The following is a 72,089-nucleotide window of genomic DNA, read 5'->3' as shown; positions in this document are numbered from 1 at the left end:
ACTGCTTTATCCCGGCGAGGGTTAAATGACAGGCATCTAATTCTAGACCGGCGCCCGGCATTCCGATCGAAGCGATGCCGGGCGTCGCTGCGGACAGCCGCGCGGGGGGGGAGGGTTAGGTTTAGGGCTCCCGGGGGGGACTTAGGGTTAGGCACCCCCCCGGGAGGTTAGGGTTAGGCTAGGGGGAAGGAGGGTTAGGGTTAGGCACCCCCCCCCTGGGGGACTTAGGTTTAGGCGGCGGGGAAGGGGGGGTTAGGTTTAGGCACTTAGAGGGGGGATTAGGGTTAGGCACTAGGAGGAAGGTTAGGGTTAGGCACCCCTAAGGAGGGTTAGGGGAGTTAGGTTAGGTTAGTTGATACTTACCTGGGGACGATCGGGATTTTCAGCCGTGTCGGCCTGCCGCTGTCGGGATTTGAACCGCCGGACACAAGTTCGTATGTATTTCCTGAGCATTAACCTGCTATCCTGGTAAGGTCAGTATTTCGGGGACATGGGTCTGCTATGAACTGTATTTCTATTCTGCTATGCCATGAAATCTAGTTGTTTGGTGTGCTATGCATAGTGTATATTACCACATATACATATCTCCATTCACACATACAATAACTTACATGACACATATGAAGATGTACATATTTACAATCTATTTGTTTGAGAAATAGTTAATTTTTTGGACAGGAAGAGATACAGATCAAACGGACAGACAGTCAGACAGACATTGTATTACTTACCCTCCAGATGCTTAGCACTTTGCTAGAGAGGTGGAATACAGGGGTTGCAGAATCCTCTCACCATGAATGCCAGGAAGATCTCTTTATCATAGATACTATCAGTTATTGTTTGCGCCTAAGAAGGTGTAGCTATTTATATTGATCAGACATTTCCTGGTACTGTGTTTTATTCCCAGCTCTCCTTATAGTCTGGAGCAATTTGCTGTTATACTACATGAAATATCAGACTCTGCATGTCGCTTACACTTGTACTTGCATTCCTTCCCCCATACACCTGTAACACCTGAAAGACGATCCTAGGCCAAGCTTATGATTTATTCACGCAGAGTGGCATCTCGATGGCTCTCCCCCTGGACATACAGCGAGGAGGTCACTTCATGCTTCATTTCTCCAGCATTCTAAGCTTTCCCTTGTCAAATTATAGAAGACATGATTTAATGTTACGCCAATTGAAAGTTCATAAAAATGTCATACTTCAATAATGAAACACTACAGACAAGTCATGGTATTATGTCATGAGCTACAGAATTTGACCAGCGGTATGATACTATTGGCAATCAAAAATATACAGTATATCCCATTACTAGTCACTGGGCCACTAAACCTAACATACAAACCTGTATAAAGTGATGCTTAGTTATTATAACATTCACAAATCGATATAGAAAACAATTGAACTAAATCAATAAACAGCGCTGGTGAGATAAAAAGGACTTGTACACAGATGCCTGGTTCTCTCACCCTGCGTTGGCCTGATAGGGATGTCCTCGAGATATTAAATAGCTAAAATAGCGCGTTTCTTCCCAATATTGGGAAGAAACGCGTTAGGCTTTGGAACAAGACTGCTGCACATTTTTTTTTGCTGACATCCACAGCCTAACTTGAGTGCCTATCCCGCTATTTAGTACTGCTTATTGCAAGCCGACACCAGCTGCGGAATCAGTATGAATTACCGACAGCGGCTGCCCGACACAGGAGGAAATCCCGATTATCTAGAGAGGTAAGTATAACTAATCTAATTCCCCCCCTAACCCTCCTTTAGGGTGCCTAACCCTAGCCCCCCCCAGTGCCTAACCCTAACACCCCCTTCCCCTAGCCTAACCCTAACCTCCTGGGGGGGGGGTGGTGCCTAACCCTAAGTCCCCCCCGGGAGCCCTAAACCTAACCCTCCCTCCCGCGGCTGTCCACGGCGGTGCCTGGCAGCCCTTTGATCGGCATGCCAGGCGCCAGTCTCCCGGCATAGGTAAAATGACAGGTGTCGGCATTTCGACGCCTGTCATTTAACCCTTGCCGGGATTAGACAGTCGGGAAGCCGGCGGTCGGCATTGCGTCCGCCGGCTTCCCGACTGCTGCCCCCGGCTGCCCTATAGTGGAAAGGAGCTGGACTTAGCACATTAGGTCACGTGCGCTCCGGGGGGCCGACACCGAGCCTCCAGCTGGGCTCTCTATTGCTGCATATCCCCCTCACTAACGGGGATCGAGGTTTATGACTCACGCTATTTTAGCTATTTAACATCTCGAGGACATCCCTATCAGGCTAACGCAGGGTGAGAGAACCAGGCATCTTTGTACAAGTCCTTAAACAATCAACAAGTGGCAGACATCTAAGATCCAATATTACCAACACGTTAATGTTTTTTAGCAGACCTAATTGGAAAGTACCACAAACCACTGTTCATACAATACATGCTGAATAATTGTATCTTATTTTTAACAACAAAGGGCCTGATTCAGACCCGCTCGCTAGAAGCGCTCGCTCGCATGCAAAAAGGGGCCGGCCAGGTGAAATCCCTGATCGCGATGCAAGGCTCAAGGATGCCCTTTTCGTATTTGCAAGCGGCGACGAAGCGATCGTAAACTAGCTTAATACCGCCCCCTCTACTCTCGCAGAACACGTCATCTCCAGGAAGTGTGTAAGATCATCGGTAACATCGAGAGCCATCGGAAGCCCTCGCAAGGCTTAAGGTAGCCCTAGGCGCCCGCAAGTTCTGCAAGTAATTCAGTCAAAAATCAAGCTAGGTGACGTGTACAATGACGCGTCTTTGTAATTATGGATGCCCATTAAATGCCGTTTTGACGGTCAGACACGCCTGCGTCCACACCACCACTCCCCCCGTTTACAAGCACCTTCCCCTGTTACCACCCACAAACGGCACATTCTGTCAATCAATTTCAGAAGTCACTTCCTGCTCACAGTCCGTTCGAGCGATCGAAAAATTATCGCAAAGATACGGCCGCACATGCACATAACGGACCGGACGCATGTGCAGTAGCGAAACATCGACAGCGTACGAGCGGACGGATGCTTACGTCCGGGTCTGAATCAGGCCCAAAGTATCTCTGCTGGCTGACTTTGTAATTCCCTACACGGAACAATTAATTACTGTTTTTATTCAGGAGTGGATTTCATTTTCAAAACTACACTTTTACATTTTTCTAGCACTGTCCTGATTGACAGTATGTGATTTTTATTATAGGTGTTGGTACATCAATGGAGTAATATTATAGATTGCAGCATTTTTAAACATATATATATTTTTAGATTTAATTACATTGGACACTTTATTTGTTTTTATTGTCATTTATTACTATTTTCTTATTATATTATTTGTATTTATTTCAACGCTGTATTGTGTTAGAATTGAATGATTCGGATAATAAATGTGATTTACTTTGTATATATGGGCATTTCTCCAGTATATTTTTTATCTCACCAGCGCTGTTTATTGATTTAGTTAAATTGTTTTCTCCTTTTTGGTTTGCTACCATATTGAACAGCTGCAGGGAGATAATTGCTTAGCGCTCCATTCAGCGCCAGAGGCTAATTCTCAAGTTTTTCATTCACAAATCGATGTAGAAAGATTTCCATACATTCATAACAGTTGTGTGATTTGAAACTGTGTTTACATTTGCTATACGATTGAGGGAAAGCTTTTATTTGCTGTTATCAGCCATTTTCAGGCTAAAAGTGTCTTTCTGTAATGTTCATCTATGGGATCACGTGAACTCTGCTGTACTTAGGATAAAAATCATCCCCCATAATATGTTCAGTTTAGCTCCTGGAATTCCCATGCATATTAGTTACCAATCAGTTTTTTTATCAACTTATATTCTACTTTAAATTACTTCCATGACTAATGCCGCATACACACTCAATGATAAAAGTGAACGATAATTATATCGTTCAACGATATATCGTTCATATCGTATAGTGTGTATGGTCTGAACGACCAATGATGCACGCAATACATGCAGCTCAATCTGGGGATATCGGTAACGATGCCATGCTGCTGAATGAGAATTTATTCAGCTCTTTCAACCAGCAGTGGAGCTGTCTGTCCACTGAACGTGTGTTGCGCTTGCGTTCAGACTGTGATTGGGGCCTGGCAGAACATCCCTGGTTACCTACTAATGAGCATAAGAGTAACTGTCAAAAACCAATGCTTGTACATTATCCTGGAAGGACTTCTTGTGTGTGGGCAACTGCTAGTGAAAAATATGTGGAGTCACTGCTGGTAAAATGTGGGGTCACTACTAGTATAATCTGGGGGAGGTCACTACTGATATTATGTGGAGGAGGTCATTGCTGGTAAAATAAGGGGGTCACTACTGGTATAATGTGTGTGTGTGGGGGGTCACTGCTGGTATAATGGGGGGGTCACTGTTGGTAAAATGTGGGGGTCACTGCTGGTATAATGTGTGTGTGTGGGGGGTCACTGCTGGTATAATGTGTGTGTGTGGGGGGGGTCACTGCTGGTATAATGTGGGGGTGACCGTTGGTAAAATGTGGGGGTCACTGCTGGTATAATGTGTGTGTGTGTGTGGGGGGGGTCACTGCTGGTATAATGTGTGTGTGTGGGGGGGTCACTGTTGGTAAAATGTGGGGGTCACTGCTGGTATAATGTGTGTGTGTGTGGGGGGTCACTGCTGGTATAATGTGGGGGTCACTGTTGGTAAAATGTGGGGTCACTGCTGGTATAATGTGTGTGTGTGTGTGTGGGGGGGGTCACTGCTGGTATAATGTGTGTGTGGGGGGTCACTGTTGGTAAAATGTGGGGGTCACTGCTGGTATAATGTGTGTGTGTGGGGGGGTCACTGCTGGTATAATGTGGGGGTCACTGTTGGTATAATGTATGGTCACTATTATAATGTGGAGGTCACTATCGGTATAATGTAAGGTTACTATTGGTATAATGCATGAGTCACTTGTGGAATAATGTATGGGCACGACTGGTATAATTTTGAGAGGGTTCACTACTGGTAAAATGTGGGGTCACTACTAGTATAATGTGGGGGAGGTAACTACTGATATAATGTGGGGGGGGTCACTACTGGTATAATGGGGGGAGGTAACTACTGATATAATGTGGGGGGGGTCACTACTGGTATAAGGTGGGAGTCACTGCTGGTAAGGTATAATGTGTGTGTGGGGGTCACTGCTGTTATAATGTGGGAGTCACTGTTGGTATAATGTATGGTCACTACTGGTATAATGTGGGTGGGGTTACTGCTGATATAATGAGCGAGTCAATGATGGTATAATGTGTGTGGGGCAGTCACTGCTGGTATAATGTGGGGGTCACTGCTGGTATAATGTAGGGGTTACTACAGGTATAAAGTAAGGTCACTACTAGTATACTGTGGGTGGGGTCACTGCTGGTATAATGCGCGAGTCACTTGTGGAATACTGTATGGGCACTACTGGTATAATTTGGAGAGGGGGCACTACTGGTAAAATGTGGGGTCACTACTAGTATAATGTGGGGGAGCTAACTACTGATATAATGTGGAAGGGGTCACTACTGGTATAATGGGGGGGCACTGCTGGTATAAGGTGGGAGTCAATGCTGGTAAGGTATAATGTGTGTGTGTGGGGGGTCACTGCTGGTATAATGTGGGAGTCACTGTTGGTATAATGAATGGTCACTATTGGTATAATGTGGGTGGGGTTACTGTTGGTATAATGAGCGAGTCACTGATGGTATAATGTGTGTGGGGCAGTCACTGCTGGTATAATGTGGGGGTCACTGCTGGTATAATGTAGGGGTTACTACCGGTATAAAGTAAGGTCACTACTAGTATACTGTGGGTGGGGTCACTGCTGGTATAAAGTGCGAGTCACTTGTGGAATAATGTTTGGGCACTACTGGTATAATTTTTAGGGGGGGGTCACTACTGGTATAATGGGGGGGGCACTGCTGGTATAAAGTAAGGTCACTACAGTATAATGTGGAGTCACTACTGGTAAAATGTATGTGGGGGTCACTGCTGGTATAATGTGGGGGCCATTACTGGTATAATGTGGGGGGCACTGTTCTTTTAATGTAGAGGTCACTACTGGTATATTGGGGGGGGCAACGCTGGTAAAATGTGGAGGCCACTGTTGGTTTAATGTAAGGTCACTACTGGTATAATGTGGTGGTCACTGTTGGTATAATGTAAGGACACTGCTGGTATAATGTGTGTGTGGGGGGTCACTGCTGGTATAATGTGGGTATAATGTAAGGACACTACTGGTATAATGTGTGTGTGGGGGGTCACTGCTGGTATAATGTGGGGGTCACTGTTGGTATAATGTATGGTCACTACTGTTGTAATGTGGAGGTCACTATAGGTATAATGTAAGGTTACTACTGGTATAATGCACGAGTCACTTGTGGAATAATGTATGGGCACTACTGGTATAATTTGGAGAGGGGGCACTACTGGTAAAATGTGGGGTCACTACTAGTATAATGTGGGGGAGCTAACTACTGATATAATGTGGAAGGGGTCACTACTGGTATAATGGGGGGGCACTGCTGGTATAAGGTGGGAGTCACTGCTGGTAAGGTATAATGTGTGTGTGTGGGGGTCACTGCTGGTATAATGTGGGAGTCACTGTTGGTATAATGTTTGGTCACTATTGGTATAATGTGGGTGGGGTTACTGCTGGTATAATGAGCGAGTCACTGATGGTATAATATGTGTGGGGGAGTCACTGCTGGTATAATGTGGGGGTCACTGCTGGTATAATGTAGGGGTTACTACCGGTATAAAGTAAGGTCACTAATAGTATACTGTGGGTGGGGTCACTGCTGGTATAAAGTGTGAGTCACTTGTGGAATAATGTATGGGCACTACTGGTATAATTTTTAGGGGGGGTCACTACTGGTATAATGGGGGGGCACTGCTGGTATAAAGTAAGGTCACTATGGTATAATGTGGAGTCACTACTGGTAAAATGTTTGTGGGGGTCACTGTTGGTATAATGTGGGGGGCACTGCTCTTATAATGTAGAGGTCACTACTGGTATATTTGGGGGGCAACGCTGGTAAAATGTGGACGTCACTGTTGGTTTAATGTAAGGTCACTACTGGTATAATGTGGGGGTCACTGCTGGTATAATGTGGGGGTCACTGTAGGTATAATGTATGGTCACTACTATTATAATGTGGAGGTCACTATCGGTATAATGTAAGGTTACTACTGGTATAATGCGTGAGTCACTTGTGGAATAATGTATTGGCACTACTGGTATAATTTTGAGAGTGTTCACTACTGGTAAAATGTGGGGTCACTACTAGTATAATACTGCTGGTATAATGTGGGAGTCACTGCTGGTAAGGTATAATGTGTGTGTGTGTGGGGGGTCACTGCTGGTATAATGTGGGGGAGGTAACTACTGATATAATGTGGAAGGGGTCACTACTGGTATAATGGGGGGCCACTGCTGGTATAAGGTGGGAGTCAATGCTGGTAAGGTATAATGTGTGTGTGTGGGGGGTCACTGCTGGTATAATGTGGGAGTCACTGTTGGTATAATGAATGGTCACTATTGGTATAATGTGGGTGGGGTTACTGTTGGTATAATGAGCGAGTCACTGATGGTATAATGTGTGTGGGGCAGTCACTGCTGGTATAATGTGGGGGTCACTGCTGGTATAATGTAGGGGTTACTACCGGTATAAAGTAAGGTCACTACTAGTATACTGTGGGTGGGGTCACTGCTGGTATAAAGTGCGAGTCACTTGTGGAATAATGTATGGGCACTACTGGTATAATTTTTAGGGGGGGTCACTACTGGTATAATGGGGGGGCACTGCTGGTATAAAGTAAGGTCACTATGGTATAATGTGGAGTCACTACTGGTAAAATGTTTGTGGGGGTCACTGCTGGTATAATGTGGGGGCTATTACTGTTATAATATGGGGGGGCACTGCTCTTATAATGTAGAGGTCACTACTGGTATATTGGGGGGGGCAATGCTGGTAAAATGTGGAGGTCACTGTTGGTTTAATGTAAGGTCACTACTGGTATAATGTGGTGGTCACTGTTGGTGTAATTTAAGGACACTACTGGTATAATGTGTGTGTGGGGGGTCACTGCTGGTATAATGTGGTGGTCACTACTGGTATAATGTGGGGGTGACTACTGGTATAATGTGGTGGTCACTGTTGGTGTAATGTAAGGTCACTACTGGTATAATGTGGGGGTCACTGTTGGTGTAATGTAAGGACACTACTGGTATAATGTGTGTGTGGGGGGTCACTGCTGGTAAAATGTGGAGGTCACTGTTGGTGTAATGTAAGGTCACTACTGGTATAATGTGGGGGTCACTGTTGGTGTAATGTAAGGACACTACTGGTATAATGTGTGTGTGGGGTGTCACTGCTGGTAAAATGTGGAGGTCACTGTTTGTGTAATGTATGGTCACTGCTGGTAAAATGTGGAGGTCACTGTTGGTGTAATGTAAGGTCACTACTGGTATAATGTGGGGGTCACTGTTGGTGTAATGTAAGGACACTACTGGTATAATGTGTGTGGGGGGGTCACTGTTGGTATAATGTAAGGACACTACTGGTATAATGTGTATGGGGTGTCACTGCTGGTATAATGTGGGGGTTACTGTTGGTATAATGTTGACTGATCACTGCTGGTATAATGAGTAGGGCTCTAACTGATGGTCATTTATAATTTCTTAACATCTTGGAATTTTTAGGGCTACTTTATTGAATGCGTAGCCATGACACTTTAAAATTTAGGATACTCAACCTAATACCTCTAGATGGTTCCAACCCAGGTAAGACACCGTTTACACAGCACCATCAATCTGGGTTATTCCCATGTCTGCTCCACAACCACCAATCAGCTCATTTTAGGCATGACCCAGATCGGATAACCCGGGTTGCGCCGTTTACACTGCACCATTACCCGGGTCCATCCTGGGTCCAACCCTGGTAACTACCTGGGTTGGATTACCAGGTCACTTGACCCGGGTTATTTATCAGGGACCCTTTTACACTGAGCTGCGACCCGGGTAGACCCAGCAATAACCCAGGTTTTGCTCTGGTGTAAAAGGGGTATAATTTGTTGAAATGTCACTATGTTGAGTATGTATGAAACCGTGTGGATGATTCTTATCTCGTTAGTGGTTAGCATTCAGCATTTGTTAGGCAATGTAAAAACAAACAAAAAACTCTTTATTTTATTTTTTTGATAAACATTTATTTTATTTTATTTTTTTAAATGAAAGGTTTTCCTTTCCGTGCTAAACAATCAAAATTCAAACATCACCTTAATGTCCTAATGGGATTCAGCTGCACTCATTGCTTCCGAAGTGTTTAGCAAATAGCCGCTTCCATCTCCTCGCTGACCTCTCCATGACTCTCCGTTCAGCTCTTTCCTGAAATTGTTTGGTGGCTTATTATACAAGCTAAGTTGGGAAAACACTTCCACAGTGTGTAATGAGTGACCAGCAAGCAGAGCAGTGCACACAGGGCCTGGTGCAGCTTTGGGAATAGAGAAAGATATAGGGGCCTATTCATCAACACTAAAATAACGTTTTTAAGGACATTTTCCTTAAATAACGTTATTTTGGTATTTATGTAGCCACTTAGTACAGGAGATATCACAGATATCTCCTTGCTAAGTTCCCCTGCGTTAATTTCCACACTCCCCATACATTAGTACATTAGTATGGGGATGTGGAAATTGAGGTATTCATCAAATTCGAAAAATTATCAGGTGAAACTTACCTGTATCTGCGTGTGCAGGTCCCCCGACGAGTCCCTCCGGCGCTCTGCTCCGTCCTCAGGCTCCGGAGGCTGGTCGGACATGTGTGCTCCCCAGCAGAGCACAAGAAAGTTTAGAAAAAGAAAAAAAAATTATTTTTTTTTCTAATCTGTCATGTGGTCTGCTGGGAAACCACATGACAGACCAGCAGGACGGAGCCGGAGGCTGCTGCGCAGGCAGGTAAGTCGGGGGGGGGGGGAGGTGAGCGGAGGGAGGGGGGTCGGGGGGTACACAAACTTAACGCATCTGTAGGCAGTGCTGCGCATGCGCTGGTTTTACAGATTTAACAGCGCATGCGCAGCACTGTTTCCAGATGCGATAAGGTAGTGTAGGCAGGGAAAATTATCTATTTCCCGCAAAAATGACAGCTTTTCGGAATAGATACTTATGGAGAGGTGGAATGATGAATTCCACCTATAATTAGCTAGAACTCAATGTGAGTTCTAAAGCTAATTATCTCCAGATAATTTTTAGGTTTAATGAATAGGCCCCATAGCCAGTAACTGTGCATCTTGGTAAAACCTTGCAGCACTGCAGGTGGGGGCAGATTTAAAATGTGCAGAGAGATGTAGATTTGGGAGGGGTGTGGACTCCAAACTGACATCTAAATTGCAGTGTAAAAATAAAACGGTAGTATTTGTGGGCTACATGCAAAAGCAGCCAGTATTAACCCTGCATGCAAAAAAATAAAAATTATGTATTTGCACCCCTTGCATTGCAACATGGTTTGTCCAGGTTCACATTTACTTCCTATATCTTTACTTTCTATACTCTATTCCCAAAGCTGAATCAGGCCCACAGACTGCTTCTGTTTCTTCAGTCCCATCATTCATATTGTAGGGATCTGAGTGGCTGAATTTTTCCTGTATGTGGATATTCAGGCCCATCTCACTTTCATGCATAAACTCCTTGGGGTAAATTAATTAAAGTGCAGGATTACAATGCGGGTGATGTCTGTGGCAACCAATCAAAGTCTGTGAGAGACCAGTGCGTTCTGGCACTTTCTCCTGCATACATCCGGGCACTAAGACCCGGAGTCACCGGGTGGTATGACTGTTGACCCGGGTGACGCCATGGCGCACATGCAGCCTAGCGTGTGCCACTGTGAAGCATGTAGCATTTCAAGTTGCAATTATGGATGGTTTCCATCACTGAGCACGTGTGATCCTATAACAGTCAGAGGGATTGGAGACAAAGGGTGTGATTCAGAGATGCGATTCTAGCTGGGAAAATATGCTAATAGTTCCAAGGCTTAGCCAAGCCCACCTCTGCCTTCTCATATCTGTCCGATGTCACGCACTACCATAAACATCGGTAACATTGATGCACATCGATCAGTCATGATGCCCTTGCGGCAGGTCTGACCTAATATAGCGTTTCTCCAGACACACAGATGGCTCTCATGCTGCGTAGGAGATTGCAGTGGCTAATTTATGCGCGCCCATTGAAGGGCATTTAAACGGTCAGACACGCCTGCTTTTTTCTAACCACCCCCCCGTTACCACCCCCAAACGCTGACTACCTGTCACTCACTTTGCGAGTGAATCCTCTGCACAAGCGTGATCGCAATACAATCACTGCGCAGTGCGGCATTTTGCGTATTAGCATAAAATCTCAATCTGCGTAAACATCGGCATTGCGTACATCTCTGAATCAGGTCCATAGTCCTTACAGCCACAAAAGTCAGGACAATCACGGTGCTCCTGAGAATAAAAGGTGAAACCATAATCACTGACATCCAGGATGTGTTATTTGTACCTGATATGGAGATAAACCTCATTGCCATTAGTGTCCTAGAAGACAAAGGATTCAAGTGTATAGAGCAAAATAAAAGAGGCAGGCGTTCAGGCTCACCGGCACCGCTGCGCTCTACTTAGCAAAGCTGCGGCGGTGCGTGTCCCCAACCTCACGGCCGCCCATGGGACACTTCGGCCCGCGGGTGTAACAGAGGGACAGTGGCCGAAAAACAGGACTGTCCCACTGAAATTGGGACGGTCGGGAGGGGTCTATGGGGGTGGCGCCCGTGTTCGACCGAACTGGTTGAACGCCCCAAGAGCCGGCCTTGCTTTTGTGTTACTGTTACTTTTCTGTCAGCGTTAACCAGTGGGGCCATTCTCCTCTGATCTCTCTAATGAACAGGGTGTTTTTTTCAAAAGGACTGCAGCTCATTGGGGGAATGTTGTGTTGTGCACCATTCACTGCAAACTCTAGAGACTGTTGTGCAGATATTGAGATCCAGCCGGTCTGACACCAACAATCGATCCTTGGTCCAAGCCACTTAGATCACATTTCTTCCCCATTCTGGTGTGAACAGCAACTAATCCTCTTGACCATTTGTCTTGAGACAAATGATTTGCTGACTTGGTATTTGCATTAAAGAGCAGGTGCACCTAATAATCTGGCCACTGAGTGTGTGTGTGTATATATTTATACTGTACATGCCAAAGAGGGCAGCACTCCAAGTAATACAGTCATTATCTCTGGTGCCCTCCGATTAGGATCCCACATGGAGGTCCACAATATACTCTGTAGCGGCAGCACTCTGATCAATAAAGGAGGTACATAGACAGATAAGTTATACCAACGCTCCCTGACGATGGAACATTCAAGATCTGAAGTGTTGGTATAACTTAACTATTTACCTCCTTTATTGATCCGAGTGCCCCCGTTACAGAGTATACTGTATATTTCTCTATAAATATAAAATTTATATTCCACAAAATGGCATAATGTAAAAGTTCCTAATGGTTGAGGCATTTTCGCAGCTAAGCTGATATAGCAATACTCTGTTAAATCTAGTACTGTGATTTCAGTCTACAGTGTGATCTCTATAAAATTCAGAATAAATGCATTACCCGGCTTCATCTAGCAAATCCGGAATGGTTTTATTATGCAGTGCTGTCATGCGTTGCAGTGTGGATAGTGATAGTGTGTTTATGAAGAAGAATTCTCTATTACATCAGTTTTAACTAGGTGGTGAAGTTGGAGGCTCTATCTACTGTAGTGTTTCCATATGAATGTGTGCAGACCTTTAGAACACACTCATTAGAGAGCAGACAGAAACATAAGTGCGCCCTCTTGTGCTTCTTTTGTTAGTTGCACCTAAGAGTTTGCAAGTACATTTAAGCCCATGAGAGACAAACAAGAGCTCACTGCCTCATAAGTTGTTGTTTTTTTTTTTTTTTTCTTCTTCTTCTTCTCCAGTTGGCTCTTTAATGTGAATAAACAAATGGCTAATATACATGATATTCATTATGAGAAAATGTTCCTATAAAAAGCTGACAGTGTCCAGCACTGTTCATCCCAGAACATTACTGGCTGGCTTTGTTCCATGACAAATGCATGTATGTTGTGGCAGATATGACCATTGCCAGGAGATTATCCAAACAGCAGTGGAAACAAAACATTTTGTAAAGTGGTCTGTGTGCAAATCACCACAGGAGTCTGGAGAGCTGCAGAAGTGTAACTTTACTAGCTGTAGTCATGCTGAACCAGGGTCGGACTGGCCTGCCAGGGGACCGGGGTATTTCCTGGTGGGCCCCAGTGACTCTAAGCACCTCCCTCTACTGTGGGAGGGCGGAGCTTATGGTGCTGCCACCATCCGCAAGGGTAGTCCTTTCACACAACAAGGATGCAAGGCAGGGGGCCCCCCAACAACGGGTAATTAATTTTTTATTCAAAACCCTTGGACTGTCACTCAGTTTATCCAAGTACCAGCGCAGGAGATTTCTAAAATGACAGCAGCGAACAGCATCAGCACTGCATGGAGACAGCAGCAGCCTGGAAGTGCCTGCTATCAGCCGGGGTGTGGAAATCTTTGAGCCGGCGCCCCTGCCGGGTAAGTGCTGGGGTGTATACCTGCCGCTGATCCCATCCACCCTCTGCAGCTTGGTGTCTGTACCTCGGGGAGAAGTGCAGGACAGTGCGATAAACTACTGCAGGGGTCAGGGAACTTTGTACCTTTTACCCCAAAATATATTTAGATACGCAGACATTACCCCCTTGATTTGAAAGGAAGGAAATCATATAGTAGTGCCCCCATATAATGCCCCTGTAGTAGTCCCCCCATATAGTATCCCTGTAGTAGTGCCTCCATATAGTGCCCCTGTAGTAGTGCCTCCATATAACACCCCTGTAGTAGTGCCCCCATATAGTGCCCCTGTAGTAGTGCCCCCATATAATGCCCCTGTAGTAGTGCCCCTGTAGTAGTGCCCCCATATAATGCCCCCATATAGTGCCCCTGTAGTAGTGCCCCCATATAATGCCCCTGTAGTAGTGCCCCCCATATAATACCACTGTAGTAGTGCCCCCATATAATGCCCCTGTAGTGCCGCTTGTACAAAAAAAAAAAAAACACTTACCTTAATCCCCGCTCCTGCATCCGCCGCCGTCCTGTCCGCCCGGCTGCTCCTCGGAACTATGGGAGAGACGTCATGACATATCTCCCATAGTGCGCATGGAGAGAGGCGGAAGCTGGAGTTCAGAAGAGAACGCCAGCCTCCGGCTAACGCGGCGCTGCAGGGAAGAAGCCGGGCGCCCGCTGGTAATAACTTCTCAGCGGGCGTCTGGCTTAGAACCTCCCTGCGGCACATCCGGGCATGCATATGAATCATACTATATTATAGAATGATTCATATGCATGCACGGCTGTCCGTCCATTACCCCCAGGAATTTCATTTTTACCCCATGTGGGGTTATTTATCCCTGTTCCCCGACCACTGCACTACAGGGAAATAATTTGGGTGTCCTGCCCTACATGTACACCTTCCATTACATACAGTATCTCTCCAGCAGCATGGAAGAGTCCTGACATTCCCCTGCCCTGTGTGGGAGAAGGAGGCACTGTCTGACAAATCTGACATTACTCTCTTAAATGCATTTCATAGGAGTCCACCATGTTGACATGGTCCAAGCCTTTTATATTGCCAGACAACATCCCATGTCCTGTAGTATCAGTGCCCTGTATGTACATACAGTAGCATATGCACTTACTGGGTATACATGACCAGCATGTAACACGGCTACTGTTTATACATGACTGGCATGTTACATGAGTACTGGTTATGGATTTGATTGGCATGTAACATATATTCTGGTTAAAAACCTGACTGGCAGGTAATGCACATAACGGTTATACACTCTACTGGCATGTAACACGGATACTGATTATACACCCTACTGGCATGTAACACAGATACTGATTATACACCCTCCTGGCAATGTTTAACACGGATACTGATTATACACCCTACTGGCATGTAACACGGATACTGATTATACACCTGACTAGAATGTAATGCACATAACGGTTATACACTCTACTGGCATGTAACACGGATACTGATTATACACCCTACTGGCATGTAACACGGATACTGATTATACACCCTACTGGCATGTAACACAGATACTGATTATACACCTGACTAGAATGTAATGCACATAACAGTTATACACATGACTGGCAGGTAATGCACATAACAGTTATACACCCTACTGGCATGTAACACGGATACTGATTATACACCCTACTGGCATGTAACATGGATACCTGACTAGAATGGAATGCACATAACTGTTATACACTCTACTGGCATGTAACACGGATACTGATTATACACCCTACTGGCATGTAACACGGATACTGATTATTCACCCTACTGGCATGTAACACCGATACTGATTATACACCTGACTAGAATGTAATGCACATAACAGTTATACACATGACTGGCAGGTAATGCACATAACAGTTATACACCCTACTGGCATGTAACACGGATACTGATTATACACCCTACTGGCATGTAACATGGATACCTGACTAGAATGGAATGCACATAACTGTTATACACTCTACTGGCATGTAACACGGATACTGATTATACACCCTACTGGCATGTAACACGGATACTGATTATTCACCCTACTGGCATGTAACACCGATACTGATTATACACCTGACTAGAATGTAATGCACATAACAGTTATACACATGACTGGCAGGTAATGTACATAACAGTTATACACCCTACTGGCATGTAACACGGATACTGATTATACACCCTACTGGCATGTAACATGGATACCTGACTAGAATGTAATGCACATAACGGTTATACACTCTACTGGCATGTAACACCGATACTGATTATACACCCTACTGGCATGTAACACCGATACTGATTATACACCTGAATAGAATGTAATGCACATAACAGTTATACACATGACTTGCAGGTAATGCACATAACAGTTATACACCCTACTGGCATGTAACACCGATACTGATTATACACCCTACTGGCATGTAACACGGATACTGATTATACACCCTACTGGCATGTAACACCGATACTGATTATACACCTGAATAGAATGTAATGCACATAACAGTTATACACATGACTTGCAGGTAATGCACATAACAGTTATACACCCTACTGGCATGTAACACGGATACTGATTATACACCCTACTGGCATGTAACATGGATACCTGACTAGAATGTAATGCACATAACAGTTATACACCCTACTGGCATCAGGGGCATATCTATAATGGGTGCAGGGTGTGCGGGGACAGCGGGCCATTCCGCCAGAGGAGGGTAAGTAGGAGATATCTGTGACACTAGTGTAGGGGGACAGCGGACCATTCCGCCAGAGGAAGGTAAGTAGGAGATATCTGTGATACAAGTGTATGGGGACAGCGGGCCATTCCGCCAGAGGAAGATAAGTAGGAGATATCTGTGATACTAGTGTATGGGGACAGCGGGCCATTCCGCAAGAGGAAGGTAAGTAGGAGATATCTGTGATACTAGTGTATGGGGACAGCGGGCCATTCTGCCAGAGGAAGGTAAGTAGGAGATATCTGTGATACTAGTGTATGGAGACAGCCGGCCATTCCGCCAGAGGAAGGTAAGTAGGAGATATCTGTGATACTAGTGTATGGGGACAGCGGGCCATTCTGCCAGAGGAAGGTAAGTAGGAGATATCTGTGATACTAGTATATGGGGACAGCGGGCCATTCTGCCAGAGGAAGGTAAGTAGGAGATATCTGTGATACTAGTGTATGAGGACAACGGGCCATTCCGCCAGAGGAAGGTAAGTAGGAGATATCTGTGATACTAGTGTATGAGGACAGCGGGCCATTCCGCCAGAGGAAGGTAAGTAGGAGATATCTGTGATATTAGTGTATGAGGACAGCGGGCCATTCCGCCAGAGGAAAGTAAGTAGGAGATATCTGTGATACTAGTGTATGGGGACAGCAGGCTATTCCGCCAGAGGAAGGTAAGCAGGAGTTATCTCTGATACTAGTGTATGGGGACAGCGGGCCATTCCGCCAGAGGAAGGTAAGTAGGAGATATCTGTGATACTAGTGTATGAGGACAGCAGGACATTCCAGCAGAGGAAGGTAAGTAGGAGATATCTGTGATACTGGTGTATGAGGACAGCAGGACATTCCGGCAGAGGAAGGTAAGTAGGAGATATCTGTGATACTGGTGTATGAGGACAGCAGGACATTCCGCCAGAGGAAGGTAAGTAGGAGATATCTGTGACAGTAGTGTATGGGGACAGCGGGCCATTCCGCCAGAGGAAGGTAAGTAGGAGATATCTGTGATACTAGTGTATGGGGACAGCGGGCCATTCCGCCAGAGGAAAGTAAGCAGGAGATATCTGTGATACAAGTGTATGGGTACAGCGGGCCATTCCGCCAGAGGAAGGTAAGTAGGAGATATCTGTGATACTAGTGTATGAGGACAGCGGGCCATTCCGCCAGAGAAAGGTAAGTAGGAGATATCTGTGATACTAGTGTATGGGGACAGCGGGCCATTCCGCAAGAGGAAGGTAAGTAGGAGATATCTGTGATACTAGTGTATGGGGACAGTGGGCCATTCCGCCAGAGGAAGGTAAGTAGGAGATATCTGTGATACTAGTGTATGGGGACAGCGGGCCATTCTGCCAGAGGAAGGTAAGTAGGAGATATCTGTGATACTAGTGTATGGGGACAGCCGCCCATTCCGCCAGAGGAAGGTAAGTAGGAGATATCTGTGATACTAGTGTATGGGGACAGCAGGCCATTCCGCCAGAGGAAGGTAAGTAGGAGATATCTGTGATACTAGTGTATGAGGACAGCAGGACATTCCAGCAGAGGAAGGTAAGTAGGAGATATCTGTGATACTGGTGTATGAGGACAGCAGGACATTCCGGCAGAGGAAGGCAAGTAGGAGATATCTGTGATACTAGTGTATGGGGACAGCGGGCCATTCCACCAGAGGAAGGTAAGTAGGAGATATCTGTGATACTAGTGTATGGGGACAGCGGGCCATTTCGGCAGAGGAACGTAAGTAGGAGATATCTGTGATACTGGTGTATGGGGACAGCGGGCCATTCCGCCAGAAGAAGGTAAGTAGGAGATATCTGTGATACTAGTGTATGAGGACAGCAGGACATTCCGGCAGAGGAAGGTAAGTAGGAGATATCTGTGATACTGGTGTATGAGGACAGCGGGCCATTCCGCCAGAGGAAGGTAAGTAGGAGATATCTGTGATACTAGTGTATGAGGATAGCAGGACATTCCGGCAGAGGAAGGTAAGTAGGAGATATCTGTGATACTAGTGTATGAGGACAGCAGGACATTCCCCCAGAGGAAGGTAAGTAGGAGATATCTGTGATACTGGTGTATGAGGACAGCAGGACACTCCGGCAGAGGAAGGTAAGTAGGAGATATCTGTGATACTAGTGTATGGGGACAGCGGGCCATTTCACCAGAGGAAGGTAATTAGGAGATATCTGTGATACTACTGTATGGGGACAGCGGGCCATTTCGGCAGAGGAAGGTAAGTAGGAGATATTTGTGATACTAGTGTATGGGGACAGCGGGCCATTTCGGCAGAGGAAGGTAAGTAGGAGATATCTGTGATGAATGGCCCGATAACTTAATCTTTAGAATTGCAGGTGAAAATTTACATTTTCACCTGCTTTTGTAAAAATTAAGTGATGATGAATAGACCCCACAATCTCCTCCCTCCTGTCTATTTGTGTTATTGTATATTGTTCTGGATAATGTTTTCTTTTTAAAGTATTTTTATGCATTTAGGTTTGTTGTACTTGTAATGATATATTTGAACCTCCTGAGTGCAATGGCAGTGGTGGCCCCATTCCAACATACATCATACTATAATGCCAACACCCAGTGCATTTCCTGGCCAGCATACAGTACATTATTTTATTATTATTTATTACCAGTTACTTATATAGCGCACACATATTCCGCAGCGTTTTACAGAGAGTATGTGGCCATTCATATCAGTACCTGCCCCAGTGGAGCTTACACTCTATATTCCCTACTACATGTACACACACACCTACCCACTAGGGTTCATTTTTGTTTGGAGCCAGTTAACCTACCAGTATATTTTTGGAGTGTGGGAGGAAACCGGAGTACCCGGAGGAAACCCACGCAAGCACAGTTAGGGCCGTAGTGGGAATTGAACCCACGATCTCAGTGCTATGAAGCAGTAATGCTACCATTACACCATCTGTGCTGCCCTAACTGTACATGTAAGATAATAGCATATCCACAAAGCCAGTATGAGAATTGCCCCTTTATAACACAGCCTCATGTCAAGGTACATTATAGATCTATATATAGTACATTATGCACTGTGAGGCTGAATCTGAGGTAGGCGCCTCAGCGTCCGTGTCTGCATTGTTTGCTGGACACATGTCTGTTACTTTATGTAAATGTCACTACAAAGTTCTTTCCTGGTGTACAGTACATCAGTGCGTCTGACTGTGCACGGACTGAGATGCCCACTGCCAGCGGTCATAGACCCTGAAATACCGACTGGTGCCTCTTATCCTGAAGTGCCCGTCTTCTGTTTGTACAGTTGTGGTTGCACAAACCAGGGCATCAGACACTGGCTGTACATGGCAGACCTAACAGAACAGAGTATTGCACTGTATGATAGAATTGGTCAGACTAACTTTTTATATATATATATATATTATTTTATTTAAGGACAAAAATATGTCAAACAGACACGCTAGATATTGGCACAAATACATACAATTTTCTGAAATAATATTGTAAATCAATCAACACACACAAAAACGGAATAATGACAGGAATAGAATGGGGGGAGGGGTGGTGGATTCCTAGGTCTCCAACAAATATAGCAATCAGTAGATGGAACGACTCACCAGATAACCCAGATTAAACCATTAAGGCTTTATATCTGGCAGAGTCTTTAAATTCTAGCCAATAAAACCATGTGGCTGTAAAATTAAAAAGTCGATCTGATACAACCAGAGACATTTCTTCCATAATCATATACATATCTATAGGGTTGAACCAGTCTATAATGGTTGGGGGTGACACTGATCTCCATTTAGCTGGAATAACTGCCTTAGCGGCACTATTCATGTGTCGCAAAAGGAGACTTTTTGTACTTGGAAAAAGGCCAGGATATCACATTCAATACCCAGAACTCCCGTCCATCAGGAACCCCTTCGCCAACAATATCATTAGTAATTTGGATAACTTGTTGCCTGACTAACTTTTTAATAGTTACCACCTACTAGCACACACAGTATTGCCCCTTTATTTCAATGTGGGCCAGAGAGCAGCTTCGCACTGGTCAAAATTATACCTAGTCCCCTTTTAGTGTGGAAAGAAAAATCATTCAGATAAGGAGACCGGAGCAATTGTTCTTCTTTCCTTCTGCCTGTAACCCTGGTTAAGGGTAAAATATATGTATTTATGATTTCCTGAGGTAGTTTAGATGTACAGGGCTTAGTAAATAAGGAGAAACATAGTCTAACCAGAATAAATAATTGTAATTCATTTATATACACAAGTGTAGGGAGATTATTATGGTAGGACTTGATAAGTATGTATTAGATGTAGGGGTGTGCACCGGCCACTTTTCGTGTTTTGTATTTTGGTTTTGGATCTAGATCTTTCTTCGTGTTTTGGATCTGGATGGGTTTTGCCAAAACCACCCTTCCGTGTTTTGGGTTCTGGGTTTTGTGTTTTGGATCTGTATTTTTTTTTTAAAAAGCATAAAAACAGCTAAAATCACAGAATGTGTTGGTTTTTCTGCTCCTATGCTACTATTAACCTCAAAAACCTTAATTTCCACTCATTTCCAGTCTATTCTGAACACCTCACACCTCACAATAGTGTTTTTATGTCTGAAAGGTTGCACCGAGGTAGATGGGTGACTATGCTAAGCGACACGAGTGGGCGGCACAAACACGTGGCTCATCTAGGAGTGACACTGCAGTGGCAGACAGGATGGCAGTTTGAAAAACTAGGCCCCAAACAGTACATAATGCAAAGAAAAAAAAGAGGTGCAAGATGGAATTGTCCTTGGGCCCTCCCACCCACCCTTATGTTGTATAAACAGGACATGCACACTTTAACAAACCAATCATTTCAGGACCAGGGTCTGCCACACGACTGTGGCTGAAATGATTGGTTCGTTTGGGCCCCCACAAAGCAAGCTGGCAATTAATCTGTCCCTGCACAAACTGGCTCTACAGAGGCAAGATGTCGTCCTCATCCTCCTCATCCACCGATTCCTCACCCTCTTCAGTGTTGTCCTCATCCTCACAGAGTATTAATTCGTCCCCGCTGGAATCCACCACCACAGGTCCCTCTGTACGTTCTGGAGGCTGGTCTCCCTGGAAGACTTGATAATTCATTTTTACGAACATCATCTTCTCCACATTTTGTGGAAGCAACCTCCTACGCCTTTCGCTGACAAGGTTCCCGGCTGCACTAAACACTCTTTCGGAGTACACACTGGAGAGGCGGCAACTCAGGTAAAATAGAGCCAGTTAGTACAAGGGCCTCCAAATTGCCTCTTTTTCCTGCCAGTACAGGTACGGACTGTCTGACATGCCTACTTGGATGCTGTCACCGATGTAATCCTTTAACAGACAGACGCACGCTTGTCGCTGCTGCTTTGAGGATGCAGGTGCGGCTACAGCCCACACAATTCACAAAGACAGAAAAAAAAGAAGAATTTTTTATTTTTTGTGGAGCGCACTTTGAGGGTTACACCACCCTTTAACAGACAGACGCACGCTTGTCGCTGCTGCTTTGAGGATGCAGGTGCGGCTACAGCCCACACAATTCATAAAGACAGAAAAAAAAAATATTTTTTTTTTTTGGAGTGCACTTTGGGGGTTACAGCACCCTTTAACGGACAAGCCAGCCGGCCCTTTACTTATGACACAGGCGCAGGCTTGGCGCTGCTCCTTTGTTGATGCACGTGCAGCCACAGTGCACACAATTCACAAACACAGAAAATAATTCCTCCACCATTCTGTCAGTGGTGACAGTATCATATGCAGTGACAGTAGACATGTCAGAAATTGTTGGCACGTCCTTCAGTTCAGATCAGATGTCCAAACTGGCCCTTGACTTATGACACAGGCGCACGCTTGGCGCTGCTGCTGTGTTGATGTACATGTGGCTACTGCGCATACATTTCGCACTCAAACACAGAAAAAAAAGAATTGTTTATTTTTTGTGGAGTGCACTTTGGGGGTTACACCACCTTTTAACAGACTTATGGGACACAGGCGCACGCTTGGCGCTGCTCCTTTGTTGATGCACGTGCAGCCACAGTGCAAACAATTCACAAACATAGAAAATATTTTTTTATTTTGTTTGGAGTGCATTTTGGGGGTTACAGCACCCTTTAACAGTCAAGCCAGCCGGTCCTTTACGTATGACACAGGCGCACGCTTGGCGCTACTTTGTTGATAACCAAGCGGCCACAGTGCACACAATTCACAAACACAGAAAATTATTTTTTATTTTGTTTGGAGTGCACTTTGGAGGTTACAGCACCCTTTAACGGTCAAGCCAGCCGGCCCTTTACTTATGACACAGGCGCACGCTTGGCGCTACTTTGTTGATGCACGTGCGGCTACTGCGCACACAATTCACAAACACAGAAAAAAAAATATATTATTTGGAGTGCACTTTGGGGGTTACAGCACCCTTTAACGGACGAGCCAGCCGGCCCTTTACTTATGACACAGGCGCACGCCTGGCGCTACTTTGTTGATGCACGTGCGGCTACTGCGCACACAATTCACAAACACAGAAAAAATATTTTTGTTTTTTGCACTTGGGGGGAGCACACCTAATGGACAGAGCACCCCCTGGACAACACTACAGCACCCCTTTAGGACTGGGACACTGCACAGGACTTTGGAGTGGACAACACAGCCCAGCCAGCCCCTATGGACTTTGGAGGAGTGGACACAGCCCCTATGGACTTTGGCGGAGTGGACACTGCCCCTATGGACAACAGCAGCACAGCACAACACTACACTACACTGCACTACACTACACTACACAGCCCAGCCAGCCCTAACTCCCACCCTCCCCCTTCACTGTCCACAGCCGAGTGAGAAAATGGCGCTGACACGGGTACCTTATATAGAATCCAAAACCCGTGAGACCCGGAAGGCGGGATGATGATGTTTTGCTTCGAATTCAGATCCGAGTCAGGCGGGAAAAGTCGAGCCTGACTCGGATCGGCCTCGGATTGGGGGGGTTCGGATTTCAGAAATCCGAACCTGCTCACCCAGAGTTAGATGTATGATTGATAATGTATGGGAATGTAAACTTGTGGGTCGGGGTGGGGGCCGGCACTGGCGGTGCAAGCTCACTTTGGGTGGTGCCGGAGGGCGCACGAGCTGATGGCTCTTGAATTTGAGAAATTAGTATAGGGAAGGGGCTTGTACTGTCGGCGGGAAGGAGAGAGGCTAGCGGCCAAAGTATGGGTCGCGTGTCTCTGTAGCCGGAGGCATAAATAAAGTGGCCGGCAGCCTTTCTGGCCAGTCTGTCGTTCCCCTCCTTGAGTGCCCAGGCAGTGGAGTTGCGGTGGGCCACTGGGCGCAAGGGGGTGGAGCTGGTGAGGAGGCATCAGCGGCGACCAAGCTTTCCGCTGAAAGGAAGTAGAGGTCCCGGCAGTGGAGCTGCAGGGTGGTCCTATCGGTGGAGCCGTGAGGAGGGACAGGCGGCGGCCGGAGGCTGTGAGCAGGGCGGAATTGCGATACACCCCTGCTGTTGAGAGGCTGTGGTCCCAAAGAGGGGCGTGTCTGCATGCGTGGATGTGGAGCAGCAGCGGCTGCATCAAGAGGTCAGCTGCCAATCAGGGCCGGGCTGCCGGGAGCCATCCTGAGCTATGAGAGGCCGGTCTGGATACTGACAGAGGAGGCGGGATTTCTCCTTTGTTAGGGGAATCAGTGAAAAGCACCAATAGTGACAAGTGGATGACTGGTAGTGGCAGTAGCCTCCACCAGTAGTAGTGAGTGATCGCAATACACTACATCCCAAAAGCCTCACCGAGCATCAGGAGACTTGTGAATATTGTAGAGGGTTTGAATTGGAAGCCAGTGTAGTTTAATATATATATCCTCAGCATCCCCAGCGGCATAGGGACAGTGAGACCTTGGGGAAGTATAAGCTAGGACAGTGTTGGCTAACCTTGACACTCCAGCTGTTGTGGAACTATATATCCCAGCATGCCTACCACAGTTTTAGCATGCCCTAATAGCAAAACTGTAGCAGTGCATGCTGGGTTATGTAGTTCCATAACAGCTGGAGTGTCAAGGTTAGCCAACACTGAGCTAGGATGAGGAGATACTTGAAGAAGTATCACTTGATATACTGACAGTGTACTATTGAATTAAATGCAAACTTGCAGCTTAAAGAGGTATATCTCTTGCAGCAACTCCAAATTGCAACAAAAGTATTAAGTTACTAAGGAGATACATTTTACCTGCATAAACAGACTAAAGAGTAGTGAGCAAGCAGCAGTAGGGTTTAGGAAACTTGCAGACAATATATATAAATATTACAAGTTCAAAGCTTACATCTATGGGTTTTACCCCTGCAGGAGTATTGAGTTGATGGTATGTTTATGTAAAAGTTCTCTGTGCCAGGGACAGGTCATTCATTGCAGATCAGAACGAGAGTTATTCAAAGCCAACCAAGAAGCCATTTAAGTTTGGACTCTTATACTCAGCAATTTATTTATGTAAGCACTTAGCATACGGAAAGTACTTGTAGCCAGGAGCATAACTGATAGAATATACCAACTACAGTATTTGTCAGGAACACTTAAGTACAGTAGGACATCATAAAAGATCTTGTTCTCCAAAGGCATCCTTCTGTGGAAAGGACTTAGCTTCATTGTTCTTAGAAAGAGACGCTACCTACAATACTCACTTCTGAACATTCTCAGCAATATTAAAGGGAATTTGTTTATTTATATAATATATATTGTTCACTTAAGGAGTAGAATGTTCTTATAAGTGTAACAAATTGTAGCAGAGTGTTAATGTATTGTTATTAATATGCATTTGCCTATGTCTATATAAAGAAAAGGTGTTAAGATATATCTAATATTGTCTTACTTACCTGGAGGAGTGATGAGGGGAATCCGACGTCATCGAAATCCACAGACACAGATGGTTTGTTATTATAACTGTACAATTGTATGTTGGTAACAGTATACAATATACACAGTATGCTACACGATAGGAGATAGAGGGTATAGTACTAGGCACTTTGCTTACCCAAGCGAGCCAGGTGATACCAGTTAAGGCAGCTTGGGTGAAGACACTGATAGAGAAAAGGTACACCCCTTAGAGAGAGGTTAAGGATGAGTGCGTTATACAACACGGGAGTAGGTAACCTGGTGACCCTTTATAGAGGGTAAAGGGGGGTTACATGCCGTTCTGGTGACTGGCCATATCTCTTCAGCTATGAGTCGCCACCTTTCAGGTTCCTCTACCATAGCATTCCCCTGTGGGCCAATGTCCCAGTCCAACACTGTGCTGAACAGTGGCAGCAGGGGCACTTCCTAAATAACAAGTGGATGACAGCGATGCAATTGCCACCATCCACATGAAAGCAACACAGCATACATCTACACCCCTTTTTGTCTGAGTGTAAGACAGTGTAACAGGTCAGGACCGGATTAATAATGGGACAGGCGAAGCTGCAGCTCCAGGTCCCCCACAGGATCTGCTGCAGTTTGCCACTTGTTCAGCACAACGTAACTAGATCGAGAACCTGACCAAGGGGGTGGTGCTTGCAGCATCAGGCAGTGCGTCCAGCTCCCACCCACCCTGCTGCCCCCCTCTCACCCACCCTTCTGCCTACCTCTGCTGGTGTTCACAATCTGACATACTCTGATGCTGTGACTGGTCCCTCCTCCAGGACTAGTGGTCACCCATGGGCTGCTGCACTGTAGTGAGTAGATCCTCTCATCCAGGCCTGTCCTCCTTCCCACTCCTATACCCAGCTGCCTCCTCCTTTTCTTCTACTCCTTCCATCCCCATCTGGAGCTGCTCTGCATGCTATTAGCATATCATCAATAGTATCAGTCTTTTTGCTATTACTATATCAGCAGTAGTATCATATGTGTTGCCTTAAATAATGTTAGAAAGTTGCCGGAACATGAAATTCATGTTTACGTTATATGATTAAGATAAAATAACAAACTGACCATAGCATTTTACTTTTAGGACATTTTAGTCACAGAAAAAATTGCATATGTATTTTTCGCAAACCAAAAAACCTCAAACATAGGGGCATATTCAATTAGCCAAGGGGCTAATTGCATAGTCCCGTGGCTTAGTCCCGTGGCTAATTGCATATGCCCCTAATAGTGACGTTCATTATTATCAGAAATGTGTTTAAATACACAGCATGCCATTGATAGATTTACTGTATATTAAGTTAATATCAAGTTAGTGTTGCAGTTAGATGGTGCCAATAAGTATCCATGTCCATATATTGTACCTAGATGTCTATATTTTATATTTCAACAAAATGTCTACATTCTCAAGATATTTAACTGCACATGCAGTGGTTTAACCTGCAGTCAAAATATAGACATGTCAACATTTTTGCTGTGAGGAAGCGACCAGGTGCTGTGTGGAAGCCGCCATGTGTTGTGAGGATGCAGCCATGTGCTATGAGGAAGCAGCCAGGTACTGTGAGGAATCCCCCAGGTGTTGTGAGGAAGCAGCCAGGTACTGTGAGGAATCTCCCAGGTGCTGTGAGGAATTAGCCAGGTGCTGTGAGGAAGCGCCCAAGTGCTGTGAGGAATCTCCCAGGTGCTGTGAGGAAGCAGCCAGGTGCTGTGAGGAAGCGCCCAAGTGCTGTGAGGAATCGCCCAAGTGCTGTGAGGAATCGCCCAAGTGCTGTGAGGAAGCGGCCATATGCTGTGAGGAAGCGGCCAGTTACTGTGAGGAAGTGCCCAGGTGCTGTAAGGAATCCCCCAGGTGCTGTGAGGAAGCAGCCAGGTGCTGTGAGGAAGCGCGCAGGTGCTGTGAGGAAGCGCGCAGGTGCTGTGAGGAATCGCCCAAGTGCTGTGAGGAAGTGCCCAGGTGCTATGAGTAATTGCCTGGTGTTGTGAGGAATCGCCTGGGTGCTGTGAGGAAGTGGCCAGTTGCATTGCAATTTTAATTGAGAATTTAATCTTTCTTTTATGCTTTATTTTATGAGCTTGATTTTTAACTTGTGATACTGTTTATTATATTACCATTATTGTCTACAATAGTGAAAACTATTTTGTTATTTTGAAATTTCGTTTATGTAATTTTAACCCCTTACCATTAACACTTATTGATTTATCTTTACACAACTATACTTTACACTTCACTTTCACATTTTTTCCCTATTTCGTGTGATGCCCTGGGGATGGTCCTTGGCTGGATTCTTTTGGGGTTCCCTGTGTCTCGGACGTGAACCCCATAATGTTAGGGACGCTGGTATAGAGGAGCCTTGACGTTGGCCCAGCGCTTATTCATATATTTGCAAATGTATGTAACCAATACCTCTGAATTTCTATTATTATGTAGGATTCAAGTATTTTTGTTGATTATGCGGCAGTGTGCTGGAGGGAAAATCCCTTTTTTTTCTGTAGTTCAGTGTAAACCCCGCCCTTTACAAGCACCTGTGCAATGTCATTAAGTTGATGTGAGCGACCACCATACTCTTTGTTTGCAGTTTTGTGAGGCATGAAAGGAGCTAGCATTTTGAGGATATGTTGGTCTGAATAGTGCCATTAGGAGGTTTCTGGGGTACCTTCTAGGTGAGTCTGCTCTCAGCTTATACATGTACTGTTATTATGCAGTACATTAATTTGTAATTATATGACCCAGAGTGGGTGCTACTGTTAGGTAGCAACAATTATTTTGGGGTGAGCGTTTGGGCGTGGGGCCCCCGAAGTTGCTCTGGCTGGGCCTTTTTTCAGGGCATCACCACTTAATTCACATAGATATTTTTTTATCACCTTTCTATTTGTTTGTCTATTATTTATGTAACTTTAACCCCTTACCATTAACACTTATTGATTTATCTTTACACAACTATACTTTACACTTCACTTTCACATTTTTTCTCTTTTTTGTGTGATGCCCTGGGGATGGTCCTTGGCTGGATTCTTTTGGGGTTCCCTGCGTCTCGGACATGAACCCCATAATTTAGGGACGCTGGTATAGAGGAGCCTTGACGTTGGCCCAGCGCTTATTCATATATTTGCAAATGTATGTAACCAATACCTCAAAATTTCTATTATTATGTAGGATTCAAGTATTTTTGTTGATTATGCTGCAGTGTGCTGGAGGGAAAATCCCTTTTTTTCTGTAGTTCAGTGTAAACCCCGCCCTTTACAAGCACCTGTGCAATGTCATTAAGTTGATGTGAGAGACCACCATACTCTTTGGATACAGTATATCTGTCAGGTGTGTACCCACCTTAACAGTTCTATATTGCTCGGCTCCCATTTATGGAGAGTAAGGCACTAGTTTTGCATAGCAAAAGTGTCACAATGAAGTTTTGATCTATAAAGCGCAGGAGATACTCTCCTGTTTTCAATTCTTTTCCCTTTAGGTTGAGTTGGGAAACCCACTAGATTGGTCACCTGTTGGTGCCGTCCCCTACATTCATATTTACATAGCTGTTGACATGTAGCATGTTGACATTTTAGCCATGTGGAAATGCCGCAATTCCACATTGTGGTGTTATTATGACTGTCTATACACTCATGGTCAAAAATGTGAGTGCACACCATTTTGTGGTGATGGCGACTTTATGTGCATAAATGCTTATTCATTATAACATGTTTATATTGGAGTGTACCCTGCTGTGTTCTGCTTTGTATTGTAATTTGTGTGCACTTTATATCCTGTTATGTTTGAACTGTGTCTGTACAATACATACCATTGGTAAGGGAATGCCGCCCAATTGTGGCACCCTATAAATAAAGGATAAAAATAATATTCGGTTGAGGCTTATACTGGAGCACAGGCTTTAACTGTAGTAACAAAATAGCTAGGGCCCCCCTCCTGGGTATAGGGCAGAGTTGGTCGGAGTTGTGGATAACGTGGGTGGAGCTATATCAGGGGTGTTGCCTAAATTGGTGCGTAAACCAGGGATGGCTAGGCATGGTGGTGGGGGGTGGCACAGGGCAGGGAAATCTGGACTGGGGTGGCAAAGGGCAGGGAAGTTTGGTTTAGTCTGGGGTAGCAAAGGGCAGTAGGGGAGGGGCAGAGAAGACAGGCAGTCTGGCTGGACATGGGGGGGCGCAGGGAAGGCTGGCTGGACTGGGGCAGGAAAGACAGGCTGGCTGGCTGGACTATGAGGGGGGCGCAGAGAAGACTGGCTGGACAGAGGGAGGGGCAAGGCAGGGAAGGCAGACTGATTGGAATGGGGGGGCATAGGGAAGGCTGGCTGAACTGGGGGGGCAGGGAAGGAAGGCTGGCTGGACAGGTGGAAGCAGGAAAGGCTGGCTGGCTGAACTGGGGGGAGGGTCAGCATACCTGCTTACCTGTTCTCCTGTCCTCAGAGAAGGGGGCTCGGCTGGCAGTGGCGAGGAACGCACCGGGCGGCAGGTAGCGAGAAAGAAAGATCATCAGCGCTGTGGCATTCAACGATGGACTGGAGCCGGCCGCAAGCTCAGCGGCGCTGCAGCATTTGAACTGTGGAGCCCACCGCGAGCCAATCACAGCTCGCGGAATGGCAGCCAATCAGGATCGTCCGCTCCTGATTGGCTGCCGTTCCGCGAGCCAATCACAGCTCGCGGAAGGCTCCAGTCCATAGTTGAAATGTCACAGCACTGATGAGCTTTCTCCCTACCTGCCGCCGACCGATGCATTCCTCGTCGCTGTCAGCCAGGCCCCCTCTCTCTCCGGGCCCTGGTACTAAAATCCCGACAGTCCCCCCCTGATGGCGGCCCTGAGGCTATCCACAACACGTGAGAGACGTATAGCCAATATGATGCCGTTTTTGAGATCTGAACATAACCAAATAAAACTGAACTCCTCATTTCTACCAAGAATCATTCAATTTCATGAATGAGGTCAATTGTCCGATTTAAACACATTCAAAGTTAATATATATGTCTCAGACAGCTACTTATTTATCTCATACCTTTCTAGTTACTAAGTAAACCTCGTATTTTCTTTTTGGCTTAAATGCTCCATTTGATGGCCTATATAAATGTGTATCGTTCAAGAATACAAATGAAATATTTGTCTGGAATAGCTAATACTAAATCAATATCACTTTCCTTTTAATGCTTAGTTCCACTTTATTGAATAGTAAAGATTTATTCATGCAACTTACAGTGTACCTGGATTTAAAGGTCATAAGCAAATAGTGGAATCAAAGGGAAGTGGGACATTTCTGCTATGGAGCTACATTAATATTGTAGGAATTAAATTTATTTATTTTAACTTATATGTGGGGCTCAAGTAGGCAAGGGTTTAGGTAGAGAATTTAAAGTTGGATTACATGTACGCTATGCTGTTACCATGTCTATATTCAGAATGTCAATGATCAAAATGTCGACACTATAACGTCGACATGGTCTGAATGTCAGTGACTGAATTTAGGGTTAGCGAAGAGAGGGAAAACTTTCTGGATGCCACCTGAGAAGAGAGACTTGTCCCCTGTGGGAAGGTGCAGCAACCCAGGAGACTGTGATGTGGTCAGGTGACCAGTAAGTGTAAGCAGTTTGCGGAACGGGTTGGGTATGGATTGCCGGCGGTCAGAATACCGATGCCAGGATCCTGACAGGGTTAACATACCAACACTTGTTGGTCGGTATGCTAACCCTCCCTTCCTGGTGCCTAACGCTAACCTCCCCCCTAGTGCCTGATCCTAACCCCCCTCCCCGCACCCTAAACCTAACCCTAACCCTCCCTCTAACCACCCGATACTCACCTTCACTATGCCAATGGTCAGTTTTCCGGTGCCGGTATTTAGACCGTCTGCATCCCGTCAGCTGAAATGCTGCAGTTCCCTGCCAGCATTGAGTATACGAGTGAGCTGCAGTCAGTGCCTGTGTCAGTCACAGGGGTCTGTTAGGACTACTTTGTAGGGAGATCCTCACTTATAAGGACTTCCTATATTGGGACTAGCTTATTCCATATACATTTTTGTCCATTAATCTACATTTCAAGTAACCTGGGTGACCAACATCTAGTGGATCAAGGGTACCATATACATTGCAGTACTGCACAGTTGTTAAATTAAAGTATATACTGTGGATTAGTCAGCCATAGGTGTGGTGCGTAATTTGGTGCATGAAACAGTTTGTTGGAGCTTGTAGGTTACAGACTTAGGGGTCAATCCTATTCCGTGCGAAGGTTGCGATGTGCCCTTGCAACGGCGTTAAAACGCCGCAGTGGACCGGCACATCACACCCATCGCAGCCCGACTCGACCCTGAATTCGCCAAATTTTGCTCACAGCCCAATGGCTGCCGTAAAGTGCGGCCACTGCCACGATGACTCATCACACGGAATAGGATTGACCCCTTATATTGAGAAGTATATATATATATTTAAATTCATTGTGAATATTCTGTATCCAGAGTGCATATACATATGTATATAATCCAATCATCCCTTTATGTTACATTCTAAATCATTCATTCAATCTGTATTCATATACTTTGAATATATCATTATTTTGATGCATAAAAATCACCAAAACTTCATTTGGTTCCATTTCCTTTAAATAAATATACTGAGTTTTTAAAGCAAACTCAGTATAGCTATGAGGGGGGCGGAGGTAGTTGAAATGCCAGCTGTCGGGATGTACCCAAACCCTATGAGGTATCTCCTGAGTCATCTCCTGGTGTAAGCAATGCCATCTTTAGCCCTCACAGAATGAAGACCCTTTGTGGAGGCACATTCATGCAACACACCACTAAGTGTGAATTCAGGGGCTGTTACACTGGTCGCAAATAGTTATTAAAATTATAAACTGGCACCTATATGATTTATTAAAATAAAGTAGACAAAAATATCAATTATTAAGCTAAAGGGTGGCACATAAATAGGATAATTTTTATCATTGCAATCATTTTTATACAGGGTGCATAGTTGATATTTATTAAATAAAGGGGCCTCATTTCCTTTCTCTTTCCCTTGTACCCACCAACCAGGGGTACCAGGTGAGGGCCAATGGCAGTTCGGCTTAAACAACACTTGATTTAGGGGTTTGAAATCCTGGTACATCACCAGAAATTTGAGTTTAAGCACCCCCCCCCCCCTCCACCCAATGTGCTGGGTTATAAATCTGGCGTTTTTCAGGCATATCAGCTACAGTATGCGGCGATTTCAACCTGCCAGAAAATGCTTGTTTATTTATACCATAATCACCTACCTCATAAAGCGGGCTCAGGGTGTTTGATTGGCTACTAATAGTGAGGGAAACTGAGATGGGAATATTGACGTATTTAATAAGTATATGCAATTAGAATCTGCTGGTTGATGATTTATAATATGCATCTCACAGAAATTAGAGAACAGCCATTGCACAACATACTGTAAATCAGAGGAGCTGTTCTGGGACTATGGGGGTCATTCAGACCCGCTCGTGAGCGGCAGTACGGTCGCAAGCGGGTCGATGTTCCCCAACTGCGGTGGTCACCCACAGCTATACGAGCGTCCAGGAGGACGCTCCTAAAACAGGTAGGAGGGCCCTGATTCAGAACGAGCGCTCTGGTCAGAGCATTCAGCTCTGAATCAGGGCCTATGTGACTGAACTATATAACACTACGGAGTATGCTTCTGCTATATAATTAAAAGTTAATATAAGAATAGGAAGAATTTTAGAAAATCTGTGGGCAGTGGAGATTCTCAGGGTTATCGTATCTATGAGATGGAATATTGCTGGAATTAAAGATATTGATAACTGTTTTTTTCTACTTTTATTAACATGAAAAAAAAGATGAGACATACTGAGAAAAGAAACACAATGATCATTAATATAAGTCCCGTCAGCTGCAGATAAAACATGAAAAAATAGATTACGTCTAACTTTTCAACAAAATACAGCTCTTGTATCATAGAAAATAACATAATAATGGCATATTCTCTTAGTATTGTCAGTGACTTTCTATGTACTGTATATATAAAAATATTCAAACTGGAAAGGCTCCCACATATCACTGTTCTTTATACAGTATATTTCAAATGGACCTGCCATCTGTACGCAGCAGACAGTTATTTTGCATTCTGTACAGTACCATCCAAGCATTGTCATAATGGTAAATTGAGAGAAATTATTCCACCCCCAGCCCACTATCTCAAATCAAACACATTATGAATGAGGTCACCAATTTTAGACTATGACCCATTGGATGCCAAAACCTGGGACTGGGAATTCCTACATTTTTGGCGTGTCTTGTGGACTCCGGGAAGTGTAGCAGTAGGTCACCCTCTTATTTAGTAAAATGCTCACGATGGGGGGGATGACTAATCTTGGACCAACCCCCTATTTATGGACTAGCGATTTGTGGCATTATTCTCTGTGGGGGTGGAGCCTAATAATGAGAAGCGCCTGACCGCAAGCCCCAAAGTGATGACCATCTCCCCTCTGGGAAGTATTGCGAAAGGGAACATTTTAAAGTTTGCAAGTACAGTATGCCCCAATGAATATTCAGTACAAAGCAGGCCATGCAACAAGTCCACCAGAACAGACCGATTGTGAGACTACTCATCTTTTCAGATAGAACAAACACCTTTCAGATGCCGAAAACCAATTATCTATGATTCCGAGATATCACTGAAGGATAGAGATGAGCAAAATATGATGAACTTGAAGGGGTATCACCAGAATGATGGACCTCTACTACTGCAAAACATGATTCTCTGCAACTCTTTTTCACTCATGTCTACGGAAGCACAAGGCACTTCATAATGTCACTGGTTCCCGGTGGACGGTAGGGTTCCATTCTGATGAAAATTGGTTCAACCTACAAAATGGCTGCCTCAACTCTGTCTAGATTACAGGTCGTCTTGAAGTTTTCTTGATACCTCAGAGTGAATAATAGACAGATACATTTTCTATTTTGTTTTACAGCTTTACAATTTACAATGTTATCTAAATATAACAAGTGCATATAGATATATACATGAGCTATGCTAGTGGTATATATTTTATGACTGCGTGCAAAAAGCGCATTGGTGGGAAATTTGACTGCTGGTAAAGACTAAAAGGGAAAAATAAGTTGATCTAGTCTAGTAGCATTTGCTAAATATACAGTTGTTTCATATCTGAACAGAATATAATATATTACATTATATTTTAAGTGCCACCAAAAAAAAAAAAATCAAGATGTTTTAAAAAATACTCAACTAACATCGGTTCAGGTCTATCCAGGCACTGGAGAAGTTTTATAAGGTAGGAGGTGGGAAGTCAAGGGTAGAGGGGAGGGTGGTAGTGGGTCTCCTCTGTCTGTTTATTATGTGATAATAAAATAGAGCCTACGGCCCAAATGTAATAGGCTCCGATTTGCTTGTCCTCACCTGATTCCTGAGAGATAATCCTCTAAAAATCAGGTATTTTCTTACACACTGAGAATTATGGAGCACTAAACATTTTTACTCTTTTTTTTAAAAAGACGCAATTAAAGCAGCAGTAATATTGGGATTTTTTTTTAATGAATCCCTATATACAGTAAGAGCTCTTCCAGACTGTTTCACGCTTCAGTAATGGTTCTGTTCTGTCCTTCGCCAAATAACGATGCTCATGAGTCCATTGTCCTACCATAAACCATAATTGGCCAGTTGTTGGCTTGGAGATTTAGTGTGGTGGAGCTTTATTCTTAGAAACTAGTAGATAGATATGAGATACAATTATTTCCCAAAGCAGGTTAGGGTGCAGATTTGGAGATCATCTTCTCCAGGAGGTTCATCATCCTCTCCTGGAGCTGGAGGCTTTGGACTTGGATGATGTTCTGCTGGTCCAAGATCCGTCTAACCTCTCGGCAGGTTTCCTCCATCGCCCGGCTTAATCTCTTTTGCTCCTCTAACATGTTCTCCATAATCTTTAGCTTCTTCTTTTGAAAACTACAGCTGTGCAGTTTCCTTTTCTTGATGGCTCTCTCTCCAGACCTGAGACAGAAAGTGAAAACATACTCCAGATATTAACATGAAATGAGTCACGGTACACAAGTAGCGCATACATCGAAGATTACTGTCTCATGTATGGTGAGCACTGATGTGATATGGAGGAGACTGGGGACATAGTGGTGCTTACTGGTTTAAGATGGCGAATATTTAGGCTTTTGTGAGGATAACGGGGCAACATGGTGAACAATGGAGCTTTTGGGCATGATTCTGAGTTGCCCATAATGAGGTCCCAATTCTGGACACCTCCAGTGCCAAGAGTTTGTATCCAAATATCCGCCTGATTCTGAGTCAACGTGAGAGCAGACATCATTGGCACTTACACCTACGCCGTGCTTGGTGCAGAAGATGCCACTGAGAATGGGGTGTGCTCTACATAGGCTCAACTCAGAATAGGTTGCAACTCTGGCCCTGATTCAGAGCCGGACGCTCTGACAGAGCGCTCACTCTGAATCAGGGCCGGCCTTCTTGCTTTTTAGAGCGGCCTCCTGGACGCTCGCATAGCTGTGGGTGACCACCCACGGCTATAGCGAGCGGCCAGGAAGATGGTCGCGATGGTCAAGACCATTGTGACCATCGGGCTTGCGACGAGACCCTTGTGGTAGGGTCTTGTTGCCGCAAGCCCAAGAGAGATTTCGGCTAAATCAGTGCCGAAATCTCTCCCACTGACATCACTCGTGATGTCAGTGGGGCTGCCCCCAAATGGAGGTGTTCACATGGGAACGTCTCCGTTTGGGCAGCCACTCCCCTGGCCCGCCCACCAAAGGGGGTGTGCTGTCACTCAACATCGACAGCACGCCCCCTTTGGTACGAGACATGGAGCGATGGATTGCCCGTCGCTATCCGGGTCTCGCACATGCGCACGACGGAGCCGGCTCCATCGTGCGCATGCGCACTGGGCCACCATCGACCCGCTTGCGAGCGCATAGGGCTCACGAGCGGGTATGAATCAGGCCCTCTGTGTGCACGCCCATGACACAGTGAACGAATCTCGTAACTTCATATGCTCCGTTGCCAACTAGTGGATCCCTATTCAGCCGCTGGTGAGAAGCAGATGTGTCTGACTCAGAATAGCTCCTAGCTGCTCTAAGTTGCGTATGTCGGCTGCAGCGCGCAATAATGCAGTTTGCTAAAAACTGTGAGATGCTGCCGCATTCGGACTTGTGTGTACAGTAACTCAGAATCCGCCCATTAGTGTGGTACATGGATTATGTCACCCCATAGATCCCTGTGGGGGGGGGGGCGGTTTACATGAAACTTAAGGGTCAAATTGTTTGTTTGTTTGTTTGCTTGTTTTTGATACTTAATGGTGTTTTCAGTTAGGTGTAAAACTGATTTGTGTATGTCCTATCTTGGTTGAGCACTTCCATAGCTAAGACACACTTTGCTAAAAAGTTACAGTATTCTTTTTATAGTTATTAGTATGAACATAGGGCCTGATTCATTAGGGATTACAAGTGCGATTACGCACGCAGACGGCCGATTGTTGCGTACTAACGCTCCCCTGCGATCGTGTTGCAACTACGCAGACCCATTGCAGAGTGATTGACAGGCAGCAAGTGATTGGGGGTGTTGACAGGGGTGTAGTCGGCAAAACGCAGGCGTGCCAGTGCGTTTGAACGCCGTTACAGGCCGTGCATAAATGAGTCATTGCGGTGAACCTGCGATGAGGTTAGCAATTTCTGAGTAAGGTCAGACCTTGTGCAATTGTGCATGAGGCTCCGATGTTACTTGATTGTACCGATGGTTTTGTAGACTTGCAAAGTATTACGGCTGTGAGTAAGGGGAGTGGGCGTCCTTATGTTGGGCTACGACGGCATGTCGATCGCAGACATTAGCATATTTTCGCAGTGGGACTGTATGCGTAATCGCAGCTGCAAACGCAATACGTAAAGAGTCTGTAAATGGCGCTATCCGGGTCACGATGACCCGGATCGTGCTGCATACAGCCCGGTTGGCCGGCTTCAGTGGCGCTTGGAGATGACATCATCTTCAAGCGTCCACTGCAACCCTGGAAGAGCCAGGTCACTGCAGACCCAGCTACGGTGTGAACGGCGCCGACTCGGGAATATCCAGGGTCGGCGCCACAGTATAAAAGGGGCAAGTTTCGGGTCTGATCCGGATTGGAACCCTGAACTTTGGTATAAAAGTGATATGACAGATGTCAGCGTAAATAGGTTAAGTAAATCCACCATTATCTGCTATCAATAAACTAAATAATGCATTATCTCGTGCTGGATGAAATGGCTTTGATGATGTCGGAAATGACGGAAAGGAGAACACTCGCATTGATTACCCAGTAGTCTGACATATTTTGCAAGTGAAGATTGATTTATGTCCTATAAAAACTTAATTAAGGGATGGATAGATGCATGAAGCTTCCATTACAAAATATGATCCTACACGTGCAGGGATTAGGGAACGCAGTAATACAGTATGCTTTTTGCCTTATGTACATGTATTATGCACAATGGCACTACAAGGACCAGCACTACCTGTCAGCTAAATTTCACTGGAGGGTTACCTCCTGATTGGTTAGCTCTCAATTTAAAAACACAAGTTTGTGACCCTTAAGAGGTACTCACACTGTTTAGAGTTAGGAGCAGAGCCCTAATATCAGAAGTGGCGGAAGGCTTATCTACTATATATATAAAAGAAGATGTTTGTTTGTTTGTTGGTGAATATCTTCCTCAGCTCTGAAGGTGAAGCTGCCAAATCTTACACAGTTATTTAGTATAAAAAAGTAAGTTATTAGCCCACATAGTGACAACAAAACAGAGCGACAAATCTTAAAGGTGCGAATCCACTTGCCGATAGAGCAGGCTTGCCTACCCTCCCGATTTGGTCGGGAGCCTCCCGAATATTGGGTGCCGCTCCCGACCCCCCGGAAAGGCAGGCAAGCCTCCCGGCTGCCGCCTACCCCCCCAGACTACTAGTACAAACCCCGCTGCCGGGGGGCCCGATGACGCGATTCGGCTGAATCGCGTCATCGAGGCTCCGCCCCCTGCTTTACAATGCCTTTTTTCCGGTATTGTTTTTCCCGATTGGACCGGACCTCCCATTGGTGTACGCTGGGCAGAACTTTGACCTGGGGAGCCTGTTCTGGGCCTTTCACTGGATTGATAAAAACTTTACAGAGGGGTGGCAATTGGTCTGGGATGCCTAATGGGATGGGGTCTTGATCGCGCTTGGCAGAACTTTGACCCAGGGAGCCTGTTCTGGACTATCCACTGGATGGATCTGGATGACATAACATAATAAAATGTAATAACTTGAAGATTTAAACCCTGACAACGCCGGGTACTTGTGCTAGTAGTGTCTAAATGTATGCGATATTATTTGACATCCTGCAAACCACAACTCCTAATCTATAGTTGCATTAATGCAAATTTAGCTGTGTATTTAAAGTATGTGTTTAATTTTGTACATGTTTGTAATTGGTATTGTTTAAATGTCTGTGAATCTTTTTTGACTTGCTAGCCATAGTCATGACCTGTGTTTGGATGGGGATCACTGAAGCATAGTTTATAGTACCATACTGCCTGTTTACTTAAACTTAGGCCCTCATTCAGAGCCGCTCGGTATTTGCGGTCGTTCGTTCTAAAACAAGGGGTGGCTATTCAAATGAACCATTCGCTAATTGCGGTCTGTTCACGCCTCTAAGTCTGAACGAGCGAGCAAAACTTGCGGTTGTAATTTTGAAAAATACGCCCCCTTGCAGCTCGCACCATACGTCATGTCCGCTATTTATTAGATTAATCGAGTACATCGAACAGCGTATGAACTGCTCGCTATTCTTGTGGCTGGTTTTTTCAACAGCTATTTTGCGAGCAGTTCTGAGTAAAAAAAAAACAAGTGACGTGGTCAATGACGCTGCTGTATTAATTATGCACTCCCTTAAAACGCCCGTTTTGACCTTTAAGCACGCCTGCGTTCGAATTCCACACCCCCGTTTTCAAGCACCTTCCCCTGTTACCACCCACATACGCCTCCTTCTGTCACTCAAAATAGCAGGCATTCGCTATATAGCGAACAAACGATTTTGGGGCGCACTGACTGGTTCGCGCATGCGTATTAAAATCCGTACGCATGCGCAGATGTGCGAACATCGGTCAGAACGAATGAGCGGCCGCTTACGAGCGGCTCTGAATCAGGGCCTTAGTGCAATATATGTCCACTGATCAATCTGCATTTCAACCAGCTGACCAATTGGCTCAGATGTAAGCTTGTGTCTTAATCAGGCATACTATTTCTTAAGCTGCATACACACACAGCGATTTTGTTACCAACGATTTTATGAACGATTTTCTGTCAGATTATCTGTCAGATTTTTTAAAATGTAATGAACGATTTTTTTGAACTACAAACGATTTTTGCATATTCCGTAATGAAAATCGTTCAGTTGACAAGTCTGAGTGAACTACAAACTACAAACGTGAACGCGGAAGAACGATAATCGTTCATCCTTTGACTCAGACAGTGAACAGTGACATATCACCAAATCCAGACCCAACCCACATTCCACAACAAACTATAAATCCAGCTAACCTCATAAACATTGCGTGCCTCCCTTCACCATCCGAGTCACTAAAATGTGCCTTATGGAATGCACGCTCTGTCTGCAATAAGCTAACATCCATCCACGACCTCTTTATTTCAACCAACCTCAACCTTCTGGCAATAACAGAAACATGGCTTACACAATCAGACACTGTCTCCCCTGCTGCACTTTCACATGGTAACCTACACTTCTCACACACCTCCAGGCCTGGTAATTGTGGGGTAGGAATAAGGAGGTGGGGTAGGAATATTACTCTCCCAATCTTTCACATACACAGTTCTCCCACAGATACCTTCACTCACATATACATAATTTGAAGTACATTCGATCAGGACTTTCACCCCTTTCTCTCTGCGAGTTGCTGTTATCTATCGCCCACCTGGGCCACCTCAACAATTTCTGGAACACTTTTCTGCCTGGCTCCCTCACTTTCTATCCTCAGGCATCTCCACCATCATTATGGGTGATTTCAATATCCCCATTGACAGTCCACAATCTCCTCATGCCTCCAAACTACTCTCTTTAACATCCTCTCTTGGCCTCTCCCAATGGACTGACTCCTCTACTCATCAGGAGGGCCACTGTCTTGATCTTGTATTCACCAGACTATGCTCAGTTTCTGATTTCACTAATGCTCCTTTCCCTCTCTCAGATCACAACCTTATCACCTGCACACTCTCCTCCATTACATCAACATCATTGAAATCAACCAAACCTAAACCTAAAACCCGTAGAAATATTAATGCCATTAACCTTCAACAACTATCTACCTCTCTACAACAACAACTTTCACCAATTTCTACATTCACTATCTCCTGAGACTGCTGCATCACACCTAAACCAGATTCTAGAAAAAGCCCTCGATGAAGTAGCTCCAGCTACCCATCACACAACACCTAGAGTTAGACGTCAACCGTGGCATTCTAGCTTAACAAGGCATCTACAAAAACTCTCGCGTAAAGTTGAACGTCAGTGGCGAAAGTCTCATACTTCAAGTGACTTCCTCACATATAAGACTATCTACAACTCTTATCGTACTGCTCTGGACACTGCCAAACAAACATATTTCCAATCTCTAATCTCTGCTCAAGCTTCTAACCCCAAGCGACTTTTTAATACATTTAAACTGCTTCTTACCCCTCCATCACCCAAACCACCTGCTACTATCTGTGCACAAGATCTTGCTTCCTATTTTATGGACAAGATTGATAAGATCTGAAAATAAATGGTAGGCTCTTCCTCAGCTAGTGACCTGCTCAATTCCCTACCTGAACCCTCTGGCACATTCTCTTCATTTGATCTCACAAACGAAGATGAAGTATCTACACTCTTCTCATCCTCCTACTCTATTACCTCTCCTCTAGATCCTTTACCATCACAAATCAGTAAAGCTCTGTCTCCTGTGCTTGTCCCAACTCTAACTAAAATCTGTAATCTCTCTCTCACTACTGGCAACTTTCCATCACTGTTCAAGCACGCAGTGATTACTCCCATTCTGAAAAAAACTAAATTCTGACCCTAATACTCTCTCAAATTACCATCCTATCTCCCAGCTCCCATGCCCCTCCAAGCTACTTGAGAGACTTGTCTACATCCGCCTCACACACTTTCTTAACTCACACAACTTATTGGACCCACTTCAGTCTGGCTTTCGTTCCCAACACTCCACAGAGACAGCACTGACTAAGGTAGTAAATGATCTTGTCACTGCCAAGGCTGAAGGTCATTACTCACTACAAATTCTTCTAGATCTCTCTGCTGCTTTTGACACTGTTGACCACTCTCTTCTCATACAAACACTGCAATCCCTAGGTCTTAAGGACACAGCTCTTTCTTGGTTTTCTTCCTACCTATCTGATCGCTCTTTTACTGTTAATTTTTCTGATTCTGCCTCCTCTTCGCTACCTCTATCAGTTGGAGTACCGCAAGGCTCTGTCTTAGGTCCTCTGCTATTCTCAATCTATACCACCTCTCTTGGCAAACTAATTAGCTCTTTTGGATTTCAGTACCATCTGTATGCGGATGATACTCAAATCTACCTATCCTCTCCAGATTTATCACCGTCTGTATTGGTCCGTGTCACTGAATGTCTTTCTACCATTTCATCTTGGATGTCATCTCGCCACCTGAAACTTAATATTTCTAAAACAGAATTAATTATATTTCCACTGGCCAATAACAGTTACCAACCTGATCTCTCTATCACTGTTGATACCTCGACCATCCACCCCGCCCCACAAGCTCGCTGCCTTGGTGTCAACCTTGACTCTGAACTGTCCTTTGTTCCCCACATTCAATCTGTCTCAAAATCAGGTTACATACATTTAAAAAACATTCAAAATTCGACCATATCTCACACAAGATCCATGCACTCATTATTTCCCGCATTGACTATTGCAATAACCTCCTTACTGGTCTTCCCAAAAACAGGCTATCACCATTACAATCCATTATGAATGCAGCTGCAAGGCTTATCTTCCTTGCGAAACGTTCTTCTTCTGCTGCCCCGCTCTGTCAGTCCCTCCATTGGTTGCCGGTTTTCTACCGTATTCAATACAAAATACTTACACACACTTACACATAAGGCTATTAACCAAACCACACCAACATACATCTCTTCACTCATCTCAAAATATCTCCCAACCCTACCTCTCTGCTCAGCACAAGATCTGCGTCTCTCATCCCCGTGCATTACTTGCTCCCATTCACGGTTACAGGACTTTCTTCGCGCTGCACCCACTCTATGGAATGAACTACCTTGACAATAAGACTTTCCTCTAGTCTCCAATCCTTCAAGCGTTCCCTGAAAACTCACCTCTTCAGGCAAGCTTATCAGATTCCAGAACCTCCCACATAACCTTCATAGCTTCCATATCTAATTACATCCCCTTTTACAGTCCACACACAATCTCACACATCGTCTTTCTCTCACATCCTCATGACATTTGGTCGACATTCCTGTGTGACTGGATCATGCAGCCAACCAAGAAACTGTGCATTCTGGCTGGACCAAAATGCAATATATAGCACCTATCCTTGTGTATCAATGCCTATTTCCCTATAGATTGCAAGCTTGCGAGCAGGGCCTTCCTACCTATATATCTGTCTGTTATTACCCAGTTTTGTTCTATTAATGCTTACAATTGTAAAGCGCAACGGAATATGCTGCGCTATATAAGAAACTGTTAATAAATAAAAAAATAAATAAATATCACTTGCACGGACAGCTGGGTGTTCCCAATCTCCTTAAATATTACCAGACCCTTAGGACATTTTGGGCCTGATTGAGAGGTGCACGCTAACTGCACGCAATACCGATATGCACGCAGTTGTCCGATGTTGAAAGTTCTGCGCATGTGTCCACGTTGCAATACGCCTGTTTCCCGGTGGTTACTGCTAGGAGAAGCAGAATGAATTTGGATGCAAGAGCCGAGGATCTCTATGGGCGTTCCTCGGAGGTAACAAGGTGGGGACTTGCCAGATACGTCAGTGTCGCTGACAGCACCTGCGTCTAAAGACGGAGTAGCGCTGTCACAGGATGCCATGCCCAGAGGGAGAAATTGCACCTGCCATAGGGTTGGTATAAGCTTCGAATTGCGACCAATGGTGTGTGTAAAGATGCAGCGAGATTTATTAGCGTCGCAGACTGTGGGCGTCTCAGAAGGAATAGAGGGCCTCATTTATCAATGAGTTTTATCACTGAAAACGAGTGATAAAACTAGCTGTGTATGATAATGGTGCTCCGGCCAATCAGCTCCCAGCTGTCATCTGTTAGAAAAATGACAGTTGGGAGCTGATTGGCTGGAGCACCATTTATCATACGCAGCTAGTTTTATCACTCTTTTTCAGTGATAGAACTCATTGATAAATGAGGCCCAGAATCAGTTGCGACATTAGCATAAAGATGCAGGCGCAAATCAGGTCCTTTAAATACAATAAAACGTTATGGGTATATTTACTAAAGTGCAGGTTTATAGAAATGGAGATGTTGACCATAGCAACCAGAGACTAGCTAGTATCTTCTAGAAGGTGGTAGATAAATGATAAGTAGAATCTGATTGGTTGCTATGGGCAACATCTCCACTTCTATTAAACCTGCACTTTAGTAAATATACAGTGTCTGCACGGTAACCAGCAAGCCCCGGGGAGCTCATACCACCTCTCGGAATGCTTTGTAGGGTGATTTACCTCAGTTTGTATGACTGCAGGCTTGTGGAGCTCTCTGAATTGTCATCCTCAAAACACCCTTCCCTCTCCTCATACGTGAATTGGTTGTACGGCAAGTAGAGCGGCGTAGATTTGGCAGACGGGGACTGAGAGGCTTCAGTTTGAGATGTTGAAGGTCCGGGCTGTAATTTCCCATCGCTCTGCTCAGGTATCTTGGACAGTATCCGGTCAATGGTTTTAAAATATGGCCAATCAGGAGGAACAGATTCCACATCTGTCATACATTTTAATTTCCTAAAAAAATATATATATATAAAAAAAACACAATAATAATAATAATAATAATACTACATTAATCTTATTTAATAGGCTGTTAAACAATGGTTTATTAGACTGGAACAATAAGATGATTGTATCTATCTGAGTTGTCAAAATGGCCTCTTGTTATATGGAAACATACAGAACCACATGATCAGACCTCCATGGACTCTGGTTGTTGCCGATTGCCTGAAATATCGAAAACCAGGTCCCTATATATTAATGAAAGGATATTACCAGCTTCCTGTAAGCATTGCATGGCTTTTATAATGCAGGTTTGTGCAATGCATCTGGTTTGCGATGAAAGACTGGATACAGGGGGGTTATTCAGCAGAGAATGCAAGTGCTATCGCAGCTGCTAACATGGTAGCACTATTATGCTAATGCAGCATGAGGCGTCATGCACATGCAGGGCCGGATTATAATTTATAGGTGGGGCGGACGGTGCAGTCGTCCAGGGTCCCCCACACTGCCACAAGCATTCCGCGCCACTCTGGACCGTCCGTGGGCCGACTCCCGATCACAGCTGGCAGCATAAAGCACTGCACTGCAGTGACAGCCGCACTCCATCACACAGCGTGACAGCTGCAGACGATGGAAGCCCCGCCCCCACACTGACATAATGCTGCAATTCGCGGGTGTATTGGCAGGGGGCAGGGCCTATTGCAGTGAAGTGCCTGCCCCCATTAGAAGCCTACCCTGCTGCCTGTTGCTGTAAATAGAGGTAGGGAAATATGTATGTGCTCCTGACTGTCTATTCCTCCCTCCCCCCCTCTCTCTCTAACTCGCTCATGACTTTCTCTAGCTTCATCCCTATCTATCTATCTATCTATCTATCTATCTATCTATCTATCTTGATCTCTCTCTCCCTCCCGCTCTCTCTTCCACTATCTCACTCTCTCCCTCTATATGAGTGGCATGTACTAAAGGGTAAAATGAGGTAAAACCCCCGAAAATGCAGTTTTCGGGGGTTTTACCGCATTCCCCATGTGTATAAAGCACCGGAATGCTTCGTCCTAATGGGTAACGCCATAATCAGGTGGCCTTACCGCATAGAAGCTTATGGACTTCTTATCGGGATATTCCCCCTTGGGAGGGAGCTGATTGGATCCCTCCCATCACCCCCTGCGACCTTCTGCACATGCCAGAGGGACTTCTGGGTGTTATACATCGCAAAAGACAGCTCTTACCGGAAGAACCGTCATTTGCAGTATTCTAGGTACATATCGGGGTAATCAACTGCGGTATGTACCCGAAGACAGCTTAATGTACCTATATCTCACTCCCTCCCCTCTCTCGTCTGCCTCCCCCCTCTCTCTAACCCCCCACTCAAAATCCTGCGTTTGCCCCTAGCAGTGTACTAGATCATGTACGCTATGCTGCTGGCAGTCTGTTCCCAGCATTGTTGCGGGCATGAAGTAGTATACTGCGATCCTTGTCGGTTAGTGGAGAGTCCGGAGACAAGGTGCACAGTAGTTGTTGTGTAGGGCCGTAGTCATTTTATCGATGGGGCCCGGGGTCCCCACAAGCCTTAATCCGGCCCTGCGCACACACGGATTCCTAATAATCGGGAGGCAGTGCACCTGCGTGTGAGACAGAAATTTAAACTTTGGTCCCTCAGGTGACCACAGGGCCGGTTGTAGACATTGTGGAGCTCAGGGCGAAAGTTCCCAGTTGCGCCCCCCCCTCCCCTCAAAAAAAAAGTACAAGTAAAAAATTACTTTTTTTTTAGATTTTACATGGCGTTCCTCTGCGCTTCCAGAAAGGGGGCGTGTCCTTGCGGAACACCCCCAATTCATCACACTGTGGGGCGTGCACAGCACTTACGAAAGTGCTGGGGTTCCCCTAAGCTCTCCCCTCGTGGCGAATAATTGCCATTCGCAGTAATGCACCTTACACAGTATGCCCTTTATAACACATTATGCAACACACAGTAATGGCCTTTATAACACATTATGCCACATGCAGTAATGCCCTGTATAACACATTATGCCACATGCAGTAATGCCCTGTATAACATATTATGCCACATGCAGTAATGCCCTGTATAACATATTATGCCACATGCAGTAATGCCCTGTATAGCACATTATGACACACGCAGTAATGCCCTTTATAACACATTATGCCACACGCAGTAATGCCCTTTATAACACATTATGCCACACGCAGTAATGGCCTTTATAACACATTATGCCACACACAATAATGGCCTTTATAACACATTATGCCACACGCAGTAATGCCCTTTATAACACATTATGCCACAGACAGTAATGCCATGTATAACACATTATGCCACACACAGTAATTCCCTTTATAATACATTATCCCCAATTAGAATTACGCCACACAGAAGTCCCTTATTCATGTTATGACACACAGTGGTGCCCCTTTTACACAATGCGCAAATTAGTGTCCCTTATACACAAGGCCCACCAATAGTAGTGCCTCTAATACAATGCTCACAGTAGTAGTTCCCCTTACACAATGACCCCAGTAGTGGTGCCTCCCATGCAGTGCCCTCATTAGTAGTGCCCGCAGTGGTAATGCCCCATTGGTAATGTCCCCTATAGTAGTGCCCCCCCCCTATAGATGTGCCCCCAGTAGTAATGTCCCCCTATAGCCATGCCCCCAGTAGTAATGCCCCTTATAGCCATGCCCCCAGTAGTAATGCCCCTTATACCCATGCCCCCAGTAGTAATGCCCCCCTATAGCCATGCCCCCAGTAGTAATGCGCCTTATAGCCATGCCCCCAGTAGTAATGCTCCTTATAGCCATGTCCCCAGTAGTAATGCCCCCCTTTAGCCATGCCCCTTATAGCCATGCCCCCAGTAGTAATGCCCCTTATAGCCATGCCTCCAGTAGTAATGCCCCTTATAGCCATGCCCCCCAGTAGTAATGCCCCCTATAGCCATGACCCCAGTAGTAATGCCTCCCCATAGCCATGCCCCCAGTGCTGGTGCTTCTGAAAAAAAAAAATTAAAATACAAACACAATACTTACCTTAAGCCCCGCTCCTGCGTCCGCTGCTGTCTGGTCCTACCGCGGCTCCACCACGTATCTCTGGGAGAGACGTCATGACGTCCCTCCCATAGTGCTCTCTGCCGGAAGTCGGAGCTCAGGAGTGAGCTCTGGCTTTCGGCTGCTGCTGCAAGGAGGGAGCCGGGTGCCTGCTGATAACAAATATCAGCGGGCGCCCGGCAAATGCAGCCTCCCTGCGGCGGCTAGCGGGGGGGAAAACGGCGGTTTTGGTTGTTTTTTTTTTCAGAGATTTTTTTTTTGCCTCTCTCCTGGGGACTGAGTGGCGCCCTCTAGGGGCCGGCGCTCCGGGCAGCAGCCCTGTTAGCCCACCCCTAGAACCGCCACTGGGTGACCATCAATGCTTAACCCACTGATGGCCATCCCTACAACAGGGTTTTGCCCAGATGCAAAGTTACTTGCTCTGTTTAGCTTTGCACCCCACTCAGGAACAGCCCCAGGGTGTGTTGGAGGTATGCAGTTACCAAATAAATCGGTAGCACACAGGGGTGTATTTATATAATGGGCGTAAGGTGTGCGGTAACACAGTAGCAAGTTTAGGGCTTTCACATTAGGAAATAACAGGTCTAGGGTTCTATTTACTAAGTGGACAAAAGGGGGAAAAACTCTAAAGGCAGAGAAAATCCCTGTACATAGCGCTTCTCAGTATGTATTAAAGGGATTTTCTCTGCCTGCAGCCTGCCCGTGCTAAGTGCAGGCTACAATATCACACTGCACTGGGGCACTTAACGCTGCCATAGACACCTACGGCAGCGCTAAGTGTCCCAGGTATTACTAAGAGGAGAGGCATACTTGCCTACCCTCCCGATTTGGTCGGGAGCCTCCCGAAAATCGGGTGCCGCTCCCGACCACCCGGAGGGCAAGGCAAGTCTCCTGGAACCAGCCGCAGCCATCCCACACCCCCCGATGCCGGCCACTTAATATGCAGCCCGGGGGATCAGATGACGCGATTCGCGTTAAATTGTGTCATCGAAGCCCCCCCCCGCAGTACAGTGCCTGTATTACGGGCTCTGAACAGCGGGGGGCTGGGCCACGATGACGTGTTGAGCCGCCACGCCCCCCCGCTCCGCCCACCTGCTGTGAGAGGAGTGTCGTCCAGGCTGTCCCCTCCCGGAAGGGACAGCCTAAAGGTAGGCAAGTCTGAGGAGAGGTCACTTTCCGTCTGCTCCAGCGCTGATATCGCCTCCTGTAGCTGCCAGTATCTGCTTCTCCTCACAAGGCTGTCAGGGGACGGGAGTCTAAGTTGTTAACGCCGAGGGGATGACTTAACGTTCACCATCCTTGGCTGGTCTATTTTTAGTAACTGCTGCGTTAGCCAGCGGTAGCGGGCGAAGCAGGAGTGGCATTAACGCAGAGTCTTAGTAAATAGACCTGCTATGTGCAGTGTGATATTGCAGCCTGCACTTAGCACTGGCAGGCTGCAGGCAGAGAAAATCCCTTTAGTACATACTGAGAAGCGCTATGTACAGGGATTTTCTCTGTCTTTAGCATTTTTCCCCCTTTTCTCCCCTTAGTAAATAGACCCCTAAGTCATTTTGCTGCTAAAAACATAACAGGGCACAGTACTGTATCTCTCTGAAAATATTCCACAAAGAGATGTAATTCTGCATAATGGACTCATATTAGGAGATTATTCTATGCAGCAGTGTTCCCCTCATCCCCTGTGCTCAGGAAGGAACCCTCACAGATCCTGGTAATAATTAGGGGTGAGCGGGTTCAGATTTCTGAAATCCGAACCCCCCCGAGCCCCCTCGATCCGAGGCCGATCCGAGTCAGGCTCGACTTTTCCCGCCTGACTCGGATCTGAAATCGAGGCAAAACGTCATCATCCCGCCTTCCGGGTCTCGCGGGTTTTGGATCCTATATAAGGTACCCGCGTCGGCGCCATTTTCTCACTCGGCTGTGGACAGTGAAGAGGGAGGGTGGGAGTTAGGGCTGACTGGGCTGTGTAGTGTAGTGTAGTGCAGAGTAGTGTTGTGCTGTGCTGTGCTGCGCTGTGCTGCTGTTGTCCATAGGGGCTGTGTCCACTACTTCAAAGTCCATAGGGGCTGGCTGGACTGTGTTGTGCAGTCAGGTGTCCACTCCAAAGTCCTGTGCAGTGTCCCAGTCCTAAAGGGGTGCTGTAGTGTTGTCCAGGGGGTGCTCTGTCCATCAGGAGTGCTCCCCCCAAGTGCTAAAAAAATACATATTTTTTCTGTGTTTGTGAATTGTGTGCGCAGTAGCCGCACGTGCATCAACAAAGTAGTGCCAAGCGTGCGCCTGTGTCATAAGTAAACGGCCGGCTGGCTTGACCGTTAAAGGGTGCTGTAACCCCCAAAGTACACTCCAAACCAAATAAAAAAATATTTTCTGTGTTTGTGAATTGTGTGCGCAGTAGCCGCACGTGCATCAACATAGTAGTGCCAAGCGTGCGCCTGTGTCATAAGTAAACGGCCGGCTGGCTTGACCGTTAAAGGGTGCTGTAACCCCCAAAGTACACTCCAAACCAAATAAAAAAATATTTTCTGTGTTTGTGAATTGTGTGCGCATTAGCTGCACGTGCATCAACAAAGTAGTGCCAAGCGTGCGCCTGTGTCATAAGTAAAGGGCCGGCTGGCTTGACCGTTAAAGGGTGCTGTAACCCCCAAAGTACACTCCAAACCAAATAAAAAAATATTTTCTGTGTTTGTGAATTGTGTGCGCAGTAGCCGCACGTGCATCAACATAGTAGTGCCAAGCGTGCGCCTGTGTCATAAGTAAACGGCCGGCTGGCTTGACCGTTAAAGGGTGCTGTAACCCCCAAAGTACACTCCAAACCAAATAAAAAAATATTTTCTGTGTTTGTGAATTGTGTGCGCAGTAGCCGCACGTGCATCAACAAAGTAGTGCCAAGCGTGCGCCTGTGTCATAAGTAAAGGGACGGCTGGCTTGACCGTTAAAGGGTACTGTAACTCCCAAAGTACACTCCAAACCAAATAAAAAAATATTTTCTGTGTTTGTGAATTGTGTGCACAGTAGCCGCACGTGCATCAACAAGGTAGTGCCAAGCGTGCGCCTGTGTCATAAGTAAAGGGCCGGCTGGCTTGACCGTTAAAGGGTGCTATAACACCCAAAGTACACTCCAAACCAAATAAAAAAATATTTTCTGTGTTTGTGAATTGTGTGCGCAGTAGCCGCACGTGCATCAACAAAGTAGTGTCAAGCGTGCGCCTGTGTCATAAGTAAAGGGCCGGCTGGCTTGACCGTTAAAGGGTGCTGTAACCCCCAAAGTACACTCCAAACCAAATAACAAAATATTTTCTGTGTTTGTGAATTGTGTGCGCAGTAGCCGCACGTGCATCAACAAAGTAGTGCCAAGCGTGCGCCTGTGTCATAAGTAAAGGGCCGGCTGGCTTGACCGTTAAAGGGTGCTGTAACCCCCAAAGTACACTCCAAACCAAATAAAAACATATTTTCTGTGTTTGTGAATTGTGTGCACTGTGGCTGCACGTGCATCAACAAAGGAGCAGCGCCAAGCGTGCGCCTGTGTCCCATAAGTAAAGGGCCGGCTGGCTCATTTCTTAAAGGGTGGTGTAACCCACAAAGTGCACTAGTCTCCAACAAAAAGAAAAGATTATTTTCTGTGTTTGTGTGCACCTTAGCCGCACGTATATATCAATATAACATAAATGGAGGACCAAACTTTCTCCGATAAAAATAAAATAGGGAAAGATCAAGAACCACTTCCTCCTAGTGCTGAAGCTGCTGCCACTAGTCATGACATAGACGATAACATGCCATCAACGTCGTCTGCCAAGGCCGATGCCCAATGTCATAGTAGAGGGCACATACAATCCCAAATGACAAAGTTCAGGAAAATTACCTTAAAAAAACATTTAAATCATCTGAAGAGAAACGTAAACTTGCCAATATGCCATTTATGACACGGAGTGGCAAGGAACGGCTAAGGTCTTTCCCTATGTTCATGACTAGTGGTTCAGCTTCACATGACGATGGAAGCCCTCCTCCCGCTAAAAAAATCAAACGAGTTAAGCTGGCAAAAGCACAGCGAAGAACTGTGCATTCTAAGAAGATATCACAAATCCCCAAGGAGAGTCCAAGTGTGGTGGCGGTTGCGATGCCTGACCTTCCCAGCACTGGACGGGAAGAGGTGGCTCTTTCCACCATTTGCACGCCCCCTGCAAGTGCTGAAAGGAGCACCCACAGTCCACTTGCTGATATGCAAATTGAAGATGTCACTGTTGAAGTACAACAGGATGATGATACTGGTGTAGCTGGCGCAGAGGAGGAAGTTAGGAGGATTCTGATGGTGATGTGGTTTGTTTAAAATTAAATCAGGCTCCGGGGGAGACAGTTGTTGTCCGTGGGATGAAAAAGCCCATCACGGTAATGCCTGGGCAGAAGACCAAACATTCCACCTCTTTGGTCTGGCAATATTTCTATCCAAATCCGGACAACAACTGTCTTGCCATATGTACCATATGTAAAGGTGAAATAAGTAGGGGTAGGGACGTTAACCACCTAGGAACATCCTCCCTTATACGGCACCTGCAGCGCGTTCATAAAAAGTTACTGTCAAGTTCAGAAACTTTGGCTAAGACCGTAAGCAGTCCAGGGACACCTAAATCCCTTTTTCCTGTTTTATCCAAGGAATCGGTGGATGAGGAGGATGAGGACGACATCTTGCCTCCGTAGAGCCAGTTTGTGCAGGGACACATTAATTGCCAGCTTGTTTTGTGGGGGCCCAAACGAACCAATCATTTCAGCCACAGTCATGTGGCAGACCCTGGCGCTGAAATGATTGGTTTGTTAAAGTGTGCATGTCCTATTTATACAACATAAGGGTGGGTGGGAGGGCCCAAGGACAATTCCATCTTGCACCTCTTTTTTTTCTTTGCAGTATGTACTGTTTGGGGCCTAGTTTTTCAAACTGCCATCCTGTCTGCCATTGCAGTGTCACTCCTAGATGGACCATGTGTTTGTGCCGCCCACTCATGTCGCTTAGCATAGTCATGCAGCTACCTCGGTGCAACCTTTTGGCCATAAAAACAATATTGTGAGGTGTGAGGTGTTGAGAATAGACTGGAAATGAGTGGAAATGAAGGTTATTGAGGTTAATAATTGAATAGGAGCAGAAAACCCCACAAATTCTGTGATTTTAGCTGTTTTTATGCTTTTTAAAAAAAAAATACAGATCCAAAACACAAAACCCAGAACCCAAAACACGGAAGGGTGGTTTTGGCAAAACCAATCCAGATCCAAAACACGAAGAAAGATCCAGATCCAAAACACAAAACACGAAAAGTGGCCGGTGCACACCCCTAGTAATAATTATTCCACGACATTTCTGTCTGCACTCAGAGCTTCCTCAGCTTAACCTCTCCCTGCACAACTCACTGCAGTACTTATATAACTTCTCTATTACCTCACACCCCGCATGTCTGTGTATAGGCAGAATATATCCCAATACACACACATTCCTAGCCCAAGTCATCTCGCTGCAGTACTTATATAACTTCTCTATCACCTCACACCCCGCATGTCTGTGTATAGGCAGAATATATCCCAATACACACACATTCCTAGCCCAAGTCATCTCACTGCAGTACTTATATAACTTCTCTATTACCTCACACCCCGCATGTCTGTGTATAGGCAGAATATATCCCAATACACACACATTCCTAGTAGGGGTGAGCGGGTTCGGATTTCTGAAATCCGAACCCCCCCGAGCCCCCCCGATCCGAGTCCGATCCGAATCAGGCTCGACTTTTCCCGCCTGACTCGGATCTGAAATCGAGGCAAAACGTCATCATCCCGCCTTCCGAGTCTCGCGGGTTTTGGATCCTATATAAGGTACCCACGTCGGCGCCATTTTCTCACTCGGCTGTGGACAGTGAAGAGGGAGGGTGGGAGTTAGGGCTGTGTAGTGTAGTGTAGTGTAGTGCTGCTGTTGTCCACTACTTCAAAGTCCATAGGGGCTGGCTGTGTTGTGCTGTGCTGCTGTTGTTAATAGGGGCTGTGTCCACTACTTCAAAGTCCATAGGGGCTGGCTGGACTGTGTTGTGCAGTCAGTTCTCCATAGGGGCTGTGTCCACTCCAAAGTCCTGTGCAGTGTCCCAGTCCTAAAGGAGTGCTGCAGTGTTGTCCAGGGGGTGCTCTGTCCATCAGGGGTGCTCCCCCCAAGTGCTAAAAAAATAATATATTTTCTGTGTTTGTGAATTGTGTGCGCAGTAGCCGCACGTGCATCAACAAAGTAGTGCCAAGCGTGCGCCTGTGTCATAAGTAAAGGGCCAGCTGGCTTGACCGTTAAGGGTGCTGTAACCCCCGAAAGTACACTCCAGTCCAAACCTAAAAAAAAAATTATTTTCTGTGTTTGTGAATTGTGTGCGCAGTAGCCGCACGTGCATCAACAAAGTAGTGCCAAGCGTGCGCCTGTGTCATAAGTAAAGGGCCGGCTGGCTTGACCGTTAAGGGTGCTGTAACCCCCGAAAGTACACTCCAGTCCAAACCAAAAAAAAATTTATTTTCTGTGTTTGTGAATTGTGTGCGCAGTAGCCGCACGTGCATCAACAAAGTAGTGCCAAGCGTGCGCCTGTGTCATAAGTAAAGGGCCGGCTGGCTTGACCGTTAAGGGTGCTGTAACCCCCGAAAGTACACTCCAGTCCAAACCAAAAAAAAAATTATTTTCTGTGTTTGTGAATTGTGTGCGCAGTAGCCGCACGTGCATCAACAAAGTAGTGCCAAGCGTGCGCCTGTGTCATAAGTAAAGGGCCGGCTGGCTTGACCGTTAAGGGTGCTGTAACCCCCGAAAGTACACTCCAGTCCAAACCAAAAAAAAAATTATTTTCTGTGTTTGTGAATTGTGTGCGCAGTAGCCGCACGTGCATCAACAAAGTAGTGCCAAGCGTGCGCCTGTGTCATAAGTAAAGGGCCGGCTGGCTTGACCGTTAAGGGTGCTGTAACCCCCGAAAGTACACTCCAGTCCAAACCAAAAAAAAAAATATTTTCTGTGTTTGTGAATTGTGTGCGCAGTAGCCGCACGTGCATCAACAAAGTAGTGCCAAGCGTGCGCCTGTGTCATAAGTAAAGGGCCGGCTGGCTTGACCGTTAAGGGTGCTGTAACCCCCGAAAGTACACTCCAGTCCAAACCAAAAAAAAAAATATTTTCTGTGTTTGTGAATTGTGTGCGCAGTAGCCGCACGTGCATCAACAAAGTAGTGCCAAGCGTGCGCCTGTGTCATAAGTAAAGGGCCGGCTGGCTTGACCGTTAAGGGTGCTGTAACCCCCGAAAGTACACTCCAGTCCAAACCAAAAAAAAAATTATTTTCTGTGTTTGTGAAATGTGTGCGCAGTAGCCGCACGTGCATCAACAAAGTAGTGCCAAGCGTGCGCCTGTGTCATAAGTAAAGGGCCGGCTGGCTTGACCGTTAAGGGTGCTGTAACCCCCGAAAGTACACTCCAGTCCAAACCAAAAAAAAAATTATTTTCTGTGTTTGTGAATTGTGTGCGCAGTAGCCGCACGTGCATCAACAAAGTAGTGCCAAGCGTGCGCCTGTGTCATAAGTAAAGGGCCGGCTGGCTTGACCGTTAAGGGTGCTGTAACCCCCGAAAGTACACTCCAGTCCAAACCAAAAAAAAAATTATTTTCTGTGTTTGTGAATTGTGTGCGCAGTAGCCGCACGTGCATCAACAAAGTAGTGCCAAGCGTGCGCCTGTGTCATAAGTAAAGGGCCGGCTGGCTTGACCGTTAAGGGTGCTGTAACCCCCGAAAGTACACTCCAGTCCAAACCAAAAAAAAAATTATTTTCTGTGTTTGTGAATTGTGTGCGCAGTAGCCGCACGTGCATCAACAAAGTAGTGCCAAGCATGCGCCTGTGTCATAAGTAAAGGGCCGGCTGGCTTGACCGTTAAGGGTGCTGTAACCCCCGAAAGTACACTCCAGTCCAAACCAAAAAAAAAATTATTTTCTGTGTTTGTGAATTGTGTGCGCAGTAGCCGCACGTGCATCAACAAAGTAGTGCCAAGCGTGCGCCTGTGTCATAAGTAAAGGGCCGGCTGGCTTGACCGTTAAGGGTGCTGTAACCCCGAAAGTACACTCCAGTCCAAACCAAAAAAAAAATTATTTTCTGTGTTTGTGAATTGTGTGCGCAGTAGCCGCACGTGCATCAACAAAGTAGTGCCAAGCGTGCGCCTGTGTCATAAGTAAAGGGCCGGCTGGCTTGACCGTTAAGGGTGCTGTAACCCCCGAAAGTACACTCCAGTCCAAACCAAAAAAAAATTATTTTCTGTGTTTGTGAATTGTGTGCGCAGTAGCCGCACGTGCATCAACAAAGTAGTGCCAAGAGTGCGCCTGTGTCATAAGGGCCGGCTGGCTTGACCGTTAAAGGGTGCTGTAACCCCCAAAGTACACTCCAGTCCAAACCAAAAAAAAAATTATTTTCTGTGTTTAGCCGCACGTATATATCAAATCGATATAACATAAATGGAGGACCAAACTTTCTCCGATAAAAATAAAATAGAGAAAGATCAAGAACCACTTCCTCCTAGTGCTGAAGCTGCTGCCACTAGTCATGACATAGACGATAACATGCCATCAACGTCGTCTGCCAAGGCCGATGCCCAATGTCATAGTAGAGGGCACATACAATCCCAAATGGCAAAGTTCAGGAAAATGACCTTGAAAAAGACATTTAAATCAGCTGAAGAGAAACGTAAACTTGCCAATATGCCATTTACGACACGGAGTGGCAAGGAACGGCTAAGGTCGATCCCTAGTATGTTCATGACTAGTGGTTCAGCTTCACATGACGATGGAAGCCCTCCTCCCACTAAAAAAATCAAAAGAGTTAAGCTGGCAAAAGCACAGCGAAGAACTGTGCTTTCTAAGAAGATATCACAAATCCCCAAGGAGAGTCCAAGTGTGGTGGTGGTTGCGATGCCTGACCTTCCCAGCACTGGACGGGAAGAGGTGGCTCTTTCCACCATTTGCACGCCCCCTGCAAGTGCTGAAAGGAGCACCCACAGTCCACTTGCTGATATGCAAATTGAAGATGTCACTGTTGAAGTACAACAGGATGAGGATACTGGTGTAGCTGGCGCTGAGGAGGAAGTTGGCGAGGAGGATTCTGATGGTGATGTGGTTTGTTTAAATCAGGCTCCGGGGGAGACAGTTGTTGTCCGTGGGATGAAAAAGCCCATCACGGTCATGCCTGGGCAGAAGACCAAACATTCCACCTCTTTGGTCTGGCAATATTTCTATCCAAATCCGGACAACAACTGTCTTGCCATATGTACCATATGTAAAGGTGAAATAAGTAGGGGTAGGGACGTCAACCACCTAGGAACATCCTCCCTTATACGGCACCTGCAGCGCGTTCATAAAAAGTTACTGTCAAGTTCAGAAACTTTGGCTAAGACCGTAAGCAGTCCAGGGACACCTAAATCCCGTTGTCCTGTTGTATCCAAGCGCCTGCAAACCACACCGTCAACTCCCTCCTCGTCAATTTCCTCCTTAGTCAGGATCGGAAGTAGTCCTGCAGGCCATGTCACTGGCATGACTGACTCTCCTATCCGGGATTCCTCTGGAGGATCCTGCATTGCTACGCCTACTGCTGCCGCTGCTGCTGTTGCTGGGAGTCGTTCATCATCCCAGAGAGGAAGTAGGAACACCACTACTTTTACTAAACAATTGACCCTCCAACAGTCCTTAGCGAGGAGGATGAAGTACGACAGCAGTCATCCTGAAGCAAAACGTATAACTGAGGCCTTGACTGCTATGTTGGTGTTAGACGTGCGTCCGGTATCCGCCATTAGTGCAGTGGGATTTAGACAATTGATGGAGGTAGTGTGTCCCCGGTTCCAAATCCCGTCTAGATTCCACTTCACTAGGCAGGCGATACCGAGACTGTACAGAAACGTCAGAAAAAGTGTCCTCAGTGTCCTGAAAAATGCCGTTGTACACAATGTCCACTTAACCACGGACATGTGGACAAGTGGAACAGGGCAGACTAAGGACTATATGACTGTGACAGCCCACTGGGTAGATGTATCACCTTACGCAGCAACAGCAGCAGCGTCACCAGTAGCAGCATCTCAGAAATGCCAGCTCGTTACAAGGCAGGCTACGCTGTGTATCACCGGTTTCAGTAAGAGGCACACCGCCGACAACCTCTTAGAGAAACTGAGGGAACTCATCGCCCAGTGGCTTACCCCACTTAGACTCTCCTGGGGATTTGTGATATCTGACGCCACCAATATTGTGCGGGCATTACATCTGGGCAAATTCCAGCACGTCCCATGTTTTGCTCACACAATAAACTTGGTGGTGCAGAATTTTCTGAAAAGCGACAGGGGCGTGCAGGAGACGCTTTGGGTGGCCCGAAAAATTTCTGGCCACTTTCGCCATTCAGCGACTGCGTGCCGAAGACTGGAGCGCCAGCAAACACTCTTGAACCTGCCCCGCCATCACCTGAAGCAAGAGGTTGTGACGCGGTGGAACTCAACCCTCTATATGCTTCAGAGGATGGAGGAGCAGCAAAAGGCCATACAAGCCTATACATCCACCTATGACATAGGCAAAGGAGGGGGTATGCATCTGACTCAAGCGCAGTGGAGAATGATTTCCGTGTTGTGCAAGGTTCTCCAGCCCTTCGAACTTGCCACACGTGAAGTCAGTTCAGACACTGCCAGCTTGAGTCAGGTCATTCCCCTCATCAGGCTTTTGCAGAAGCAGCTGGAGAAAGTGAAGGAGGAGCTAAGACGGAGCGATTCCGCTCGGCATGTGGGACTTGTGGATGAAGCCCTTCATTCGCTTTGCCAGGATTCCAGGGTGGTCAATCTGTTGAAATCAGACCACTACGTTTTGGCCACCGTGCTCGATCCTAGGTTTAAAGCCTATGTGGTGTCTCTCTTTCCGGCCGACACAAGCCTGCAGAGGTGCAAAGACCTGCTGGTGAACACACTGTCAGCTGAAGCGGAACGTGACACGTCAACGGCTCCTTCTTCATTTTCTCCTGCAACTGGGGCTGCCAGGAAAAAACTTAGGTATCCTAAGCAACCCGCTGGCGGTGATGCAGGGCAGGCAGGACCAAGTTTGGACATCTGGTCCGGACTGAAGGACCTGGCAACAATTTCTGACATGTCTACTGTCACTGCATATGATACTGTCACCATTGACAGAATGGTGGAGGATTACATCGGTGACAGCATCCAAGTAGGCATGGCAGACAGTCCATACCTGTACTGGCAGGAAAAAGAGGCAATTTGGAGGCCCCTGTACAAACTGGCTCTATTTTACCTGAGTTGCCCCCCCTCCAGTGTGTACTCCGAAAGAGTGTTTAGTGCAGCCGGGAACCTTGTCAGCGAAAGGCGTAGGAGGTTGCTTCCACAGAATGTGGAGAAGATGATGTTCATCAAAATGAATTATCAGCTCTTCCAGGGAGACCAGCCTCCAGAACGTACAGAGGGACCTGTGGTGGTGGATTCAAGTGGGGACGAGTTAATACTTTGTGAGGATGAGGATGTACACACTGAAGAGGGTGAGGAATCGGTGGATGAGGAGGATGAGGATGACATCTTGCCTCCATAGAGCCAGTTTGTGCAGGGACACATTAATTGCCAGCTTGTTTTGTGGGGGCCCAAACGAACCAATCATTTCAGCCACAGTTGTGTGGCAGACCCTGGCGCTGAAATGATTGGTTTGTTAAAGTGTGCATGTCCTGTTTATACAACATAAGGGTGGGTGGGAGGGCCCAAGGACAATTCCATCTTGCACCTCTTTTTTTTCTTTGCATTATGTACAGTTTGGGGCCTAGTTTTTCAAACTGCCATCCTGTCTACCACTGCAGTTTCACGCCTAGATGGGTCACGTGTTTGTGCCGCCCACTCGTGTCGCTTAGCATAGTCATCCAGCTACCTCGGTGCAACGTTTTGGACATAAAAACACTATTGTGAGGTGTGAGGTGTTCAGAATAGACTGGAAATGAGTGGAAATTAAGGTTATTGAGGTTAATAATAGCATAGGAGCAGAAAAACCTACAAATTCTGTGATTTTAGCTGTTTTTATGCTTTTTTTAAAAAAAATACAGATCCAAAACACAAAACCCAGAACCCAAAACACGGAAGGGTGGTTTTGGCAAAACCAATCCAGATCCAAAACACGAAGAAAGATCCAGATCCAAAACCAAAACACGAAAAGTGGCCGGTGCACACCCCTAATTCCTAGCCCAAGTCATCTCACTGCAGTACTTATATAACTTCTCTATCACCTCACACCCCGCATGTCTGTGTATAGGCAGAGTATATCCCAATACACACACATTCCTAGCCCAAGGCATCTCACTGCAGTATTTATATAACTTCTCTATCACCTCACACCCCGCCTGTCTGTGTATAGGCAGATTATATCCCAATACACGCACATTCCTAGCCCAAGTCATCTCACTGCAGTACTTATATAACTTCTCTATCACCTCACACCCCGCATGTCTGTGTATAGGCAGATTATATCCCAATACACACACATTCCTAGCCCAAGTCATCTCACTGCAGTACTTATATAACTTCTCTATCACCTCACACCCCGCATGTCTGTGTATTGGCAGAATATATCCCAATACACACACATTCCTAGCCCAAGTCATCTCACTGCAGTACTTATATAACTTCTCTATCACCTCACACCCGGCATGTCTGTGTATAGGCAGAGTATATCCCAATACACACACATTCCTAGCCCAAGTCATCTCACTGCAGTACTTACATAACTTCTCTATCACCTCACACCCCGCCTGTCTGTGTATAGGCAGAGTATATCCCAATACACACACATTCCTAGCCCAAGTCATCTCACTGCAGTACTTACATAACTTCTCTATCACCTCACACCCCGCCTGTCTGTGTATAGGCAGAGTATATCCCAATACACACACATTCCTAGCCCAAGTCATCTCACTGCAGTACTTACATAACTTCTCTATCACCTCACACCCCGCCTGTCTGTGTATAGGCAGAATATATCCCAATACACACACATTCCTAGCCCAAGTCATCTCACTGCAGTACTTACATAACTTCTCTATCACCTCACACCCCGCCTGTCTGTGTATAGGCAGATTATATCACAATACACACACATTCCTAGCCCAAGTCATCTCCCTGCAGTACTTATATAACTTCTCTATCACCTCACACCCCGCATGTCTGTGTATAGACAGAATATATCCCAATACACACACATTCCTAGCCCAAGTCATCTCACTGCAGTACTTATATAACTTCTCTATCACCTCACACCCCGCATGTCTGTGTATAGGCAGAATATATCCCAATACACGCACATTCCTAGCCCAAGTCATCTCACTGCAGTACTTATATAACTTCTCTATCACCTCACACCCGGCATGTCTGTGTATAGGCAGAATATATCCCAATACACGCACATTCCTAGCCCAAGTCATCTCACTGCAGTACTTACATAACTTCTCTATCACCTCACACCCGGCATGTCTGTGTATAGGCAGAATATATCCCAATACACACACATTACTAGCCCAAGTCATCTCACTGCAGTACTTACATAACTTCTCTATCACCTCACACCCGGCATGTCTGTGTATAGACAGAATATATCCCAATACACGCACATTCCTAGCCCAAGTCATCTCACTGCAGTACTTACATAACTTCTCTATCACCTCACACCCGGCATGTCTGTGTATAGGCAGAATATATCCCAATACACGCACATTCCTAGCCCAAGTCATCTCACTGCAGTACTTACATAACTTCTCTATCATCTCACACCCGGCATGTCTGTGTATAGGCAGAGTATATCCCAATACACGCACATTCCTAGCCCAAGTCATCTCACTGCAGTACTTACATAACTTCTCTATCACCTCACACCCGGCATGTCTGTGTATAGGCAGAATATATCCCAATACACACACATTACTAGCCCAAGTCATCTCACTGCAGTACTTACATAACTTCTCTATCACCTCACACCCGGCATGTCTGTGTATAGACAGAATATATCCCAATACACGCACATTCCTAGCCCAAGTCATCTCACTGCAGTACTTACATAACTTCTCTATCACCTCACACCCGGCATGTCTGTGTATAGGCAGAGTATATCCCAATACACGCACATTCCTAGCCCAAGTCATCTCACTGCAGTACTTACATAACTTCTCTATCACCTCACACCCGGCATGTCTGTGTATAGGCAGATTATATCCCAATACACACACATTCCTAGCCCAAGTCATCTCACTGCAGTACTTATATAACTTCTCTATCACCTCACACCCCGCATGTCTGTGTATAGGCAGAGTATATCCCAATACACACACATTCCTAACCCGTCATTTCACTGCAGTACTTATATAACTTCTCTATCACCTCACACCCCGCCTGTCTGTGTATAGGCAGAATACTGTATATCCCAATACACACACATTCCTAGCCCAAGTCAGCTCACTGCAGTACTTATATAACTTCTCTATCACCTCACACCCCGCATGTCTGTGTATAGACAGAATATATCCCAATACACACACATTCCTAGCCCAAGTCATCTCACTGCAGTACTTATATAACTTCTCTATCACCTCACACCCCGCATGTCTGTGTATAGACAGAATATATCCCAATACATGCACATTCCTAGCCCAAGTCATCTCACTGCAGTACTTACATAACTCCTCTATCACCTCACACCCCACATGTCTGTGTATAGGCAGATTATATCCCAATACACACACATTCCTAGCCCAAGTCATCTCACTGCAGTACTTATATAACTTCTCTATCACCTCACACCCCGCATGTCTGTGTATAGACAGAATATATCCCAATACACGCACATTCCTAGCCCAAGTCATCTCACTGCAGTACTTACATAACTCCTCTATCACCTCACACCCCACATGTCTGTGTATAGGCAGATTATATCCCAATACACACACATTCCTAGCCCAAGTCATCTCACTGCAGTACTTATATAACTTCTCTATCACCTCACACCCCGCATGTCTGTGTATAGACAGAATATATCCCAATACATGCACATTCCTAGCCCAAGTCATCTCACTGCAGTACTTACAGGGGCTGGCTGGCAACTTTTAGCCTGGGGGGGCAAATGCATGCAGGCGGCCCTGGCAGAGGAGTAGCGTGTAGCCAGGGTGCCCGAAGAACGTGCGTGCTACGGTGCCGCCCCCCCTCAAGTGTTTCAGGGAGGAGGCGAGTCCATATGGGATTAATGTAAGGTAAAAATAAAGATTAGGGGCAGCCCCCTGTCATAGTGCCCATATGCAGTGCCCCCGTGTGCCACAGGAGATAACACCCTTATGCAGGCCTCCAGTAGTGCCCCCAGTAGTGATCCCCTCCTATGCAGTGCCCCTTGTGCCCCCAGTAGTGGTCCCCCCTGTTCAGTGCCCCTTGTGCCCCCAGTAGTAAGCCCCTTATATACTGCCCCCAATAGTGGTACCCCCTTATGCAGTGCCCCCAGTAGCAGTCCACCCCCCCATGCAGTGCCCCCAATAGTGGTAACCCTTATGCAATGTCCCTTAAATAGTGGCCCCAGTTGTAGTCTCCCCCCTATGCAGTACCCCCAGTATTGCCCTTTATATAGAGCCCCCAGCAGTGGTCCCTCGCAGTGCCCCCAGTGGTAGTCCCCTCCCCCCTATGCAGTGCCCCTAGTAGTAGTCCCCTCCCCTTGTAGTGCCCCCAGTAGTAGCCCCCCCTTGTAGTGCCCCCAGTAGTAGTAGTAGTAGTCCCTCCTTATAGTTCCCCCAGTAGTAGTAGTTCCCCCCCTTGTAGTGCCCCCAGTAGTAGTAGTCCCCCCCTTGTAGTGCCCCCAGTAGTAATCCACCCCCCTGGTAGTGCCCCCAGTAGTAATCTCCCCTGGTAGTGCCACCATAGAAATCCCCCCCCTGGTAGTGCCCCCATAGTAATCCCCCCCTGGTAGTGCCCCCATAGTAATCCCCCCCCTTGGCAGTGCCCCCAGTAGCCCCCCCCCCAGTAGGAAGAGACTTAAAAAAAAAAAACACTTATTACCTGAGACTCCTGCTCCTGCCGCTTCCACCGGCTCCTCTGGCCGCTTTGCATGATGGGAGAGACGTTGTCATGACAACGGCTCTCCCATTACCAGCTGCGGGAGCCAGAAGATGGCTCCCGCAGTGGGAGCAGCGGCAGCCGATGAGAGTCTGACAGACTCTCAGCGGCTGCTGATTACAGCAAAGACACAGCTGCCGGCTCCGGCGGCTGTGTGTTTGTGCTGTGTAGCGCTGACCGGGCTCCGTCCGGTCAGCGCTACACATGCGGTGCAGTCTGTGTCACAGTGACACAGACTGCACCGGCCCGCGGCCCACATGACGCTGCGGCCCGGGGGGCACATGGCACCCTGCCCCCCAGCCCAGCCCGCCACTGAGTACTTATATAACTTCTCTATCACCTCACACCCCGCCTGTCTGTGTATAAGCAGAATATATCCCAATACACACACATTCCTAGCCCAAGTCATCTCACTGCAGTACTTATATAACTTCTCTATCACCTCACACCCCGCATGTCTGTGTATAGGCAGAATATATCCCAATACACGCACATTCCTAGCCCAAGTCATCTCACTGCAGTACTTATATAACTTCTCTATCACCTCACACCCCGCGTGTCTGTGTATAGGCAGAATACTGTATATCCCATTCCCAATACACGCACATTCCTAGCCCAAGTCATCTCACTGCAGTACTTATATAACTTCTCTATCACCTCACACCCCGCATGTCTGTGTATAGGCAGAATATATCCCAATACACACACATTCCTAGCCCAAGTCATTCCTGGCTCTGTCACTCTGCCCAGAAACCAGTGTGACAACAGCAACAACATAATATAAAACAGATCAACTATCAACAGAATCGCACTTCCTGGAGATTATGTAGCTTCAAGTTATTTTTCTACGAAGTTACTATATAAAATAGAAAACATGTTTTGGAAAGAGGTATGGATAATAATAAATGACAGACCCCACAAACCTTACCTAAATTCTACATGGAAATAAATATTTCTCAGTTACATACATGTATTGGATATAGAAATATAAGTCACGATTGGCAGTTTAGGTATTAGTGCATAGGATGCTCACACAAGCAGAGGTCATGTATGATCGCACCACTATTCTCACACTCTCTCAATAACAATTACAAGTTGCTTTATTCATTGTGTATGTGACCTGCTCTCAGCTCTTTGCCCCTGATTCGATTCAGAGATGTACGCTATTGCTGGCGCAGCTGAAGATTTGCGAAAATACGCTAATAGGGCAGCGGCCGCGACTTGTACTGAGACGTTCACCCGGGCGATTGCAGCTGTCCGCAACTGCATGCATCAGGGGTGGCCAGACTTTTGGACTCGGTTATCTACTTGTAAAGCTAAATACATTGTGTGACCTACCGAGCCCGAAAAAGGAGGCTTGGCATGCAAAAAGGTGGCGTGACCTCGCAGAAAGTGACGTCACACATTAGTGGTACTTATACAAATTGCCCACAGTAGTACCCCTTATGTAATGTACCCAGTAGTAGTGCCTCTTATGCAGTTCCCCCTGTAGTAGAGCCCCTTATGCTATGCCCCTTGTAGAAGAGCCCTTTATGCTATGCACCCTGTAGTAGTGCCCATTATGCAGTTCCCCCTTTAGTAGTGCCAGGCCCGGCGAAAGAGGTGTACAAAGGTACCCCCTTCCTGGGTCCCGAGGTTCAGAGGGTCCCCGAGGGGCCACAACAACACTCAGCAGATCCTACAATGCAGGGAGGCGCCAGGCTGGAGAGGCGCTCTCCCTGCAGCAGCTGCTCGGTCTATTGATGCTGCTGCAGGCTGCCACTGTGCCTGTCACACTGTATGACATGCAGCAGCAGCCTCACAAAGCCCGACCCCCTGCTGTTCCCCCTCCTTCCTCCCCTCCCCTCTCCCACTGCTCCTCCGCTGCGCTGCACCAGTGACCACTCCTTCGCTGGAAGCAGGGGTAGCCGGGAAGGGCGTGGCCCTTGTGGTAATGCATTGGTCAGGCACATATAGGCGGGACTCGGAACATCGCCGAGACTTGAAGTGCCGGTGACTGCAGAGTGTCAGTGCTGTGTGGATGGCGGGTGGCAGCCATACAGCAGGACTCCAAGATGCGGCCAGCACCTGGTGGCTCTACAGTGCGCCCGGAAAAGTAAGTCCGCCTGGTAAAGGGGGTGGGGTTCTAAGTGTGTCCAGGAAAGGTGGAGGATTGTGAAGTGTGCCCAGTAATGGAAGGGAGGGTGGTGCCAAGTGAGCCCAAGATGGGGGGAGTTCTGTCCTGTCACCTCTGGCCTTTCACCTATGTCCCGGGTTGGTTTCCTCTGACCTGGCCCTCTCACTTCTGTCCTACCCTGCCCTCTTTGTCCTGTCCCCTCTTTCCTGCCCTGTCACTTCTGTCCTGGCCCTGTCTACTGTCCTGGCTCTGTCCCCACTTTCACTTCTCCAAGGGAGGAGAAACAGGGGGGCGGCGATGGGGGTTGTGCCTGGTGTTCATTAAGGCCCGTCCCTCACAATAAATTGCAGCAAATAGCACATATATAAGTAGGGGGTGGGTCCAAATGTCGTAATTCTTGTAGAATTGTATAATTTAGCCCTACCCCCTACTCGGGGACTACCTACTTCCATCAAAATTCGCCCCATTCTGCCCACTTCACTAGTAAGTGGGCAGGAATGCAAGAGAAGTGGTTACTCTACCGGGGGTGCGGGGGTTTACCTGAAAGATCAGGAGCATCTCGCGACTTCCGGGAGAGTAGGCATGTATGAGAAGGAGTGCCCTTTATACAATGCCCTCTGTAGTTGTGCCCCTCATGCACTGCCCCCTGTAGATGTGCCCCTTATGCAATGCCCCTCTAGTAGAGCCTCCTATGCAATGCCCCTTGTAGTAGAGCACTTTATGCAATGACCCCCTGTAGTTGTGCCCATTATGCAATGCCCCTGTAAGAGAGCCCCTTATACAATGCCTCCCTGTAGTTGTGCCCCTTATGCAGTTTCCCCTGTAGTTGTGCCCATTGTGCAGTTCCTCCTGTAGTTGTGCCCATTATGCAGTTCCCCCTGTAGTTGTGCCCATTATACAGTTCCACCTGTAGTTGTGCCCATTATGCAGTTCTCCCTGTAGTTGTGCCCATTATGCAGTTCCTCCTGTAGTTGTGCCCATTATGCAGTTCCCCCTGTAGTTGTGCCCATTATGCAGTTCCACCTGTAGTTGTGCCCATTATGCAGTTCCCCCTGTAGTTGTGCCCATTATGCAGTTCCCCCTGTAGTTGTGCCCATTACGCAGTTCTCCCTGTAGTTGTGCCCATTACGCAGTTCCCCCTGTAATTGTGCCCATTACGTAGTTCTCCCTGTAGTTGTGCCCATTACGTAGTTCTCCCTGTAGTTGTGCCCATTACGCAGTTCCCCCTGTAGTTGTGCCCATTACGCAGTTCTCCCTGTAGTTGTGCCCATTACGCAGTTCCCCCTGTAGTTGTGACCATTACGCTGTTCTCCCTGTAGTTGTGACCATTATGTAGTTCTCCCTGTAGTTGTGCCCATTACGCGGTTCCCCCTGTAGTTGTGCCCATTACGCGGTTCCCCCTGTAGTTGTGCCCATTACGCGGTTCCCCCTGTAGTTGTGCCCATTACGCAGTTCTCCCTGTAGTTGTGCCCATTACGCAGTTCCCCCTGTAATTGTGACCATTATGCTGTTCTCCCTGTAGTTGTGACCATTATGCTGTTCTCCCTGTAGTTGTGACCATTATGCTGTTCTCCCTGTAGTTGTGCCCATTACGCGGTTCCCCCTGTAGTTGTGCCCATTACGCGGTTCCCCCTGTAGTTGTGCCCATTACGCGGTTCCCCCTGTAGTTGTGCCCATTACGCGGTTCCCCCTGTAGTTGTGCCCATTATGCAGTTCCCCCTGTAGTTGTGACCATTATGCAGTTCTCCCTGTAGTTGTGCCCCTTGTGCAATTCTCCCTGTAGTTGTGCCCATTGTGCAGTTCCCCCTGTAGTTGTGCCCATTACGCAGTTCTCCCTGTAGTTGTGCCCATTACGCAGTTCCCCCTGTAGTTGTGCCCCTTGTGCAGTTCTCCCTGTAGTTGTGCCCCTTGTGCAGTTCTCCCTGTAGTTGTGCCCATTATGCAGTTCTCCCTGTAGTTGTGCCCATTACGCAGTTCCCCCTGTAGTTGTGCCCATTACGCGGTTCCCCCTGTAGTTGTGCCCCTTGTGCAGTTCTCCCTGTAGTTGTGCCCATTATGCAGTTCCCCCTGTAGTTGTGCCCATTATGCAGTTCTCCCTGTAGTTGTGCCCATTATGCAGTTCTCCCTGCCCATTATGCAGTTCCCCCTGTAGTTGTGCCCATTATGCAGTTCTCCCTGTAGTTGTGCCCATTACGCAGTTCTCCCTGTAGTTGTGCCCATTACGCAGTTCCCCCTGTAGTTGTGCCCATTACGCAGTTCTCCCTGTAGTTGTGCCCATTATGCAGTTCTCCCTGTAGTTGTGCCCATTATGCAGTTCTCCCTGTAGTTGTGCCCCTTATGCAAAACCCCCTGTAGTTGTGCCCATTATGCAGTTCTCCCTGTAGTTGTGCCCCTTGTGCAATTCTCCCTGTAGTTGTGCCCATTATGCAGTTCCCCCTGTAGTTGTGCCCATTATGCAGTTCTCCCTGTAGTTGTGCCCATTATGCAGTTCTCCCTGTAGTTGTGCCCATTATGCAGTTCCCCCTGTAGTTGTGCCCATTATGCAGTTCTCCCTGTAGTTGTGCCCCTTATGCAAAACCCCCTGTAGTTGTGCCCCTTATGCAAAACCCCCTGTAGTTGTGCCCATTATGCAGTTCTCCCTGTAGTTGTGCCCATTATGCAATTCCCCCTGTAGTAGTGCCTCCTAAGGCATACTTGCCAACTCTCCCTGAATATCCGCGAGACTTCCTGAAATAGTAGCAATCTCCCTGACTCCCTGAAGAGTCTAGCGATCTCCCTGATTGCACCTTACCCCCATTTTATAGCTGTTACTTACTTAAAAAAAATAAAAATAAATAAGATATATATATACATTCAAATGGGATCATTTTCCTGCGTTGGTTATAAGGCATAATGATGTATCTGTGTATTTTCAGTAACAAATACTGTAGATCTTACTGAGGAACAACTGCTTTGGAGCTTGTTTACTTTTGGATGTAAGTCAGTTTTATGACACACCTCTCAGGCTATACAGTATACGTCCACTCAGGAGTGTATCTAGTGATCCAAGCGCCCCTGGCAATGTAATGGACTGGCACATGCATGGGGGGGCCATGCAGTGCCCCCAATAGTAATCCCCCCTATGTTGCATTGCCCCCAGTATTGGCCACCCCTATACAGTGCTCCCAGTAGTAGCCACCCGCATAAATTGCCCCCAGTAGTGGCCACTAATATACAGTGCCCCCCAGTAGTAGTCCCCCCCTTTACAGTGCCCCCAGTAGTAGTCCACCCTATACAGTGCCCCCAGTAGTGGCCACCCCCCCTAAATTGCCCCCAGTAGTGGCCACCACCCCCTAAATTGCCCACAGTAGTAGCCACCCCCATAAATTGCCCCCAGTAGTGGCCACTCCTATACAGTGCCCCCCCAGTAGTGGGCACCCCCCCATAAAGTGCCCCAGTAGCGGCCATCCCCTATTTCAGTCCCCCCCCCCCCTGTAGTGCCAGGCTTACACACACACACACAAAGAACAAAAAAAAATTCAACTTACCTGATTCCCGCTCCTGACGCGACCGCCGCTGTCCGCTCTGAGTCCCGGCCGCTCTTCTCCTGGATGGGAGAGACGTCATGACGCACGTGGGGGGAGCCGGCACACGTAGCTCATTAGTGAGCTCCAGCCTGCTCCCTCAGCGGACGACGCAGCAGCTAATGAGAGACTGAATGACTCTCATTAGCTGGCTGCTATTACAAACACACAGCCGCCGCTGGCGGCTGTGTGTTTGTAAACGGTGTAGGGCAGACCGCTCTCACTGCGGTCTGCCCTACACTTGTGGGGCCCGGGGAACTTGTCCACCCCTTGGCTACTGGTGGCACTGCCAGGCGGTGCCCCCCCTTTGGTCGGCGCCCCTGGCGAGTGCCATCCTGGCCAATGGGTAGATGCGCCCCTGCGTCCACTGTACTGTCGTGCTCATAGGTGCTGCTTTCACAATCTCACTGAAATGCTTTTTCAAAGTAGGCAAGTATGCCCTAAAGTAGTGCCCCTTATGCAGTGCCCCCAGTACTAGTTCCCCTCCCAGTGCAGAACACTGGGAACGCTGTCCTCTGAAGTGATCAGAGGCTTCTTTAGAAATTGATCGCTTCAGAGGCCAGCGTTCCCAGTTGCTGGAAGTTGGTCACGATCTACCTGCAGGTGCTCCGCGAGCCACCGGTAGATCGCGACCAATGTTTTGGCCGAGCCTGGCATACACATACGCAGCATCGGGCACGGATCATGCAAACATTGGCTCCTAGAGTGAATATATGGTCACTCACAGTGGACGCCGCAACCGAGATGCCGGAGTCATGTTTCCTGCGTACAGGATTGCAGATGCAGGATGTGACACGCCCCCGAAATGGTGAAGATTCCTGCGTTTTTACCTGACACTCCCCGTTGCCTCCCCCAAATGCTCCCTACCGGTCAATCACACTGCGAATAAAGACTTGCAGCATGTGACTATGGTAAGGTACCGGGACACGTGCGCAGTGCGTCTCAGACACGCGGGTGCATAAAATCGCTCCATGTGTGAAAACATCGTCATTGCATTCAACACTGGGAATCAGGCCGATAGTATCATGTTGTGTCATCCATAGTTCTCACAGTTTCCCTTATCCCCCCCACAGTCCTTGATTTTAAAAGGTTTGTTCTTGGATATTTTTATCCTGTAATACACTTTTCCTTCTTTGGCAGGTTAGATGCAATTCTTTCCCTCTAGCATTACTCGTCCAGCTTTAGAAAAGAACATGTATTGAAAAAGAATATTTAAAATGCCAAAAAAGCCAAACCACACTACTACCACAGTCATCAGATATAACCTGATGGGGATTATAGTCATCCGAGGTCCATTAATCCAGTTTACTGTTAGACCTACGTGAATGTGCTGTCAGCAAAGCTAATATTTTCGAATGTTGTCAGTGATGGATTTTTGGCTGTTCTTATAAAACTTAAACTTAAGTTACAAAAAAAACATAATAAATGTCTGCTGGTAAATAAGGTAACATTGAAGCCTAATAATTAACACTGAAATTGTTGGGGCATTTACGCCAGAGGATCCATGTAGATCTTGTTCCTCCTGGTTTATACCTGGGACCTCTTAACTGTTTGTATTATGTATAAACCCTTTTTTCTCTATTATATCAGTTTTCAGAATTATTCCTCTGCATAAAATCTGCATAACATTTAACTGTGATTTATAGGGTTAATGTTCTTTCAGCGTATACGTTGTAGTGTGGTTTTGTGAGTGCGGCCAATGTAATTAGTCTGATTAAAAACTTCTCTACTTCTCTACGCTCACAGACAGCAAACCTGAAAGATCAGGGCATTTAATTGCGTTTAAATGAAACAGACCCATTTAATGTCGAAGAAAAAAAAAACGCTGAGATCGAACCTCACCGATCAAAAGTGAAGGACCAGAATCCTCTCTGGTGGCCGCTCACTGCTCCGCAGGCCCACGGCGAGCAGCCATTTTTCTCACAAAGGCGCAAAAGTCTGCGGTTGGGAAGGTGTAGAGGGTTAATCAGAAAACACAGGCTGCAAAACAACTCACCTGTACTGGAAAGTCATGTTGGTGATTTTGATTTTTATCTCTTCGCCGTGGCGGTGTTCCCCGGTCATTTCGAAGAGCTTATTCGCCATGCGCTCATAAACTTTGGCGTTCCTCTTGGTCTGCTTCAGCTCCTCGAAAAATTCCTCCCACACCAACATGAGGCCTCTCATCTCACCGTCCGTCCAGTTCCTGGCCCTCCTGTGCTTCTCGCTCTGAGAGGAGAGCAGGTAGCCAGGTACCTCGGCTGCAGCCATGGCTGACTGAAGCAGCTGAGAGGGGTTTTAAAAGAGACCCCCAGCTCAGAGGTGGTTTTTAAGTTTAAATCCCCTTGCCGAGCCAGGCTTGTGCCTGTGTGCAGCTGAAGCATTTGAATGACAAGAGAACATATGAAACCCTTTTTGCAACAGCTTGAAGCCTGAGAGCATAAAATGGGGCCTACATCTGACAGGCTGGAATTTAGTTAAAAGCTTTTAAACAGGAAAACGTCAGCTTGATGTCACGTTCCTATGGCAACAGAGCAGCAGCATAAGCTAGAACAACAAAAACCTTTTAACTGAAAGCCAAATAATCAGGACAAAGTTGACAGGCCTTCAATATTAAAGCTTTTAAACACTTAAAAAAAAAAAAAAAGGTTCAGCAATAAAAGATCCGCAGAGCCTTTGGGGTCATGCTTTTTAGAAGAAGCTTTTAAGTTGCTCTTTATAGCATTATTTTATTTTTCAGTGCAAGAGAGAAGGGAAGAGAGAGAGAAACCATACACACAAAATACACAAAGGAAGCGTCTCCATTTAGAATGTTAATTAAAGATCGCAGGGATCTGCGTCGTGTTGCTAAATGTATTCTGGAAGGTTTGTTTTATAGAAATGTTACATCCTCTGAAAGAGGAAGGCTTTCCCACCACAATATCAGAGTATTAGCCCTACCACAACGTTAGATTGTGAGAGCCAGCGTAAGACTTGCGGCCCTCTG

At 46.5% G+C, this 72,089-nt stretch overlaps 1 protein-coding gene across 1 annotated transcript; it reads right to left on the bottom strand.

Moving 5' to 3' along the window:
* Positions 1–34,867: 34,867 nt before the first annotated feature.
* On the bottom strand, positions 34,868–71,467 carry MSANTD1 (Myb/SANT DNA binding domain containing 1). The gene is made up of 3 exons (XM_088462243.1): positions 71,121–71,467; positions 44,006–44,278; positions 34,868–35,241 (listed from the first exon to the last, which is right to left on the bottom strand). Exons 1-3 carry the CDS (start codon positions 71,372–71,374, stop codon positions 35,001–35,003), a joined length of 768 nt encoding a protein of 255 aa, XP_088318369.1. The 5' UTR covers positions 71,375–71,467; the 3' UTR covers positions 34,868–35,000.
* Positions 71,468–72,089: the final 622 nt, after the last annotated feature.

The sequence above is a fragment of the Taudactylus pleione genome, unplaced genomic scaffold, assembly GCF_031769625.1.
Source record: "Taudactylus pleione unplaced genomic scaffold, aTauple2 ptg001166l, whole genome shotgun sequence".
Lineage (NCBI taxonomy): Eukaryota > Metazoa > Chordata > Amphibia > Anura > Myobatrachidae > Taudactylus > Taudactylus pleione.
The sequence above is the reverse complement of the archived record's forward strand: the minus strand, read 5'-3'. Positions and strand labels throughout refer to the sequence as shown.

Bases quoted from the DNA above. Each gene is read 5' to 3' on its own strand.
- MSANTD1 (XM_088462243.1), bottom strand. From the start codon at position 71,374: ATGGCTGCAGCCGAGGTACCTGGCTACCTGCTCTCCTCTCAGAGCGAG. The intron at 44,279-71,120 runs GTGAGTTGTTTT...ATATTTTTTTAG, and splicing joins AACATGACTTTCCAGTACAG to GAAATTAAAATGTATGACAG. The intron at 35,242-44,005 runs GTAAATCACCCT...TTTCTGTCTCAG, and splicing joins CTGCAGTCATACAAACTGAG to GTCTGGAGAGAGAGCCATCA.